Source organism: Ahaetulla prasina, chromosome 4 (genome assembly GCF_028640845.1).
Source record: "Ahaetulla prasina isolate Xishuangbanna chromosome 4, ASM2864084v1, whole genome shotgun sequence".
NCBI classification, from domain to species: Eukaryota; Metazoa; Chordata; class Lepidosauria; order Squamata; family Colubridae; genus Ahaetulla; species Ahaetulla prasina.
The window spans coordinates 31,065,117-31,137,205 of record NC_080542.1 but is presented as its reverse complement, the minus strand read 5'-3'; the positions used below and the strand labels follow the sequence as shown (position 1 = coordinate 31,137,205).

At 37.7% G+C, this 72,089-nt stretch overlaps 2 protein-coding genes across 2 annotated transcripts; one reads left to right on the top strand and one right to left on the bottom strand.

Annotated features, from left to right (window-relative positions):
* The first annotated feature begins 2,002 nt into the window (after positions 1-2,002).
* On the top strand, positions 2,003-10,703 carry LOC131198400 (zinc finger protein with KRAB and SCAN domains 1-like). Its single transcript, XM_058182996.1, has 3 exons — positions 2,003-2,561; positions 6,881-7,007; positions 8,382-10,703. Exons 1-3 carry the CDS (start codon positions 2,106-2,108, stop codon positions 8,795-8,797), a joined length of 999 nt encoding a protein of 332 aa, XP_058038979.1. The 5' UTR covers positions 2,003-2,105; the 3' UTR covers positions 8,798-10,703.
* Positions 10,704-17,754: 7,051 nt separating this feature from the next.
* LOC131198395 (deleted in malignant brain tumors 1 protein-like) lies at positions 17,755-54,940 on the bottom strand. The gene is made up of 13 exons (XM_058182987.1): positions 54,747-54,940; positions 42,557-42,904; positions 40,887-41,192; positions 38,889-39,203; positions 37,325-37,630; positions 35,839-36,153; positions 34,970-35,275; positions 28,452-28,766; positions 27,340-27,654; positions 24,134-24,463; positions 21,155-21,478; positions 20,931-21,059; positions 17,755-19,410 (listed from the first exon to the last, which is right to left on the bottom strand). Exons 1-13 carry the CDS (start codon positions 54,838-54,840, stop codon positions 19,247-19,249), a joined length of 3,567 nt encoding a protein of 1,188 aa, XP_058038970.1. The 5' UTR covers positions 54,841-54,940; the 3' UTR covers positions 17,755-19,246.
* Between the last annotated feature and the right edge of the window lie 17,149 nt (positions 54,941-72,089).

The following is a 72,089-nucleotide window of genomic DNA, read 5'->3' as shown; positions in this document are numbered from 1 at the left end:
CTTGGGAAGGCCCTTCATCTATTGCCTCTGAAGATTTTAGGGAAATGAATGAAAAACTCTGATTGCTTCATTTAAAAAAAATTGTAGTTTTTCAATCTATACCCACATGAAGTTTCCTCTTTATATGTATAGAGTAAGGGGACTGTAGTAGCAGCATTTACACCAGATCAGCATTAAATATGTGTTCAGTATGTTGAAAGCAAGTACTGGTCCTTTGAGGGGAAGACTGTCCATGTGGTAGCCCACCAGCCCTTGCTTTTGGGAAATTGGCAGAAGCCTGCAGCCCAAACTCTGATATCCCTTGGGAGAAGGTGGTGATCTGCTATGCATTAGAATCTGGAGGGTTGACTATATATGTTTGGGTCAGACAGAGAAGGCTGGAATGTTGCTTTTTTCCATGTATATTTAAATGGAGGGGCTTTAATTCAAGTTCATCAGGAGGCAATATAGATTTATCAGTGTGGATTTTATAGAATTAGAAAAAATGAGGAAGTACTAAAATTGCTAACTGTTACTTTCCCCCAGTCCACTCCCAAATTTGGGGCTGCGATATTTCAGTATTCAGCAACCAAGATGCAGACACTCCCAAATCAAAAGATCATAGTGTATGTGAGTGTGTGTGTGGTGGGGGAGAGCACAGGAGTCTTTAGCAACAACTTGATCTGTCCTTTCATTCTGTTAGGCCCAGTGGATTTAAGGGGTAACTTGGGGAGTAGAAACCTGGGGTAGGGAAGGAAGGGAACTCATGATTTTCTGTAGAATGTGTTTAACTCCTGAGCCGATTAAAGGCTTGGATCACACAACAACATTTCTGTTCTCCTCTCCCTCTAAAGAAGTTCTCCTTCTCCTTCTGGCATCAGCTATTTCTCGATTAAAATCTTTGCCACTGCATCTTTAATGCCTGCTTTTTAAAAAAAAAAGAACTTTGTTTCAGTTAAGAATTTAATATCTTATCTTTTTATAATTGTGATGATAATTATAATTCGTGACAGAAGAAGTGACTTAATTCTTGCCCTACCATGTAGAAATGAATTACAAGTTGGCACATGAGGTCCCCTATCTGCAAGTTAGATCTAGGCAACAGACCTGCTGGCATCATTTGTTTCATTGTTTATTTCAATGATGGTTTGAAGAACATACTATAAAAGCCTTGTTTATGCATAACTGTCACCTCTAAGTGTGGGTTTATAAGCCACAGTGGATGGTTAGCTTATCAGCTGAGTTAAAATTCCAAATTAGTCATCTTTACAGCTTAGTATAATGAAGTTAAGCTTTACTTAAACTGTTCAATGCTTGTATAGATTTGGGTTTGAAGGAGAATGAGAGAAAAAATTAAAAGTTTCTGGAGGTTGTTGGGTGTTAAAGTAAGTTCCTTTTTAGCAGGAGGACACAGCTTCCTTCAGTTTAAGCATCACAGTAACCTCTCCCCCCTTGAGATGCTATATCTAAAAGCAGACAGGAAAGAACTCATTTTGCAGACAATTCAGTCATTTTAATGCAATGTTTCTCAACCTTGACATCTTGAAGATGTGTGGACTTCAAATTCCAGTATAACAGTCAGCACATTGTTATAGTTTGCACTATTTTTCTGTGCCTTTTTTTCCTTTTTATTCAGAACAGACATACTTTTCTTGCTTGAGGCTTCAGATTTAACTGCTTTGTAAGCTGCCCCTTCTGGGTTAATGAGAAGACATCTTCATCCAGTTTACAAAGTAGGAATTGTGCAGCGGTATGACGTCTTTTTTTTACTTATTTGACATTCCACACATGAATTTGGAGACAGCAGACTTAAACTTCTTTGTTGAGAGAAATTCGGTCTCTAAGACTCCAGGTGGACAGAAGTGGACTTCCTTTTGAGGAACCCAACTCTATGTGTCATTTTTTTCAAGATGGAAAAAGAGACCCAAGAAAGGGATGGACCAGGAAGAAACACTGTTTCAATACATTCTAGTGGTGCTCCAGATCTGTTCCAGTGGGTCATATCAACACAGGAAGGGATTCCTCTCTGCCTCAAAGGTCAGTTGGAAGAATATTTCAAAACAGTCCCACATCCAATCTCAGGATGGGAAGCCTTGCAATTGTCAGATCTGATCTTGTGGGATGACATGGCTACCTTTGACCATGTGGTTGGTGCCTGCCAGTGGTCACAGGAAGAGGTGAGCCACCTCCTGCCCACTCTTAGGGCTGAAACCCATCAGATTTTAAGTAATCTGAATGTGAAAGGGGACCATAGGAGGATTAAAACAACTTCCACGAGCAACAATTCAAGTACCGCTGAGATCCAGCGGCAGCGCTTCCGCCACTTCTGTTATCAGGAGGCTGAGGGACCCCGTGAGGTCTGTAGCCGGTTGCAGGAACTCTGCCACTGCTGGTTGGAACCAGAGAGCCACACAAAGGAACAGATCCTGGAGCGGCTAATTCTGAAGCAGTTTCTGACAGTTTTGCCAAAGAAAATCCAAAGTCGGGTCCAAGAACATGATGCTGAGACCTGTGCCCAGGCTGTTGCCTTGGCAGAGGGGTTTCTTTTGCGCCAGCAGAAGAATTTGGAAAGTGAGCCACAGGTGAGGAGATTTATTGCATAAATTGTGTAGAAAACACCAATTATGTTGCATAAAATACCAATTATATTGCATAAAAAGCCAACCCATGTTAGCAGCAAACAGGTATACAACTTTCAGTTTATGATGGCTGAGCTCACACGACAAGCTAAACCTCAAGCTGGATTAACAGTATAAAATTACAGGTAGTCTGATTTATGACCACAACAGAGGCGATAATTTATGTTGTTAAGCAAGGCAGTTGCTAAGTGAGTCATGCCCAATTTTATAACTTTTTTGGCTTTGGTTGTTAAGCAAATCACTGCAATTGTTAAGTGAATCTGGCTTTCTCCATGAACTTTGCTGGTCAGAAGCTGGCTGGGAAGGTTGCAAGTGGTGATCCCATAACCCCAGGACATTACAACTGTTGTAAATATGTTTTAGTTGCCAAGCACCCCCATATTTTGATCACATAACCATGGGGATGTTGTGTCAGTTGTAAGTGCGAGGACCAGTCATAAGTCACCTTTTTCAGTGTGATTGCAACTTTGAATGGTTATTAAACGAATGATTATAAGTCAAGGACCACTATACTGAGTTCATGTACAGTTATGCTCAAACTAACCTTATGATGACTTAATGCATGCTAAGGAAATGATTAGGATGCCAGAATATGCAAAGCTTATGAACCTTACCCATTTTTAGTGCATTGTTCCAAACGAGAAATGTTTCCATGTGGCAGTTATTTATCCAGGCAGGAGTGTTCTCCCTCCTTCCCTCCCTCCCTCCCTCCCTCTCCTTCTCTCTCTCTCTCTCTTTCTCTCTCTCTCTCACACACACACATGAAACCTGTCTTCCATATTGGTTTTGTGAATCATGATGCAAACAATCTGTAGGACATTTTGTATAGCAGGTTGTTCAATCCTATTAGTCTGTGGGATTGCTAAGAGACGACACCAACTTATTGAAACACTATCATGGAATGCTTCCCCACTATCATCACTTTTACATGTGGACCATATTCTGAAGTGTTAAGTTTCATAAACAATTACATAGTTGAGTTTTTTCCAGAGAATCTCAACTTTCCTGTTACCCATGTTTGGAACCTTGTGGGTTTCAACATGTAATTCTTCTACCAGCAAGAAATCTCTTGAAGAAACAAGGTGAAAAAAGACTTCTGGCTTTACCTTTGGTATCAGCATATTTGGCCATGGGGCACATTGATGTGTGTATTGCTTAATGCAAATTAACCGAGGGAAGTCTGTTTTTAGATATGGTGCATTGAACTCTACAGATCCCTTTGGAGTTATGCAAGAGGAATTATGATTCAGTCCAGCTATTCAGAAGCACACACACAGCACTCCATACTATTTTCTCAGTAGCATTGAGATTCAAGTCTCATTTGCTTTTGCTCTCATAATGTGTGCTAGAATCAATAACAAAAATCTTCTGTAGAACAGCTCTTCTGATTTTCTAGAGAACAGCTGGGAGGAAAAGAAGGTTGAATCTTCCTTTCCAGTGATTCTTAACAAAACAGTGATTTTTGGCACTCATTTGAAAATGCCCCCAAAATAGATACCATATTTTTGGGCATATAAGACGCGCCGGAGTATGACGCACCTTAATTTTTTTTTGGGGGGGGGGGGAAACAAGAAAAAAAGAATTTTGCCTCTGCCTTTCAGCATCAGGATCAGCCATGTCCAGACTTCCACTTGATTTTGATAACAGCAGCACAGTTATCAGTTTAAAACAAATCCTGTAACTCTACATGCATTTAACTGGAATGAGTGGGGTGGGGGATGATTTTCATGGGGGCAGAAGAGGGACCGAAGGCTCTGCTCCCGAGATGCCCCCATCTTCCTACCTATAGCTCTGGGGGGAGGGTCAGAGCACAGCTTGAGGAACAAACCTCTTCAGGATAGGGTGGGGGAAATCTGCCCAGCAGCTTCGGTGAAGAAGGCGGGCTGGTCTACTAATTTAGTCACTTTGTTAAAGAATGAAATAAGATTGGTTTGGCATGATCTGTTTTTAACAAACCTGTAGTGTCTTCACAATTCACAAGGCAGAGCAGAAAATATTGTATTATTAAGCACCAAGTTGAGTTTTAGGCAAGTGGGGCGGGGAAGTAACATTTCCAGATCTTTGTGATAAGATTCCCTTGATTATGTAAAGATCCATTATTATAAAATATATTTTGGGAATTGTTAGGTTGACTGGATCTTGGATATAGAGATTAAAATAGTATTTCTCAACTTTAGTAACTTGATGATCTGTGAACTTCAACTCTCCAGCCAATTCTGGGAGTTGAAATCCACACATCTTCAAATGGTCAAGGTTGAAAAACACTGGATTAGAGAGGCAGGATTACAGGGAGTTTTGAACTCTAAATTTTTCCATTTTTCTAATCTGGACATTGTGATGTGGACAGTGAAACTCAAACAAAGGTTTCCTTCCAAGTTGCCTTACCTGTTTTGACATGATGTGATTAAAGTTAGGACTATTCCAATCTGATATGTGTAAGCCAGTTGGGTGACTTTGGGTCGGTCCCTGTCTCTCTCAGCCCAACCCACCTCACAGGGTTGTTGTTCTGGGGAAAATAGGAGGAGGAAAGAGTCTTGATATGTTCACCACCTTAGTTGTTTACAACCCCCAGCCTTGGCCTTCTGAAATGCCGAATGTAGCCTCACCCACCTGCCAGCCCCCACCCTTTGAACATATTTCGGCAGTTCCAGGCGGCAGGGATCTGGGCTGGGGCATAGCCTGTCCTGAAGAGGAACAAACCTCTTTGAGACACTTTTTTGGGGGTGGGATCTGTCCAGCGGCTTCGGTGAAGAAGGTGGGTCCCACGGTTCACGGCTGGTCACCCTTCTGGCCGCCCAGCGGGCAGTTCAGAACACTGCTACCACAGCCTAATGTTGCAATGGAGCTCCCGTTGCACATTGCAGAGCCGCGAACCCTCGTCTTCCTTCTCAGCAGACTCACCTCTTTCCCAAGGAGCACTTTCAGGCGACAGCGCTGCGATCCCCTCCTTGAATCCAGAATGGCTCTCGGTTCTCCATTGCCCATTGCAGCGGAACTGGCCACCGCCTGAAACGCGGCTCTGAATTTGCTTTGGGGAATCGGGCCAGTGGGCAGCAGTGGCTGGAAAGAAGGGATGTTTCATGGCCCTGCTCAGCTCGGCTCGGCTCCTGGACATCGAGAGAGCTTAGGCGATGGCAGCAGTGTCCTGAGCTGCTCACTGGGCAGCCAGAGGGGTGACCGACCACGAATCGTGGGGTCCGCCTTCTTCACCGAAGCTGCCGGCAGATCCCCCCCCTAAAAAAAAGTGTCCCGAAGAGGTTTGTTCCTCTTCAGGACAGGCTGTGCCCCGGCCCAGATCCCCGCTGCCTGGAACTGCCGGAAAACATTCAAAGGGTGGGGTCTGGTGGGTGGGCACGGCTACATTCTGCATATAAGACGCACCCAGATTTTCACCCTCTTTTTGGGGGTAAAAAGGTGCGTCTTATATGCCGAAAAATACAGTAGGTCTCCTGGGATTTGACAGCAGGTAGATTATATAACAACACTTTTCTTGGTGGCTCATGTACATCCTGTCCTACCTGAAAATTTATATATTTTAATGGGAAGCAGTGCAGTCCCTCCATATTACTTCTTCTGTAATTAATCATCCATATCATGATGCCTCAGAATGCCTGTCATGTATTTTCAAAATTCCAAATTCCCAGATGGAAAATTCCAAATGGGTCCAGAAAGTTTGAAACTTTTGGCCTAGCCTGGCAGTCTAACCATGAAGAATTTTTGGACATCAGGTTGGGCAACTTCCAGGAACAAACAGTGGCCTCTGGTGCCGTGATAGTAGCAAAAAATTCCAGCTGATTTTTTTTTAAGGTGGAGTAAAGCTAAAAAAAAAAAATTAAGTGTGCCAAGACCCCATAGGATTGTAGTATAATAAGTGCCATTGGGGTGGATATCTATTATTTTATGTATATATAGCCTTAAAAAGTAGGAAAGGGAAGCAAAATCCTAACTCTTCTAAAATCATTATGTTCCTTTCTTTTGCCTTGTGACCCATGGCTGCCCTCCTCCCCTCCAAAAACAAATATGTAAAACTTAAGGTTAATGCCAGTGAGTGTGCAGGTGTTGGTCCCTTCATTACTGCCCATATACAAAACGTTCAGAAACATCTAAACGGTGTTTGGTATAATAGCTAATGTTTTAATGCATGACTTCTTATCTGCAGCTGTTTTCATTTCTGTTGGCTTTATCTGTTGGTATGATATCATTTTGCTAAAAATTGTTTTTGGAAAAAGGGACTTGGATATTAACTTACAGTGTCATTTCAGGAGTCTGACTCATTTCAAAAGGCAGCTGTAAATCTCTCCGAAGGCCAGCAGGCCGTGTCAGGTGCCAGACAAAGGCTTCTTGCCAAGGAAGTCAAGAAACATGATAATGGGAAAGCAAGCTTGTTAGGTAAGCCTTTAATTTGTAAGTGGTGATAGTCTTGCTCTATTCAGTTCAAGGGAAGGTCACATGGTCAGGCCCGTGTCTTATTCTAGATTGCAATATTCTGAAAAGGACTATGAAAATGCTGGAAGTCAGGCCAGCTTCACTCTTGAGGTGTCCCTTTCATACTTTGGATGGGCCTTTCTATAAAATTTCACTCTCAAAACATTTTGAAATTACATTTTGCAAATTCCTAGCTGTATTTCAAAAGAAGAGGATTTCTACAGCAAAGTTAGAAATTGCAACCTGTGAAACCCTTTTTTGGTAACTACTGTCACCGTATACTTCTGACTTTTGTTTTCTCTCTGGGTTGGAGTAAAAACATACCCAGGTAAGTATGAAGTAGGAAAACTAAGTTAAAATCCCTGCCTGTGCTATAAACATCATATAAGGTAAGGTTATATTTGAATCAAACTTCATACCTAGTAACATCATGCACTTAGTTGTGTATTATTTGAAATGATACAGAATAGGTTGGCATTGCATTTTTACAAGGTTTGTTTTTACATTTAGCCTATGGTGTGGTGATTTCTCAATTTTCCATCCAAATAATATAGGTATTCCTTAATTTATAATCAAAATGGAGCCCAACATATCCATTGATAGACAAGACAGTTGTTAAGTGAGTTTTGACCCATTTTAGCACCTTTCTTGCCACAGTTGTTAACTGATTCACTGCAGTTGTTAAGTTAGTAATGCAATTGTTAAGTGAATCTGGCTTCCCCATTGACTTTGCTTGTCAAAAGGTTGCCAAATGTGATTACATGACCCTATCATCACAAATACATACAGTTACCAATCATCCAAATTTTGATCATGTGACTATGTGAATTTTGCAACGGTCGTGAGTGTAAAAAACATAAGTCATTTTTTTTCATGCCGTTGTAACTGAATGGTCACTAAATGGATGGTTGTAAGTCAAGGTCTACTTATAATGCATTCTGATCCATTGTAAGATCAGCTAAGATCAGCTACATGGATGCTGATAGCCATCCATGTATAAAAAGGAAGCAGCCTTCCAATCCTTCCTGTTGTCCTGCCAGTTGCAGCCTCTGATCCTCCATTACCTCCCAAATATCAAGTTTTATAGTTCCTAAGCACCAAAAAGTTACCATTCTCTGCTGTACAACATGTAGTCTGGCTTATTTCTGGAATCTTCTAAGCAACTCATTTAGAATAAATTGTAAGTTCCCATGTTATTTAGGTGTGGAATATCCAAAGCTGTTGTTGATAGAAAACAACTTTTAACAGATTGGGGTATCTTTTCGGTGTTTTTAAAATCTTGATCACTTCAATACATTAAGTAACAACCTCTGAAATTCTTTCTGCACTATCTCATAGGTTCCAGAATCACAAACAGAGGAGCAGGAGCCATTCAGAATCAAGAGATCAAAGACAAGGAGACACATGGTACTTTGCGAGAGGCTCTCAAAAAGAAAAAACCCTACAACTGTATTGACTGTGGGAAATGTTTTGTGAGACTATCAGACTTGGCAAAACATGACAATATTTCCACAGGTGCCAAGCCTTTTCACTGCATGGAATGTGGGATAAGATTTAGTCAATTGTCCCACCTGACTAGACATCAGAAAATTCACACAGAGGAAAAACCACACATATGTACTGAATGTGGTGCATCATTTGCCCAGAGAGAGTCGCTGGTTAGTCATCCGAGAGTCCACTCTGGAGAACATCCATATCATTGTTCTCATCGCCAACAGTACTTCAGTCATCAGTCAGCACTTAAAGTGCATTAATGTATCCACACAAGCCAGAAACCTTATATCTGTCTAGAATGTGGGAAAAGATTTGTTTCTTCTTCTACCCTTAAAATACACAAACAGATCCATACAGGAGAAAAACCATTTTCCTGTGCCGAGTGTGGGAAACGATTCATCCAGCGATCTAACCTGATTTCACACTGTATTGCTGCCTGGAATGTGGGAGAAGATTCCATCAGAAGAGTGCATTGGTAACACACCAGAAAATCCACATGAAAGAGACGGCAGCAGGAAATAGCAAACATTTGCAGAAAAATAATGAACTGAAAAACTGTGACACTGAAGAAAAGGCATGCATTCCAGAAGAAACAGGAGAAAGTGCTTCAAAGGTGAAGGAGCTCACCTCAACTTGTCTTCATGACTCCAGGTCAATCCCTTTCTCATGATCTTCTTAGGAAAGAAAGACTGTAGAGAATGTGAAGAGCTCATGTATTGTTCCTTCAATCACTTCTATTTCTCCTCCAGGGCTGATCTTTTGAAGAACATTGCTGGACTTTGTCCCTAGTTTCAGGATTAGCCTAGAATATTATGGTAGTAGAAATTGGAATATTCTGCATTGGTTTTTCTCTTGGCATTTAGCTGTTATCTACACCAATTCATTGGGTGTTTGAGCAATGTTTCATCACACTACAATGACTGGAAAAATAAATTGAGCTCTGGTTCCTTGCTTCCTTTTATTTTTAGTTTGAAAGGATGACAAGTACCCTGGTAAGAAGAAGGTTCTTGTTTCACTGATTTTTTCAAGTAGAAAAAGACTTTCTTATCTGATTTCTTACAGAGTGGAGCCAGAGCATAAGACTTCAGGAAAGATCATATTGTTGAGGATAATTTGTGCCATCATATTTTATAAAATAAAGATAGGAATATGTCCATAAGAGATTGTAAAGTTGGCATCACATTTCAATTCAAAATAAATACCTATAGAAGAGAAAAATGTGAAGCTTTTTATGTTTCAAAGGCAGCACAAGAGCTGACCTGGCAAGGGCTGAGGGCAGACATGAGGACTCTGATATGTGAACTTCTTAAATCCAATCTCTAGTTTAGCTGTTGGTTGAATATAAAGAAATGAAGGATTGAGACATTCGCTTTATCAACAGGGTAATTCATATCAAGGAGTTTGGAGGTTAGGAAAGTACATCATGCAGAAATTTGCACATTTTTCATCATGTCTTGAATTTTGTGAAGTTTGTCTTCTAGATCACTGAGATGATTGTATATATAAATAATCGGAGATGTGAACATTGTTTTTTGGCAGAAAGGATCAGGACTCAAATGTTCCAGAGAAATATGATTTCATTGTGTGGCTTTTATGAGTTATGTTCTCAGTCTGAACTGCCTATCTATAAATGTATAAGAAGGGCCCATTGCATAATTAAAAACTAAAAGGCAATCAATATATTGAACATGCCAAAGAAGTGTTTCAACATCATGTCAAGTCCAAGGTATAACTGCTTTGAAACTCATTGGATTTGTTAGTCAATACATTTTGATGTGAAAATTTGGTCCCAGTACTCATCATTTATACTCATCACATAAGCTAGTACTTGTCATTGTCAGCTGCCATGTGACTTACTACATTATTCCTTATGGGAAAAATTTGTTTGGTACTTATCATTTTTGATACTCATCTTGCCTCCTGGAGCCAATTAACGATGTGTACCAAGATACCATAGTATTGTCAATGATATTAGTCTGATTGGAAATCAATTGCTGTGGAATTTAGTTTGTATGTAAATCCTTCCTGAGAAATGAATCCTGCTGTATTCAGACCAGTTTGCTCTGTAATGATTATGTTCAAGATTGCTCTCTTAAGCAGATCTTCACATAGAAACATATCTCTTAAAAATGCAGACACACTCAGTCTTGAAGAATCAGTATATGTCCCCAACTGGATTTTATTTCTTTCCTCTATCACAAATTGCCATTTGCAAATAAATTATGTTATATTATAATACATTTCTCTGCAGTTTTGTTTTTCATTTTGTAGGAATTTATTCCTGTAGATAAGTATTCAGAAATGTGATCCATCAGTTGTGGCCCAGAGTCCAACCCTACTCCTACTACAAAATTGAAAATTCTGTGGTCTTCTAGACAACTGGTAAAGTACAATACCCAAAATTCCGCATACTAATCATGATATCTGAAATTTGAGTGGCATAAAATGACTGGTTGTTAACCACTTGCATAAACAGTCTAAAAGAAATTGGTATTTTCTATTTGCTCATGATAAGCACATGTAGAAGAAAAATCGGTCCCACACATAAATTCTGCTACTGGTTATTCTGTGCATTGCCTCAATATATCTATGAGATAGGAGAAGATATGACTTGCTAGCAGTCTTAGTGATAGCAATGAGGCAAGCCTAAAGATCTGGGTCTTATTTACTTTGATACAAGGGTTATAACCTCTGCAAATGATACACAAATTCTTTTTAGCTGCTTACCTTCATTTTTTATACATATTAGTGTGGTACTTTTTGTAGATCAAATTGACCAGTTATGATTAAATGTATATGTTTTGCCCTATTACATTACTAGTGAAACTTTCAATGAATGGAATCCAGCAGTCTCAAAGTTAAGGCACCATGCTAGAAAATAGGAGACCATGTGTTCTAGTCCTGCCTTAGGCATGAAAGCCATCTGGGTACCTTCAGCCAGCTGCATGTCTTAGCCCAAACCATCTCACAGGAGGAAGGTGTATTGAACATGTTTGTCACCTTGAGTTACTTTTAAAAATATGGGACATAAATAAAAATAAAAATAATTTCTACTTAGAATTAAGTCTTATTAATTATATGTCAAAAGGGTATAGAATTGTAGCCATAGGTAGAAATTCTATCTAGGTAGAAGTATATAGGAATGGAAGCAATTTGAAAGTAGAATTTATTGGAAGGTGAAGATTAGCATTTAAATGCATATGTAACAACTAGCTGGATACCCATGCTTTTCTACGAAACTATGATTGGGCTTGATAAATCGACATTTACAGTTTGAAAATTAATGAATAGTTACAATCGGCCTCTCCTCTCCCCTTTCCTCCCTCAGCCTTGCCCCACAGAAGCCTCCCCTATCTATCCCCTTCTCTCCCTCAGCCTTGCCCCACAGAAGCCTCCCCTATCTATCCCCTTCTCTCCCTCAGCCTTGCCCCACAGAAGCCTCCCCTATCTATCCCCTTCTCTCCCTCAGCCTTGCCCCACAGAAGCCTCCCCTATCTATCCCCTTCTCTCCCTCAGCCTTGCCCCACAGAAGCCTCCCCTATCTATCCCCTTCTCTCTCTCAGGGTTGCCGCACAGAAGCTTCTCCTCTCCTATTCCGTTCTCTCCAAAGTTATTTTCAGGTTGGGAGGGAGAGTAGAACGTCTAACTCCTTAGCATCAGAACATGTTAATAATAATATAAGAAATACTAATGATCTGATGGTAATTTTGAAAAATTCTTTCTTAGTGAGCACCTAGAAGCCAAGAATAGAATAGAATAGAATAGAATAGAATAGAATAGAATAGAATAGAATTTTATTGGCCAAGTGTGATTGGACACACAATGAATTTGTCTTGGTGCATATGCTCTCAGTGTACATAAAAGAAAAGATACGTTCATCAAGGTACAACATTTATAACACAATTGATGGTCAATATATCAATATAAATCATAAGGATTGCCAGCAACAAGTTATAGTCATACAGTCATAAGTGGAAAGAGATTGGTGATGGGAACTATGAAACGATTAATGGTAGTGCAGATTCAGTAAATAGTCTGACAGTGTTGAAGGAATTATTTGTTTAGCAGAGTGATGGCCTTCGGGAAAAAACTGTTCTTGTGTCTAGTTGTTCTGGTGTGCAGTGCTCTATAGCGTCGTTTTGAGGGTAGGAGTTGAACTTAAGAGGAACATAAGTGCCAAATTTCAAGTTTGTAGGCTTTACTGTTCTGAAGATTTCGTGATTATGCTATGAGTGTTTAGATAGATAGATAGATAGATAGATAGATAGATAGATAGATAGATAGATAGATAGATAGATAGATAGATAGATACTCCACTTTATAACCAACAATTCACTTCTATAGTATATATATATAGCAATTGATTAAAAAGCCTGCCAAAAATATATGCCTCTTGAATAATAGAGCTTATTTATAGCAGATTTGATGTGTTGTTCTGCAATTGATCCTGGCCATTGTATTGTATTTCCACTCTTTTTTTTTTAATGGGAAAAGTTGAAAAGTGGAAGAAAAATGTCTGTTAAAGTAGATTTTTGACAAACTTTCTTGTCCACAAATATGTATATACATCCCACATTTAACATATGTACCTCTAGCAAACTGTAAATTTAGAAGTGAGCATAAATCCTCATAAAGTTGTGTCCAGAGTTATTTAACAGATTGGATAAATTCTGAAATGGTGAGAAAATTTCTGCTTTCTATTTCAGAGATCCTATACTGATAAAAATTATTTTGAATTGTTTTGAGGCTTTCTGCTTTTAGGTTGATAACATATTTCATTCTGACACTAGCAGCTCTAAAATACTCTGTAAAAAATAAAAATAATGTTCAATGATACAAGTAATCTTTCTGTTTTTCACTTAACTTTAGATACTTGAAGTTTCAGCAGATATTTTTCTCCTAAAAAAACAAAAAACCAGTGAGGAGTACTGTGATGTAAAGTGGCCTAGAACTGGTATCTAAACTAAAGAAGTCTTCAGAAAGGATGTTGATCATAATGTTAGGTAACAAAACTAAAATCCTGGTTGTGCAAAAAGTAATTCAGTGGTGAAATTAAGCCGGTTCTATCCGGCTCGGGCAAACCGGTAGCGCCTGCAGTGGGAGGCTTGACCCACCTGCCCGGACATCATCACATCCCATTTTTGACCCTCTGCGCATGCACAGAAGGCTCTGCACATGCATGGAGGAGGCGCACATGAGCATAACGAGCCTGTAGCGAAGGTAACATTTGCGAACCAGTAACGAAGGTAAGTAAATTTCACCCCTGCCAGCAACCATACTTTTTTATGCATGTAGACTCTTATCAATTTGTTTTGTGAAATCTGTTTAGTTCTAGCCATGAAACTAATTAGATAATTTAACTTGCTACGATATACTTGCAGTTTTGAAAAAACCAAAATAAAACAATTTAAAAGTTTAAAGATGTTTAGGAGCCCAATGAAAACTTCATAAAAATGCATGCTAGACATAATGATCCTAAAAAGATTTATTCAAAACTATTTTTTTTTATCCAGTGAAATTTAATCTCTATCTATATGTCCGTTTGTCTATCCACACACATATACGTAGAAACATACATACAAAAATATTTTTTTATTCATTAGAATCATTATTAGGTTTTTTTTGTTTTGTTTTTTGATGGCTGAATGATTGGTATCTGAAATATTTTCCATCCTTGCCTTCTGTACCTTAAACCTGATCAGAAATTGTGAACAGTTCAGAAAAAGCAACCTTAAAAAAAAGTGTATGCTCAAAGAAGGAATATAATCTTTTCTGGGAATTTGAATCCAAACAAAAGTACCTGCTTTTTGAAGAAGGATACTTGGAGCCCTTGAAAAAGCAACATATTTCCTAATATTATTTCTGGATTTTAACTGCCCTTTTGTATGTACAGTTCTTTTAAACAGTTGCACACTTTTTTAATGTGCACTGCTACACTAATTTGCTTTATATTGAAATGAACCCATAGTTTCATTTTCCTAATCTTTCTTGGTGTGTTAGAAATGCCTAAATATTTTTTCTGAATGCACATTCATTTCCTAGTTTATATATACATAGATGGCAGCTCTGAAAAATTTTCTAGACCTATTGGGAAAATAATCTACTCTCCTTTTCCATATCTGAGTCACAAAGATTCTTCCAAAATAGATGAAAATGTTATTTCTGTAAAATGAAGAAGAAATAAAATCTAGCTCTTATTTTACCTTGCTGTTTTCACTAATATAGTTGGAATTCATGCATTTGTATTTGACTTCTTAGCTGGAAAGTTGAGGACATTAGAGAAAATTATTCTAGATGATAATCCAGACAGACACTACATGGAAGAAGAAAGGAACCTATATTTAAAAAAATATAGATATAAATATCTACCACTTTAGAGCTATCTTCAATCACAGACAGTGGTGGGATTCAAATAATTTAACAACAGGTTCTCTGCCCTAATGACTGGCTGGGTAGGCATGGTCAGGTGGTCATGTGGCTGGGTGGGTGTGGCCAACTCGACATCACTCATCACACCTAGCCCCACCTCCCGGCCACTCACCTCAAAGGCAGAGGTGGGATTTAGACGGTTCAGATCAGTTCGGGCTAATCCCACCACTGCCTGGCCCCGCTCCCACCTGTTTTTCAGCCCATTTTGAAGTCCACAAGTCTTAAAGTTGCTGAGGTTGGATACCCCTGAGCTAGATGTTCTGATAGATCAGTGTTTTTCAAATTTGACAACTTTTAAGATTTGTAGACTTCAACTTCCAGAATGTTGTCTGGGCAATTCTGGAAGTCCACACATTTTAGGATTGCAAGTTTGAAGAATCCTGTCAAAAACCCTAGCAAAAATGTAGCAGGAGTTTCTCAAGACAGTGCAATCTCTTTTATCATTATGGGAAAATCCACAGTCTGTAGATGAAATGCTCTGAGGAGACCATCACTTCATCAGCAGTGATGCCGACTGTTGATCAAGCAACTGAAGTGACAGAACAATTGACAGATAATCTAAAGAGGCCTATGGATGCCTTTGGGCAAGAGATAAAAATTATGTCTAAGGCAGTGTGGTGAAATGCAAAATTTGTTACTACCGGTTCTGTAGGCCTGGTTTGCTAGGGGAGGGTAATGTGACTGGGTGGGCATAGCCATTTTTTTTTTACTTTTAAAAGCATTTTTTTTACAACCTCTTTGGCTGAAGAGGTTATTAAAAAATGCTTTTAAAAGCCTCTGACGATCAGGCAACTCAGCTGGGATCGCCAGAGCCTTTTAAAAGCATTTTTCTACAACCCCTTCGGCCAAAGAGTTTATAGAAAAAATGCTTATAAAAGACTCTGAGGATCCCAGCTGAGCCATGCAATCATCAGAGGCTTTTTTTTTTCTTTTAAAAGCATTTTTAATTTAACTTATGCCTGACATGTAAATTTTGGAAGACAGGGTATCAGGGGAATACTCTAGTGAAAATGGGAGGTCTAGGCTGCTTTTTATGTACTTCAATCCAGACAGAATTTTCTTAAGCCATTTTAGAACCAGTCGGCATTAGGCTGGGACAGCAGCTTTTATCTTTAGTTTTGATTGTGGTCACCATACAGATGCTACCAAGTCACAAACTCTACAGAAAGTTACATGGATGCCTCTAATCATTTTTTTTTGCAAGCCTGTTTGCTAGCTATAAAGGTAATAATTAACAGCCTAAAGGATTTTCAGTGAACCGTATTGTTGAACTTTTCTGTATTGATCCTAGGTAATTGGCAACCTTATTTTTTCTAGGTGTTTTGAAATGCATTCTCTGAAATGTTTTGAAATGCAGACTCTGAAATAAACATAGCAATCAATATCACTCTCACCCTCAATCATTTTGGGTATTTTTGAAGCAAATGAAATCCCAGTGTTTTAAAGCTATTGGATGTTTGGAATCTACATTTCTGTGGTGTCTTAAATGCAGTCCCTTAAAATTAAATGAACATAGAAGAAACAGCAATACAAGGAGAACAGGAGTGGGGCATTATGCTATCAAAGATGCCATCTTGAATTTTGCACTTTGCTATGCATGCCTCAGTTTAGATGAATTTTAAAAGCTTTTCAGTTCACAAAATGGCCAAAAACAAAATGACAAGATATTCATCCCCCTCACCTCCCAGCAATTATCAATCAGGAAGAAAAAGTAAGTAAGAGATTCAGGGGCAGAAAAGGCAGAAAGAGGAAAGCAACTGAAAGGAAGAGAGAGAAATGGCACCAGAGAGAGGGAAAGGGGATGCCTCAGTTTATGGCAATCCACGTTGCTCTTCTAAACTTTGGACTCTGAATCTAATGGGCTATGGAGGCCTTATTTAGAAACCAATGGTCTTCTGGCAGGGAAAGATAGCCTATCAATATTGTTTGAAGAATTTCAACATCTAAAAGCCAGATTGCCTGTGTTTCAGACATTTCCTGCTCCTGCTACTATATAGAGAGAGAGCAAAGAAAAGTTAATGATGCTAAAATCCTCAAAGACAATTCTTCTGCTGAAGAAAATGACATTCTCTGTTTTCATCTTACTAACTCAAGGAAGAACTATAATAGTATTATACCACAGATACCTTGGATTTCTGTTCTAAAATCTTGTCTCTTGAACCCATTTTTGCTGAATTAAGTCTCAGTAGATTTCTTGAAAGGCTGTTTTCTCAGAAAAAGAAAAAAACCCATCTCCTCACCAATAAACTTCAAATATCTAATTATTTAAAGGCAGCTAGAATATATTACATTCATTGGAAAGACTTAGGTGAAAGAAGAGTCAAAGTTAATCGAGAAAAAGATGGAGGTTAGAGAACTACCGGTAATCAGGAATTTAGCTTGAATGGAAGTTTTAGCTATTAGCTTTTACAAATTGGAGCAGCACTTTTTAGTACATTAAAGAGTAATTCAGTTGCATACTTGGAGAGGCCATAGTCAAATTTTAGGCTGGACTCCATTTTTTTTTTTTTTGAGACAAACTTTTGGATTGTTGAAGGGATTTCACCAGCTACATTGCATTTTAATTATAGCTTTTTCATATTATAAAAAAGAATTACAAATTAGCCAGTGAGTTTCAAATTAAAATTCTTGGTTTCATGGTTGTGTTCTTTAAATAGATAGAACCAACATGTCCCCCTTTTCCCTTCAATCTTGCATCCTGTGCTTATCTTGTGGATTGAAATCTTTCTCTTCACACAACTTCCTTCTTAACTAGGATATCGACAACTTATTAATGGGCAACTCTCCCTTTTTCTTTGATTTGATGTTTATTAATTTCCCACAATAGTGTATTTTTATACAACAAGAAATCTTGGTTATACAGATTGCTCATAATAGAAAAGCTCAGAATGAAGTTACATAACAAATATTTATGTAGTTTAACTTTAAATGTAAAATTCAATTCATCTATATCACCATAAGCAACTAAACCATTCCCCCCATTAGACTAAAGGTTAAAGTATGCAAAATAACAAATGGGTATGAAGTTTCAGATAGACATACATGGGATGGTAAAGAAATTATGTACAGATTTTAAGGGGTATAAATGGTATTATTTGTAAAAATGGCCTCTGGCGCAGCCTGAAATATTTGCCTTTCTCTGTCTTATCCCTCAAAAATGCACAAAAAGGAGGATATCTGGAAAAATTATATTCAAAAATGCCCATTTTGAGGGAACAAATATACAAACTCCCTGAAGATGAGCTTGGCTTCTGATGACAACATGGTTATGTCCATGCTGTTTTTTTAAAATAGTAATACTGAAATGGTTTCTTATTGATGTCTTTAGGGATTAGCCTACATCATTGAGATTTCCTGGTAGTTTTTCATAAAATTGATATTACACTTAGATTTTTGAGATCAAATACGGTTACCTAGATTTTACCATTAAGATAGCTGATGTATTTGGAGTAGTTGGATATTTTTAAAAAAGCCAATATTTATAGTTTAGAAAAAAATACCCAAATGAAATCTAAAAAGGGGAATTTTAAGAAAGCTGCAAACATTAAATGTGCCTTGTCCAGCATTAAAAAAAAAACAAAGAAAAATTTGATGTAAAGTAAATAAGTTTTGTACACCCCGACTCCAAGATGGACCCAGTTCAGGTTGACCTGTTTATCTTAATATGCTTCAGGGATTGTCTAAACCTTAAAGCTCAGTTAGCTCAACTCTGCTTATATTTTGATGGGGATTTACAGGAAAGTTGATTCAAATGTGTGATACCGGATTTGTCTACACCTTGTACAAAATCTGTTCTATCTAATATTTTTCACACTGAGAGGAACTTCATCCTTTTTTGTATATTGGCTTTATATTATTGTATTAGGAATTGGAAGTATAATTTCTGGATCTAATTTTTTAATATGCAGCAAGTGTGATCTGTGATGGTTCTGGTGGGATATTAAATCAAATGTTGTTACTTATAATGAACAATAATTAAAACAAGGAGTTTGATAGCAATTTCCCAAAGCCTCATTTGTAAGAACACTAATATCATGGAAATCTCTAAGTACATCCATGTTGTCTTCAATCCTTGTCTAATTAATTCAATTTCTGGGATAGTGAGGATAGTTGTATGATTAATCCAAAGGGGTGCCAGCAAAAGTCTCTAAACATTCATGCAAACAACATGAAAACTGATGACATGGTTATGAAATCCTATGAGCGGATCACAGAATGACCTATTTCTGATGGTTGCTTCTGTTTTTCTAGCACTTAAGCTTTTGTCCCTTCCCAGTCTGTCAGTCAGTGCTGCTTGCTGAAGGATCGGATGGGGCTTTCACGAGGCAGATGGTGTCACCTTCAGGATCCCCTTCAGAGGTGATTTGTTCTCTTCCCCGACTATACATTTCTCGAAGGCCATTGACCATATTTGACCCAACACTGATGTTTTCCATGAAGGGCTCTGCAAGAACAAAAAAAATAAATAAATGTTACACCCAGCTTCCATTTCGATTTGATCTTTTCTTTTTTTTACTTGTTTCTTCCCACCTTTTAATACAGAACCATTTGAGGCATCCCCGATCATGTGACCAATATTTCTGTTGGAAACTGGTGTTTACTTCCAGTTTCAGCAAAAAAACATCCCATAGCAATCATGGCCACAACATTAATAACTGTGGCACTTGCTTTATGGCCACTGTAAAAAAATGTTCTAAAATCTGGTGTGGTCATATGGTGACTTAGAATAAAGTTCAGACATACTGGAGAAAAGAAACAGATGTCATCTTCTGAAACTGTGAATGTTAAAGCAGTTTGTCACATAAGGAAAGATAGATGCTCTTTGAATGAGCTTTTTCCTGATCCAGATGGGTCAGTAATCCTTTAGTAAGACATTGGAAGACATGCAGTTCTAACCCATGTTTACAAAGCCTTTTCCTCTAGAATTCCTTTGATCACATAGTAGGGTTCAGAAACAAAGCAGTTGGGCAATTCTAAGACACTGGGCTCCACTGGGAAGTAAAAAGAAAAGGCAGAAGACAATGGCCACTTGCTTCTATATTGCTTCAAAGAAAACTTAAAGGATGTGCACATATAATCACTAGATGTCAAGTTCAATTATCCTAAATGTGTGTAAATAAAGTAGGTAGGTAAGGATCCATTTAACTATTTTTACAGAAAGAAAAAATGTTATTGGTTTTAAATTTCAATTTAAAGCTATGTAGAATTTTTATGCCAATAATTATTTGAAGCATTACAGAGACAACACAAGAATGCTAGTGCACGCTTTATCAGATAGTAATTTGGATCTAAAACAATTTACCCATATCAAGAGGAAATGAATTAATTGAAGTACCACATTATTATTTGGAGTCTGCTATTAGAAACTATGCATATATACTTCCATTTCTCTCCCCCACCCCCTTATACTCTCATATTAGAAAGTTTTGTGATTGTTATTGGCCTGGGCCTTGTGCTATGTGCCTTCAGATTGCCTTTCCTTAAAGGCCATGGGATGGGGTTTATATAGCTTCAGATGTTATATTAACTAGTAACTAATAGCTTATTGGGATTCTTCAGGCATAAGCATTCTCCAAGGTCTGTGGGTTCAATTCTTATTAAAGAGTTGAATAAAAAACATATAATATGGAGGATGCCTACACCAAAAGATGTCCAATAATGACAAAACATATGGAGTAGGGTCAAATTCTGAGCTCACAGGCCAGATGCATCATGTGCTGGCCATGCCCACACCCTGTTTAGCGAAGAGGAAAAAGTCCCGGTATGTCATATGATGCCGTCGGGATGCCATGAGCTTGACATCCCTGATATAGTGCCTTCTTCTGGTCACTAGCTAATATAATATCTAAAGGAGCAGACTTTGTCAGCTATTCTGCAAATAGTGAACCTGTGTACATAAGCAAATAAAATCTGGGGTATCCTGCCAAGTGGTCAAGTGTTGAAAAACTCTTATTAACTTCTTACCTCGACTCCGTGTGAAAGGATTCAGTGCAGATAATTTCACTCCTTTTTTCCACAGGTAAAACAATAAACCCCCAATGAGTAAAATAATAGCTAATAGGCTTAAAATGACTGCAGCAGTTCTGCCTGAGCCTGAAAAGTGGGCAAGAAGAAAAGTCAAGAGTAAGAGAGCTGCATTATTGTTCCTTTCCTGATCATAATTCCTAAAATTTGGACAGGATATATACCTGACTGTCCTTCACATACGGCTCCTGCATAGACGCCACAGATGCACTTCTTGGAACCTATGGTTGCAGCTTGGCACTCAGCAAGGGATGATTCTGTTCCTTTACATTTCACATTATCCAGAAACGCTGAGCCAACACCCATGCCATATTCATTGCCCTTAGGCACAGACAATGCTGAACCACAGCCCAATTGTCGACATATCACTGTGGCTTCATTAAGACTCCAACCTGAATCCCCAATAGAGCGCCAGGAGCCATTATAGTTCAATTCTACTCGTCCAGTACAGGCATTGGGGCCATTTTCTAATCGTACATCCAGGGGACCTAGAAAACAATAGAGAATTAACTTGATCTTCCCAACTGATATGGTGTGTCCCGGTAATCAATTTGAGATCATTTCAGCTACAATTAAGATTTTGGAAATATTTGTTTTCCTCTCTAGAATTCTAAGTGTGAATTTAACAGAATAACTAAGTTGTAAGGGACCTTGGAGATTTTCTAGTCCAATTCCCTGCTCAAACAGGAAAACCATTTGATCCTTCTTCAATTAACCCCTTCAATTAATTTAACCCTTTAGGAGGCATAGTGAATGACAATCAGGAAAGTGAGACTTAAGCTTGGGCCAAAGAAATAACTTGAAAAAATTTCTCAGATAAAACCCTCTCTAGTTCACCCAAAGATAATGGGAAGGAGGGGAGAATGGGAGAAGCAGATTCAGACTTGCAGATTCAGGCTTGCAGATTCTCCTACAAAAGCTTTACCATAAATATTTTTGTGTTGAATTTATGTTTTATCAACAAAGAAATAAAGGGAGACTAGTATAGATCTATTTCAAGCAATTTAGCTCTCAGCAGCTAGCCATACCCTTCTAGGATTCAAACCAGGGGTGAAATCTACTTTCTTTCTCTACTGGTTAGGAAGTGTGTGCTCTGTGCATGCTAGCTAGCTTTACTCATACGCATGTGTGCATCATATGCGCACTTGGACCTTCTTTGCATGCACAAAACTAAGGCAATTTCCTGGTTAAACCAGGAAGTAATGACATCCGGGTGGGTGGGCAGAGCCTTGCCCTGCTACTGCTACCGGTTCTCCAGACTACACACCGCCATCGTTACCAGTTTGGCTGAACCGGTCTGAACTGGTAGCATTTCACCCCTGATTCAAACCCTGGCTGCTTGTATATTAGATGTATTAACCTCTAAGCCACAGACTCTCCTCACTTTGTTGGCTATACCAGGGGAAAGATTAAGTGTTTGTTTATCAGGGCAACCTGGTCTACCCAATTATGGGACGAAGCATATTGCCATAAATAGTTTTGATTTATATGACATTGTTTCTTAGTCTGATCTACTTTGTAAAGCTGACAAACTTGGTCCCTTTAAGGCTATTGAATTTTTTAATTTTATTATATAGTGTAAACAAAAAGACTTCTTCCATGATTGGCACAGCTTTGTACGGAAAGGCTTTCATATAAATTCACTTGATTAATTATTCAATTATAAATTGGAAATTAATATTGAAAACATTTAATCAAGCAATAAAGCACATCAGGCAGCATATACACTTTCTTAGAGTTCATTTAAAATCCAAATGGAAGATGTCAGTAAAATACTTTACTGTTTTTTGCACTATGTTTAGAGCAACTTATTAAGTGAAAAATTTGAGAGAGAGAAAAAAATTTATATAATGCTTCAGAACATTAGTGCAAACTTTTTTTTGCCAAATAATTGGATGGGGATAGAACAAAACTCGTTAACTTACATGATGACTAAGGTAATAGTCATTCACACAATTAGTCTCCATTTATTTAATTAGGTCCTTTGATCACACAAACAATCACAGTTCAGTAATTACTTGATGCAGCTAAGGCATCAAGGTATCATTTTGGGCAAGGCTGTGTATCCATTCTAATCAGTGATGGGTTTCAAATTTTTTTACTACCAGTTCTGTGGGTGTGGCTTGGTGGTCGTGCCATGGCTTGGTGGACGTGGCTTGGTGGGCATGGCAGGGGAAGGATACTGTAAAATCTCCATTCCCACCCCACTCCAGGGGAAGGATACTGTAAAATCTTCATTCCCTCCCCAATCCAGGGGAAAGTTACTGCAAAATCCCCATTTTCTCCAGATCAGCTATGACTTGGGAGGCAGAGAATAGATGGGAGTGGGGCCAGTCAGAATTTTTATTATTGGTTCTCCAGAACTGGTTAGAACCTGCTGAAACCCACCTCTGATTTTAATGTATTTAATGGGAAAGTACAGATTCTTGAATTATGCTTGGTTCAGACCAAAAAAGGGAGATCAGAAACATTAAAGTAACCACAGTTTCCTGCTAATCTAAACTTGGAAAGTATGATTTGTTAAAACAGGCCAAACACCTTTTGCTCTGGCTTACTTTTACGCAAACTAGTTTAAAGGGGAAGAGATCTGTTAGGCCATGTTTAGCCCACTGATCAAAAGGAGTAAAATAAATTGTCTTCAATAGATTTGCTTTTTTGAACATACCTACTAAGTCTTTAAGTGAGGGCTAAGGATGAGATGCCCATTTCAGATTTGCTTTAAAGTTCAGAGTGGTCCACTTATGTCCTTGTGAGAAAATGTATAACTGCACAGACTTTGGTACATAATGGATAATCTGTAGTTACATCTAAATTGGTTTAAATTTCTGGACAGGCATATTAATGGACAAGAACTACTGCCTTCTTTGAAGACGGATATGCAATAACTAAACTGAAAAGCTGTAGGAAACAAAGATGTGTATGTTGTTTTGGCTCTAATTCATCCGCATTCCATATTGCTTTCTATTCTCCATATTTTCATTTGTGCATTTGAGGGTAAATACAACTCTGAAACATTTAAAGGATTTTGAGCCTTCCTTTATTCCAAACTGAAGTTGCATGTATGCACACACATACACACACAATTAAACTTTAAGCTATAAGCATTTGTATTTAATTTGCAATTTCTTCCATCTGTAATTTACCTGAGCAAACTGCACCAGCATCTTCTGAATGATCACAGTCATGCTCTCCTACGGAACGACCTCGGCAATCTTTGATTGACATTTCTGTCCCAGTGCAGTTCACATCATCCAGAAAAATAGGGCCAGAACCTCTTCCAAAGTGTGCCCCAGACTGGGATTCCAAAGGAATGCCACACTTTAATTGCTTACACACCACAGCTACATCTTGAAGGCCCCATCCATCATCACATACAGTTCCCCATTGCTGTTGGTGATAGACTTCAACCCGGCCTGCGCAAGAGTTTGGACCATCTTCCAGTCTTATCTTTGCCACATTAAGGGTAAAAGTGTCTACAGAATAAACAGATTTCATACAATTTAAACAGTGTGTCAAGGCTTTCAATCCACTCAAACAGAGCTTTCTGCCCTCCCATCAGAAAATCTTTCTGATTACCACCCTCCACCCCAAGCATGAGACAGTACAAATACAAAGTCTCCCCAAACTTATTGTGATAGTTGAGGGCTGGAGGAAGAAATTGAAGAGGAGAATCCTACAGGCACTTCTTTGCTAGCCTCAGAAGAATTAACCTTCCTCTTCCATTCAGAGTTTTGCATTCCTACTTGTTCTCATTCACCATTCAATTCAGAAAGAATCTCATTTTATTGAGAATAAATTCATGACTTCTCAGAAGACTTCTCCCCATTCAATTGTCTCAAAATCTTTTATCTTTTAGGCATATCTTTAGACATGAAAAAAATCTGGAAAGCCACTAGACAGCAGCAGCTTTCCATTACCACGTAATGGTTACCCAGATATTTGCAACTCAGATAGACTTGGCATATTCTCTTTACCCTCATTCTTCATGAGCTGGAAATTGGTGGAGGAGGAAAATCAAAAGAAAGAAAAATCAGGCTTCAGCAGATGCCAAGGAAGTATTCAGAGTATTTCACTACCAGCAAAAATTGGGGCAACAGGAATAGCAAGAGTTAAAGAACTGGGAGCAATAGTATCCTTTTACTCCCTCCCTCCCTCCCTCCCTCCCTCCTTCCTTCCCTCTCACTCATTTGACAATGTTCCTATTGAGACCAAGCACTCCAGGCAATCACCAGAAATGTCTGCAAAGACATATACTATTTATTTGTTTTCATATAGTAATTATCCATATTTTTGTGGCTCAGATACAGGAATCTTTCCCTGAGCAATCAGGTTTGATGAAGGCGTGGGGCAAGAGAAAATGATGGAGACTTCTTGCCTCCAGGATCTAAGAAGTCTAGCTCACTTGCCTTCACTCTACTTCTATCACTGCCTCTATCTAGCAACTTAGTAGAGCATTAGAATCTTTGGTGAAAAAAAGAAATTGTAGGCCCATCCTGTCTGTTAGAAATGAATGCAAGGAAGATACAGAGCAAGGAAAGCTAAGGTTTGCCAAGAAACACAGTTGCCGAATGTCTATCTTTATAGTATGCAAACTTAGTATCTCTTATGAATTAAGAGTGTCCAACCTAAATTCCACCCCATTTTTGCAATCTCAAAATACTTCTTCCAAATAGAAAATCTGGTAGTAAATTGCGTTTCCTTGGAATTCGTATAGGCATACTATACATCTGCAGGACTTATGTAGGACTTGGTATCTTCCCCTAAATTTTTTTTATAAAAATACCAAGTCTGGTGAGGTCAATGCCATGCTGAGCTAAATTGAAAAGTGATGAAGCTGGATGGCTGAAGAAAATAAGAAAATTTAGTAGTGATTAAGATTCTCAGTCAATCAGGTAGAATTGTCTGGAAATTGAGTGATGGCAACTGGAGTTCTTTTCTTGTTGGTTTGACATGTTTAACCACTTATCCAAGTAGCTTCTCCAGTCTGAGCAAATTGGTTAGGGGGACCTCATACATGTCCTCTAGGAAGAAGTTTCATTTCTTCCCTAATCTAGATACTCATTAGGTGAGTAGTTAAAGAGTCACTAGGGTGTAAGTGTTCCAACACCTAAATCCTTTACCCTAGGCCCATGATGGCAAACCTATGCATGCCATAGGTGGCACGCAGAGCCCTTTCTGTGGGCACACGAGCAGTCTCCAGCTGCTCTTCTGGTTTTTGGTGTGCACATGTATGCCAGCCAACTGGTTTTTCCAGGCGCCAGAGCACTGGAAAATGCCCTGAAAAAAGCTCGACAAACACCCAAAAAATAGCCCATTTTTTGGGCTGTTTTCAGGCCTTCAGGCTGTTTTTGAGGCCATTTTCAGGCCATTTTTGGGCTGTTGTCAGGCTGTTTTTCAGGCCTTTTTGAGGTTGTTTTGGGGCTATTTTTAGGCCTTTCTAGGGCCATTTTCAGGCTATTTTTTGAGCCATTTTCAGGCTGTTTTTAGGCCAAAAACAGGCATGCATGCACAGTCAGCTTGTCTTCAGGTTTCTGGTGCTCCAATGCATGCCCAAGCACCCACATGCAGGCATGTTCCGGTTTGGGCATTCAGTGCTGAAAAGGTTCACCATCACTGCCGTAGGTGATTCCTTAAATGTAACTTTTCTGATGAATGTTTGAAGTGGTTTTAATCCCCCTGGGAACTGATGAAAGAACAGCATGAAAAAGGGGAACAGGTTGTATCTGAGGCTTCCACCTTTATTGAGGAAAGGATTTCCCTCTCTCTCAAAATGTGAACATTATTGTCCTCAAAATGCAATAGACAATGGACTGTAAAAATATCAAACAAAGAAGTCTAAGACTAAATCTTACCAAAAATATTACTAGAACCCAAGATCACCAAACAGAGGCTTCAAGTAATATTTGTTTCAAGTGGTATTTTGGCTAAGGCATGCTATCTGACTCATTTGAAATGTCAATCATGCTAGGAGTGATCAGCAGAAAAAAGAGATGGTGAGATCCTAGTAGCTGCTAACTGGCCATTATGAAGGATTATACTATAAAGGATGACCATAGTGGATCTGAAGGAAGTAGTGTGAGACAGAGGGGAATGGAGAATGTTAATCCATACAGTAACCAAGGGTCAGACATGACTGGATGGCTGACAACAATGAGAGCCAGAACTTTTTCTGAGTTATGCCCCAAATAATATTTCTAAAACAATGCCACAATTGGACGATCACACAATCTCCATTGCTATTGGTTTAGCCCCCCCCCCCTTTAATACATTTAATAAAGCTATGTGCTATGAAGACTTAGTCACTAATGCAAAAATGTTCACAAATCACAACTTTGCCATAATGAATTACCTGAACAAATAACACTTGCATCCTGACCATGAACACAGTTGTTTGTCCCCTGGGTATTTGCTCTGCATTCTTGAAGGGAATTTTCTGTGCCTTCACAATTGACATCATCCATCCAGATGCGGCCTAATCCACGCCCAAAATGAGCTCCTTTCGGAGCCGATCCAGCACCTCCACAGCCCAATTGCCTGCACACAACTTCTACCTCTTTTAAGTCCCAAGTCCGGTCACAGACTGTCCCCCACTCATCACTCCCGGATGTTCGAACCTCTACTCTTCCACTGCAGCGATTTGTGCCATTGACTAGCCTGAGGTTCTCTGGAAATAAAGCAATCAAAGGGATAAATGGATTAGCGACCTAAAAAATGTGTTTGGAAAAATCAGGATGTGAATAAATCTTTTCCAAGAGATAAGAAACATGTTTCAAACTGAGCTGGACCTACAATGTTCTTCAGAGAAACCAGCAAGAACAGAACAATTGAGAAAGATGATTTGCTTTGTAAGCATATGCTTTGCTTCAGATTGTGGAGATACATCAGTATTATTTTTATTAATTTCTCTCTATCTTTGACTGACTGTAAATATGTCAGATTATACCAATATGTTTCCAGTGTGTATCTGAGTCTTCTTTAGTTTTCTTCTCTAGTTGGAATTGTTTATATTTTCAATGCAGCACATGACCACATACTACTCTTTCTAGAAATTAGAGTTACCCTGCGATAGGTGGCCAATAAATTTTATAAATAAATAAATAAACAAAATAAATAAAAAAATAATCTCTTTTTCCTGAAGAAGGAATCATTACTGACTGGCAAAATATAAGAAGAGACTAGACTAGATAAGATCAAATACCAATCTAGTCAATATCCTATTTCACACAATAGTGAAACAGATGCCTTTCTGAAATCCACAAGTAGAACATCAGTGCAATACTCTATTACTCCTACTGGGCCTTATTCAGAAAGCTTTGGTGGAGAACATGAGACAATTTACAAAGTAGTTCAAACCAAAAACTTATCTGAAGATCAGGAATCGCTGAAGATTGGAAATCAGTCTGATTATCTGTCCTTGTATTGCTTTCTCCTAGTATAGAATACATGTTCAAAGCCAGTTACCTGAACATATGACACCAGCATCTTCCCCGTGGTTACAGTCATTAGTTCCCCAAGGCTTGGCCTTGCAAGAACCGAGGGAAGTTTCAGTCCCTGTGCATTCAACATCATCCAGCCAGATAGCATCAGTTCCTCGACCAAACCGAGCTGAACGAGGGGCAGAAATGGCTGATCCACAATCAAGGTATCGACACACAACAACAGCTTCATTCAAGTCCCAGTTATCATCACAAACGGTCCCATACTGCTGGAGATGAAATACTTCTACCCTCCCGGTACACCGGTGTGAGCCATTGACTAGTTTGAGCTCCACTGGATCTGAAAACGTAGAAGATATTATCAGAAGACCATTGACATTGAGGAAATTCCCCACAAAATTGATGTGAACATTTTTACAACTTTTATAATCTTTGGCAACATTGTCCCAAAATTCTTATAACCCTTGTCTCCACTATTTTTTTTTTATTTTTTTGTTTGTTTGGGGAAACATGTCAAGGAAGTCTGCTATAGGCTGAGATAAACACAACTTATTTTGACAAACTTTCATTTTTCAAATTTTGCTTACCTGCAAGTACACATGGTAGAAAATCTCATTATAAAAAAATAGCAGGTGTGTTTGGAGGTGCTCATTATGTTTTGAACCCGGTAATTATCTCTCCAAATATATCCAGGATTACTTTAGATTATTTTTCTAATCTAATTAGAAAATAATTAATTATATTTTCTAATCATCTTTAGAATGCACTGGATCATGAAATACACTTGGCATAATTCTTGTTTGTTTTTAATGAAAAGAAGGACTAGGGATAGCGTAATAGCAGTGTTCCAATATCTAAGGGAGTGCCACAAGGAAGAAGGTCAACCTATTCTCCAAAGCACCTGAAGGTAGGACAAGAAACAATGGATGGAATCTAATCAAGGAGAGAACCAACCTAGAACTAAGGAGTAATTTCCTGACAGTGAGAACAATAAAGCAGTGGAACGGCTTGTCTCCAGAAGTTGTGAGTGCTCTAACACTGGAGGTCTTTAAGAAGAAATTGGACAACCAATCTCTTCTTAACGAGAGAGAGAGAGAGAGAGAGAGAGAGAGAGAGAGAGAGAGAGATTGAATTATTTCTCAGCTTGGTAAAAGAAAAAGCTGCAGAAAATCTGACAGATAATGTAGTAAAAGAAATTCCACCCTCCCCCACTTTTTAAATAAGCAATTAAAGAGAAATGTTAAGGTAAATATTAGTTTTGGAATAAGAGATTGGTATATTTTATTAGATTTAGATTTAGATTTAGATTTATTGGATTTTTATACTGCCCTTCTCCTGAAGGACTCAGGGCGGTTCACAGCCAAGATAAAACAGCAATAATATACAAATAAAACAATAATTAAAAAACTTATTAGATATAAGGCCAAATTAAAACATTTTAAACCGTAAAAAAACCAATAAAATTTATATTAAATATTAAAAGCTATTTAAAATTCCTATGCCAGTCCTGCGCGAATAAACAGATAAGTCTTCAGCTCGCGGCGGAAGGTCCAAAGGTCAGGCAGTTGACGAAGTCCAGGGGGAAGTTCATTCCAGAGGGTGGGAGCCCCCACAGAGAAGACCCTTCCCCTGGGGGCCACCAGCCGAAATTGCTTGGCGGATGGCACCCTGAGAAGTCCCTCTCTGTGCAAGCGCATGGGTCGGTGGGAGGCATTCGGTAGCAGTAGGCGGTCCCGTAAGTACCCTGGCCCTAAGCCATGGAGCGCTTTAAAGGTAGTAACCAAAACCTTGAAGTGCACCAGAAAGACCACAGGTAGCCAGTGCAGCCTGCGCAGGAGTGGTATTACATGGTAGCCACAAGTGGCTCCCTCTATCACCCGCGCAGCTGCATTCTGAACCAACTGGAGCCTCCGGGTGCTCTTCAAGGGGAGCCCCATGTAGAGAGCATTGCAGTAATCCAAGCGAGAGGTAACAAGAGCATGAGTGACCGTGCATAGGGCATCCCGGTCAAGGAAGAGGCGCAACTGGCGAATCAGGCGAACCTGATAAAAAGCTCTCCTGGAGACGGTTGTCAAGTGATCTTCAAAAGACAACCACCCATCCAGGAGAACGCCCAAGTTGCGCACCCTCTCCACCATGGCCAATGATTCGCCCCCAACAGTCAGCCACGGCTGCAGCTGACTGTACCGGGGTGTCGGCATCCACAGCCACTCCATCTTGGAGGGATTGAGCTTGAGCCTGTTTCTCCCCATCCAGACCCGTACGGCTTCCAGACACCGGGACAGTACTTCGACAGCTTTGTTTGGGTGGCCTGGGGTGGAGAAGTACAGCTGCGTATCGTCTGCGTACAGTTGGTACCTCACCCCAAAGCCATTGATGATCTCACCCAGCAGCTTCATATAGATGTTGAACAGGAGAGGTGGGAGAATCGACCCCTGCGGCCTCAACCCACACGTGAGGCGCCTCGCGGTCGATCTCTGCCTCCTGCCAACACTGTCTGCGTCCGGTCAGAGAGATAGGAGGAGAACCACCAATAAACAGTGCCTCCCACTCCCAAACTCCCTAACCGGTGCAGCAGGATACCATGGTCGATCGTATCAAAAGCCACTGAGAGGTCTAATAGGACCAGGGCAGAGGAACAACCCCTGTCCCTGGCCCTCCAGAGATCATCAACCAACGCGACCAAAGCCGTCTCCGTACTGTATCCGGGCCAAAAGCCGCACTGGAACGGGTCTAGATAGACAGTTAAATCCAGGTATTGGGGTAATTGACGTGCCACCACACTCTCTACAACCTTCGCCACAAAGCTGATAATTTCCAAAAACAGCTGGGTCCAGGGAAGGCTTCTTGAGGAGGGGTCTCACCACCGCCTCTTTCAAGGCGGCAGGGAAAACCCCTTCCAACAAAGAAGCATTGATAATCCCTCGGAGCCAGCCTTGTGTCACCTCCTGTGTAGCCAGCACCAACCAGGAGGGGCACGGGTCCAGTAAACATGTGGTGGCATTCAACCTCCCCAACAACCTGTCCATGTCCTTGGGAATTACAGGGTCAAATCCATCCCAAACAGTCTCAACAAGACAAGTCTCTGACCTCTCACCTGGATCTACCCAATTTTGATCCAACCCATCCTGAAGCTGAACGATTTTATCGTATAGATAACTACTAAACTCCTCGGCACGGCCCTGTAAGGGGTCCTCCCACACCTCCTGTTGAAGGAGAGAGCGGGTCACCCAAAACAGGGCAGCTGGGCGGTTATCTGCCGACGCAATGAGGGAGGAAACGTAAAAATGCTTCGCTTCTCTCAATGCCACTAGGTAGGTCCTACTATAAGACCTAACTAGTGTCCGGTCAGCTTCGGAATGGCTGGATCTCCAGGCACTCTCTAGGCATCTTCTCTGGCGTTTCATCTCCCTCAGCTCCTCGGAGAACCAAGGAACTGGTTGAGATCTACGCCGGGTTAGAGGCCGCAAAGGCACGACCCGGTCTAAAGCCCCAGCCGCGGCCAGTTCACAGGCCGCAACTAGTTCTTCAGCCGTGCCGTGGGCCAGATCCTCAGGGAACGGCCCAAGCTCCGTCAGGAACCTCTCCGGGTCCATCAGGCGCCTGGGACAGAACCAACGTATTGGTCCTGTCTCACTGTGGTGTTGAGTGGCGGTCCGAAAGTCATAATTGTTAAAGTTGTAAAACTATTGCCTCTTTTGTCTTAAAGATAAAATTAATTCAATACAAGAATTAATAGATAGTTTCACTTCTCATCCAAGAATATCTTAAGTTCTAAGTTAAAACTGAAGAAGCTTTTTAGATAAGAAGCAAAACATTTTCAAAGAAAAAGCCAAGAAAGTTCAGTTGTCTTTTGAAAAAAGCATCTTTGGGATAAGTTTTTTATCTACTAAGCATAAAAGAAAAGTTTCTGGTATCTTCTCTTATTAAAATATAAATCTAATTACTGTTGTTGTTAAATGCCAGCATTATTTTATTTAAAAATATTTTAAATTACAATTTGATGTAAAATTTAAATCCTTCATCCACATGTTTTTCCCTTTATTCAAGCATTATATTATATCCCTCTTTGGTCATTGGATCATACAATGCTTCACATTCTCATTCTCCAAATTCAGTTTCAATAACAGTTTATACACCTTGGCAATAATATGTTCATTATTACCACACAATACAAGTTCTAACTCCTTTTACAAGGTCAAGTCTATAACCTTTAAAGTCTAATTTAAACCTTTCTTTTAGTTGTAAATATGTAAACCAGTGGAAGCCATGTCCTTCTGATTCCATCTTTTCTTTAGATTTGAGGGTAAGTTCACCTTGATTAAAAAATATTATTTGAATGTGAGTCCACCAATCTGGTCTCACCATTCTTTCTTTTCTAAAAAAGGCTTCCTGAAGTGATACCCAAAGAGGTACTTTCACAGAGAATCTTGTTTTATATTTGTTTAAAACCCTTAGTATGGCATGTCTAACAAAGTGATTGTTGAAATCAACATTTATTTTAACGTTGTCATACCATAATAGGCATGCTATCCAAATTTTAGTTCATGGCCCTCTAATTCCAGTAGTCTCTTTGTTTTGGAGAGTTACCCACATCCAGACCAAACAACAGACAATTCAAAATTTGGTAAGCCCAAACTTTCTCGTTCTTTAGCATCTTGTAATAGTTTGTTTCTAATATTTGGGGTTTTTTCTTGCCAGAAAATATTCATTTGCCATTGTTTAAATGGAGTGTCAGTAATAAGTATCAGTAAAGTCTGAAATAAAAATAACATCTTCGGTAGAACATTCATCTTAATTACAGAGATTCTACCCAATAAGGGTAATTGCAAATTATCCCATCTTGAAAGGTCTTTTTAAATATAATTCTGATATCAGGTACAAAGTTGTTTTGAAACAATTTAAAATTTGTAATTGTCCATATAATCCCACGATATTTCACTTTTTTCTCCATCTTGAAGCCTGACTTTTTTTGTCAATATTTCATAATCCTGAAAAGCCTTATTCTAGACATGCATTGTTATTTTCTGTTTATTTGTTTTGAAGTCTGTTAATGCTCTAAACTCATTTAGTTTCTTCATCAAGTATTCTATACCTGTTTTTGGGCCTTGCAAAAATATGACTAAGATTATGTTTATATACAATGCGAATTATAAGAACTCTTGGTTATTTAACAAGACACTTTAAAAAAAAAAAAAGGAAAACACCTTTGTCTTTGTGCGATGTGAGAATCTGGTAACTGAAAGACTCCAATCTGATTTAATAAATATCAGAATGTAACTAATGCATTAAGTTGCATCAACAGAGGGATACAATCAAGATCAAGTGAGGTAGTAATATTACTCTATAAAGCCTTAGTAAGACCACACCTAGAATACTGCACTCAGTTTTGGTCACCACATTATAAAAAAGATGTTGAGATTCTAGAAAAAATACAGAGAGGAGTAACCAAGAGGATTAGGGGACTGAAGGCTAAAACATTTATTTTTATTTATTTATTTATTTATTTTGTCACAACAATATATGTAGGTATCATACAAAAAGATTATATAGTATATAAACACATATATGGGTAAATATAAGGAGGTATAAGCATATATATATATATATATATATATATATATATATATATATATATATATATATATATATATATATATATATATATATATATATATATAGGAAGAAGAAAAGAAAAACAATAGGACAGGAACGATAGGCACGTTTGTGCGCTTATGCACGCCCCTTATGGTCCTCTTAGGACTGGGATGAGGTCAATAGTAGAAAGTTTTTGGTTAAAGCTTTTAGGATTATGGGAAGAGACCACAGAGTCAGGTAAAGTATTCCAAGCATATGAAGAAACATATGAAGAACAGTTGCAGGATATGGGCATGGCTAGTCTAGTGAAGAGAAAAAACAGGGGAGACATGATAGCCATCTTCCAATATTTGAGGGCCTTCCACAGACAGGAGAAGGTCAAGCTATTTTCCAAAACACCTGAAGGCCAGACAAGGAATAATGGATGGAAACTGAACAAGGAGAGATTCAACCTGGAAATGAGAAATTTTCTGACAGTGAGAGTAATCAACCAATGGAACAGCTTGCCTTCAGAAGTTGTGGGAGCTTCATCATTGGAAGCTTTCAAGAAGAGACTGGACTGCCATCTGTCAGAAATGGTGTAGGGTCTGCTTGGGCATGGGTTGGACTAGATGATCTACAAGGCCCCTTCCAACTCTGTTAATCTGTATCTATCTGTATCTACTCTTCCTGGTGTGAGTTGATGCCCAGCCATGAGGTCATTTAAAATGTGTGAGAATTGCTGAACTATCTTGAAACTACCTTGTTGGAGGTTAGAGGAACAACTTGTAGATTAGCAAAAATATTATTTCAAAATATTTGTATTTTATGTTTCCTCCATATTAAATGTCTTTTCATTATAGATTTATAAAGATCAGAATTTATACCTCAATATTCAGCCATAATAAATATCTCCAAAACAATTGGAATAAATAAAATAAAAATCCCAAATCAGCTAAAACTAACCTGCACACTCCACCCCAGCATCTTCTCCATGGTGGCAGTTATTTGTTCCCCAAGTGCTTGCTGTGCATTGACTGAGGGAGTTTTCTGTTCCTTGGCAGTTCACATCATCTAGCCAAATTGGCCCTCTTCCCTGTCCAAAAAATGCCTTTCTTCGGGCTCTCAAAGCAACACCACAGCCCATTTCCCTGCAGATCACCTCAGCATGCTTCATGTCCCAGCGGTCATCACACACAGTCCCCCACTGCTGGTCATGGAAGATCTCCACTCTTCCTGAACAGCGGCTTGAGCCATTCATCAGTCGGAGTTCTGATGGGAAATAAAAGGTTGAAAAACCACAACATCATAAAATAAATTGTTGGCAAGGTTCTTGAATGTCTTACTGCTGGGCCATTTCACCCCAAGGGGAGCAATATAAGAAAAAAAAACAGCTTCTTGTTAGGAAGCATGGTTTTAATCATCATCATCATCATCATATCTAATTTTCTCCATAAGGAGAAATTATTGACCCTTTTTGCTTCCAGATATCTTGGTTCCTGACATTTACAGAAGAGCAATTTTTAAGAAGAAAATTACTTACTTGAGATGAATAAATTAATCCTTACCGAGGAAACATCTTTTTAATCTCAATATATGAGAAATAGAGATGAGAAGGAACAAATACTAATTGAACAGGCACTTAAATCTTCTTCAGCTCAATAGCTACACCTGACCATTGGATGACATACCAAGAGCCATATATATAGGGCAATTGTCTGAAGGTAGCCAAAATCTAAATGAGCAGTAGATGCAGAGCAAAGAAAAACAATGCTAACTTATTATTTGAGTCAATCTCCAAACCCTTTATATATTACCCCTCCTGAAGTGCATACCTGAACATACAGCACCAGCATCCTCTCCATGGTTGCAGTTGTGTTCTCCCCAAGATTTTAGACGACAGTCACGGAGACCAGCTTCTGTTCCTTTACATTTGACATCATCCAGCCAAATGGGATCACTTCCTTTTCCAAATTTTGCTCCTCGTGGGGCCGCTAAAGCTACTCCACAGCCCAGTTCCCTGCACACAACTTGCGCATTGGTGAGCTCCCAGCCATCATCGCAGACTGTTCCCCATTGTTGGTTGTGCAGCACTTCAACTCTCCCAGAACAACGACTTGTACCATTCACCAATCTGACTTCATAGGGGTCTGAAATGGTTAGAGTCAGTGTTATTTTCCTACTTCTCACAACAGCCTGTATGAAAGCTAAGTAGAATCAACACAGGAGTTTGGACCTATATCTGACTTCATGTGTCACACTAAGTTATAATATGCCTTGTTTGATTGTGATTTTTGAATGGTCAAGAATTAAATGGTCATGATTTATTCTAACATGATCTGACTCATGATCTGACATTGTTGACTTCAACTGCTTAGCATGCTTTGTTATCAGAAATATGCAGTTTGTTTATCATTTCCTGATTTATTCCTGATCAGTTTTATCCCCACTCAGTATTTTAATGAAGTCTAAAGAACAAGGACACAAGACAACAAAACTGCTAAAATGGAACAGAGTAGAAATGGGCCAAACAAAATATTACTTTCTTGATCTGCAAGATTGTTTTTTATTGACTGGGTGTGGTCTTGAAACAAGCCAGGGCTTAAGGGATGCTTGAAAGCATGTGTTTTTAAATAATTTCCAAGCTCCTTAATTGTGGCATCTATGGTGTAGAGCAGGGAGATTATTGAAAGAGAGGAAAGATAGAATCCCAATCCAAGACTTCTCCTTTGGTATAGTATGTGTGTTGACATCCACAGAGAAAAAAGGTTGTACTGTAATGCTGCAACTGCCACCTTGGTTGTTGTGACAAAGTCTACATTCTCCCCTCATGTTGCAGCTGATTATTAGATTACTTACTTTTTTCACCAGGACTAAACAGTTCAATCAATCTTTGATTGATCATGTGATACGTAGTCATTGTTGACTTTAAATGGCATGTGGTTGTTAGATAATTGCTTGTTCACATGCCAGTTTGGATCCCTCCCTCCCTCCCTCCTTCTTTCCTTCCTTCCTTCCTTCCTTCCTTCCTTCCTTCCTTCCTTCCTTCCTTCCTTTTTTCCTTTCTCCTTCTAGAGGAGTCTGATGAGAAACCATTTAGCTACTTTTAGTACTACTGACCCAACTTTAAATGCTGCTATAATCTGCCTGCATGTCTGCCAAATAGTTCTAATTTATTTCAAGAAATTATTCCTTACCCTCAGCTGAGCCAAGCTATGTCAGTTTTATCCAGAAACCGTATCATGGCTGAACAACTGGTAACTATACCAGGAGTCTGATCTTGATCTGGGTTCCTGATTCCACAATAACTGACCAAGTTACCTGAGCATTCCACACTTGCATCACTGCTGTGGTCACAGCTATGCTCTCCCCAAGGTCTTTTTAGGCATTCATTCAGAAAAGCTTCTTTTCCTGTGCAGTTCACTCTGTCTAGCCAAATGACTCCAGATCCTTGGCCAAACCGTGCTCCCCCAATGGCCTTTAGGGCAGTTCCACACTCCAGTTCTCTGCACACCACGTTGGCATCATTTAAATCCCACTCTGCATCACACACAGTCCCCCATTGCTTGTTGTGGTATATCTCAAGCCTTCCTGCACAACGAGTAGGTCCATCTACTAGTCGAAGTTCTGATGGGACAAAAGAAGAAAGCAAAGTGGTCTATCCTCCAAACACAATTTCCACAACTTTGAGGGGAAACATATTTACCAGGGGAAAACAAAAATATGTTAAACTTTGTACACATATTAAAAATATATTCAGAAGTCAGATAATAATCTTGGGATAGCAGAAAGGACCTTGTGAACGAGATCACATCTGATTGTTTCTGATATGTCCAAGCCAGCCCATTTAAAGTCTCCCAGGGTTTTTGTCATTGCCTATATCAGCACTCTAGGGGGCCATCTGAAAGACTTCAAGCTACAGTCTTTTGGACCAGTCTTTGCTACATCACTTAATCTGAAGTTTTTCTTTTCTGTCTAAGAGGAGCCCTACTAGGTAGCAAGACCTTGGTTGATCTTAAAAAGTCAAGCAGCCCTGGATCTACTTAGAGTTTGAGTGGGAGGAACCCTGGAGATAGGTTGGACTGGTATGTCCACAAAACAATTAACATGCAGAAAAGAAATTCCTTCCTGGAAGAAAGCAAGAGCTAGCAACTTCTATATTGCTTCAAAAAAGCAACATGATACATACATACAGTCAACTGGAACCAAGGCTTATTTCACATTTCTTCATCATTCTACCATGACAGGAAAACAAAGTGTTATTTTGCCATGATTCCACCTCCAATTACCTTGACAAAAATATTTATCAAGACAGGGGAAAGACTGCCTTATTTTATTGGCCATGCCCTTTTCTCACAAGCATTCCTGAAAATCCTCTGAAATAAGAGATGACAACTTGTTTATGTGCAAGTTATGTTTCAAAAATGTTTGCATCTAGTATATCATAACAGGCCTCTGATAACTCAGTGTATTTTATTGCACTGGAATTATTTTCAATACTATATTGATTATTTATTTTGACACGTTCTTCCAGGCTTTCTTTTCTTTTAATAAGGAAACAACATGAAGAGCCTCTCAAAACTATACACCAGTTTTAGCGACTTCTGGTTTCCTATTATTTTTTTCACTTATTTCTTTAGCATTCTTTTCTTACATTAAAATCATTTTGGGCTTACCTTTAAAGGAAAACTTTAAAATAGATGCAAATATAAAACAAATAAATGTATAAATAGAAACAAAAAAGAATAAACAAATATGTAACTACTAAGTAGTCTATTTATCCACCAAACTATGTAAGCTAAATTTATGACATGTTTTCAGAAAAAGTGATCCACCTCCCCAACACACCCAGCTTCAGTCCTGAGTTTTCAGAAGTACTTCTTACCTGCGCATACCACACCGGCATCTTCTGAATGAGTGCAGTCATGTTCCCCCCACGTTTTTGCTGGACATTTGCTGATGGCTGTCTCTGATCCTGTGCAGTTCACACCATCTAGCCATATGGGACCAGCTCCAGATCCATAACGAGAACCACGTGGGGCTGACAGTGCATTTCCACAGCCTAAATACTGGCATACAACTGTGGCATCGTCCATGTCCCAGTCATCATCGCAAATAGTTCCCCAGAGTTTTTCATGCAAGATCTCAACTCTCCCTGAACAATGATTGGGACCATTTGATAATCTGATCTCAGGTGGTTCTAAAGAGAGAAACGTGGATAAGGAATGAACATTTCTGGAGATAGTTTACTGCACAATTGATTTTCTACAATATACTAAGGTATAACACTACAGCCCCCATTGTAACTAAGCCCTCATTTAAAACTGCAGCCCCACAAATAAATATATTTTAATGCAATATTCTAAGATAGCTCCATTCTTATTGTTAATATTCACTCTCTCCTATGCCTTTTTAATATTTTAATTATAATTGTTTTCTAGTTTTAATAATGACTGTTTTTATTTTATTGATTGTATTTATTGACCTGTACACTGCCCAGAATAATTTTTTGTGAGATGGATAACTATATAAATTTGATAAATAAATTAAATATGCATTGCGATCATGGAAAAGAGCACTAGCTTATGTTTAATTCAAAAAGAGGAACTTTTCTTATTAATGGTCTAAATTAATGACATGATGCCTCTCTCATCAACTATTCTGAGTAGTTTTGCAACCATTGTAAAGTTTTATAATGATGCTAATATATTATTTTAAAATGAATATTGGACAAAATGCATCGTGCTTTTCTTTGCCATTCCAAGTGATCATTTGTATATCCAGCTATCAAGTTGCTTATAATTCCATACTTCTGTAGTTATTATAATTAGGGGCGGGCTTCAAAAATTTTAGCAAGGGGTTCTCTGCCCGATTGCTGGGTGGGCATGGCCATGGTGGGCGTGCCCTAGTCGATCTCCTGCACCAGGGGGGACGGGTTGCCCTCCCCAGGCTCCAGAGGCTTTCCTCAAGCTTCCAGGAGGGCAAAAATGGCCTCCCTAGGCTCTGGAGGCCCTCCGGAGGCCGGAAATGGCCCCATTTCCAGACTTCCCAAACTTCTGGTAGGCCTGTTTTTTGCCCTCCTCAAGCTTCTGCATCCAGAACAGGCCATGTGGGGACTCCTGGGAGGGGTGGGGTGGGGCAGCCAGGAGTGGGATTTGGGGGTTCTCTGAACTGCATAGAATCTTAGCTAGAGGTTCTCCCAAACCCCTGCAAACCCCCAGCAGCCCACCCTTGATTATGATCATAAAGTACAAATGTTCCTTCTTTTTATTTCCAGGTACAAATGCCAGATATAGGAATGCAGTCACATATGTGTAAAAGTAAAAGGACTGATTATCTGAAGGGTATTTCTGGAAAAAAAATAGCGTCTCTATGTTGCTATGTGTCAGAAAAAGGAAATTAATTTTTATTTTTCATTAAAAATAATTTTTTATTATTTTTATTAATAATTAAGATATTATTTATCTTATGAATTTTCATAAGAAGATTTAGAGAATCTTTACCAAGACAACATTGAGGAAAACAATAGAGAAATGAAGAGATAACAGTTAAACAGCACATTTGCCCTATCTTAATTTGTAGAAGACAGCAGTTCCACATGGAAGATTTTTGATTCCATCCTTATGATGGTGGATGACATTTTCAGAAAAAAAGAAATTTGGTGGATCATTTTATCTCTTTCAAGGAGACTTGGACAAATTTCTTATCCCCGTGGCAGTGATTGCTATTTTTTTGGATTTATTGTTATTGTTTGTCTAATTGATCTCAAATTGATTTCACAGATTCAGAATTAATCCCCTCCCCCCTCCCCGCAGATGGACAGAATAGCCCCCAAACAATAATAGAATATACAATAGTTCCTCCAACATTTTATGATTATTACCTGCACACTCCACGCCAGCATCCTTACTGTGGCTACAACTGTGTTCTTTCATGCTTTTTGGTGGACATTTTCTTAGACTGTCTTCTTCCCCTGTGCAGTTTACCTGATCCATCCAGATTGGACCAGTTCCTTGTCCAAATTTAGCTGCACCTGCTGCTGCTAATGCACTTCCACAGCCTACTTCCCGGCACACCACATTGGCATCAGCTAAATCCCAGCCATTGTCACAAATTGTTCCCCATCTTTGGTTAAACAGCACTTCAACCCTACCAGTGCAAAGGGTAGAACCACCTGCCAGTCTCATCTCTGTGTAGAAAGAAAAAGAGAGAATGGAAAACTAATTTAGTGCAGGGGATTCTAACATGGCAGCCATCCAGAGCAGCCATTCCTGGATTAAAAAGCAAGCAAAGAATATGTTTATAACCTTCAGACAAAGGTTAAAACAAATAAACAAACAAACAAACAAACAAAGCAGCCACAGCTTTAATAACACCAGCATTCTCTGCTTTTGGGAGGAGCCCATCTAAGTATTTGTGTGGGATCACCATCACTACTCTAACAAAATCCATCATCTTTGTTTATTCCAACCAGAAATCTACCATATTTGTTTTATTTTTAATAGCTGTAAATTGACCTACCTTCTGGAAATCAGCTGAATTTTTAAAGAAACATATATGGACCACATTACACTGCAAAATGATAAATAAGTTGATGGTGGAAGGAATGGTTTTGTTCTGAGCAGATACAGGAAGATTTTAAGTTAATTTCCATCTTTTATCTGCTATCTTTCTAGAACCCGATCCTATCTGAGGCTAGATATTTTGGATTTCATTATTGAGTATCATTCCATTTTCTTTCCCTCATGGAATAATATCTATTCTTTGTGGAAAATTAATATATTCTTCTTGAAGATAGTTGTACTGTTTGTAGTTTCTGACATGGATCTGGCAAAGAAGATTGGAGTTCCTGCCACACGGAAAAGAACCATATTCTTCTTTCATCAATGCTCCCCTTCTTAAATATAATGGTACTCAAGTTTGGCCAGTCTCAGAAGCTAAGTAGAATTAGACCCAGTTAGTACTGGGGTAGGGGACCATATGACAATCCAGAACTATTAGATAGATTGAAATAACAAAAAACCCATCTCAGAAAACAACAACAATGATCAACCATCTCTATAATGATACCAGGAAAACTACAAACACAGGAACCAAACTTTAACTAGAAGATATCTTTACAATTTTGAACTTTCATATTGGTTCATGAAGTTTTTCTGGTGTTACAGAAAGAGTTTAATGAGTTGAATTCCAAGAGATAGTTAAACTGTTGTCTTGTAATATCCTGAGGCTATTCTATTGATATGCCTTTCCTTTATTATGGTAAATACTACTTATCATCACATGAGAGAATGTTTTCACTAAAGTATAGACAATACAAAAGTTCTGTAGTACATTATTACTTGCAGTAAGTTTATCATTCCAAGGTTACCATTCAAAGGTGCTATCCATCTACCTATTCTGTAATGCATATGGACATTTAATAGTTGGTTGGTGCTCAAATAGTAATGGGTTACAATAATTCCACCCATGCTGTGAAAAGCTTCACTTGTTGAAACCTTCATATCAATTAGCCATGCCAAATACGACACAACTCTCAGTTGATAAACTCACCTGAACACACTACACCAGCATCTTCCCCATGATGGCAATCGTTATCTCCCAAAGGTCTTGATGGGCATTGATTGAGGAAGCTTTCTGTCCCTATACATCGAACTTCATCCATCCAGATGCGACCAGTTCCTCGGCCAAAATTGGATTCCCTTGGTGCTGATATTGCACTTGCACAGCCCAGCTGCCGGCAGACAACACGGGCATCTTCTATGCCCCAATTATCATCACAAACAGTACCCCACAAACCATTATGGAATACTTCCACTCTCCCTACACAGCGACTTGAACCATTCATCAGGCGAATCTCTATTGGTTGTGTAACAGTTGGTTGGATAGTCACAGCTAAACCTATAAAAGCCAAGTTCACAGAATGGATTAATAAGGATAGAACAGGATAGATAAAAGAAAAGCTTCCTTTATATGCTTTGAGAACATAGCAACAGAAGAAAAGAAAAACATATGGGCAAAGATTTGAGAAGCATTTGCTGAATCAGAAGAATATTGTTCTTTTTCCTTCCTTCAATTAAGTCCAATTCTCAAAGGCTACCTGGACAACTCTCTGCAGTTCTCTGGGCATGGGTTTTTTGCAAGTGGTTTGCCATTGTCTTCTCCATAAGCGCAAGAAAAAGTGACTGGCCCAGAGTTATCCAGCTGACTTTGTGTTAAGGTGAGACTAAAACTTCTTCCACCACCTTTGGATGAATGCAAACCTTACTACTTATGCTCTTAATCTTATTTCAAAACAAAATAAGTTGTTCAGGAATTTAGAGTAAAATTAGAAAACAACAATAAAGGGATGGTTGATTAATTGAATAGATTAGGGCTGTCAAACTCCCGGCCCATGGGCCAGATGTGTCACACGCTGGTCACACCCACACCCGAGTTAGCGAAGGAGTCTTAATACGTCAAGTGATGCTGCCATGACGACATGAGTGACACCCCTGGAATAGATGCTTATATTTTTGAGATTTTTCAAAAAATTTCTGTGGCTTACAATTCTGTTTAATACTGTTCTAAAGAAGTTAAAGAAGTTATTGGGAACTTAGCTACAATTATCAAGAAATCTTTTAACACTGACAAGGTAGTAAGACAGAAATCATGTTTCTAAACTGAAATATAATTTATGAACTAAACTGAAAGAACTATTAATGTTCACCATACTACTTTACTTTGTTTAGCTTTATAAATAAATTGAATCCAATTACAAAAGTACAAATGATGCCTTATACATTTCTCTCAAGACACTTTATTGCAGATCTTCATTTTGGAAAAAAAGAAATTTAGCAGCACGACTAATGCAGAAATTGCTGAACTTACAACCATCAAAAGATTTCAATTATTTGAAAAGACTTCAACAATATGTATTGATCTTGTGCAATCTATTATTGTGTAACCATTCTGCCTTTCCTTCCCTTCCCTGCTTCCTCATTCCAATTTAAATCCTATATTAGTTTAATTAACCTCAGCAACTTTAAGACATATAGACTTCTACTCCCAGAATTCCCCAGGTAGCATGGGAACTCAGTGAATGCAGACTTTTCAGATGATGTTCTAAGGACTCTAATAACTTTAATATGGTTAATAAGTGCAAATCATGTGGCTTTTAAAAGACTTTGCTCTGATTGTGACCAAGAAATCTGATCTGTTCATTTCCTGGTGCTCAAACCCATGGAAAACTGTTGTCCTGCAGTCCCCTCCTGAGCAGCAGCTGTCTTGAGCACATCTGGGTGATCTGCACTATATAGAGAGATGGCAAATTCATTTATTTATTATTCATTGGTTTCTCAGCCTTTGCTGCTGTCATCAGCTTTGCTTTCATAGAATCATATTTCTCCCCCTGAAGTCCTCAAATTTTCCTTTTTGATAAGATTTGGATAAAAAAAATAAACATTTGTTTCATTTTCCCAAAGAGAAGTAATGTAATTGTTAGACTAAATATTTTTATGGCTATTGGAGTTCTGGTATGTATGTATGTATGTATGTATGTATGTATGTATGTATGTATGTATATATGTATGTAAAACTCACTTTTATTATTTTTGCAAATAACTCAAGGCTGTGAACATATCCAACATACTTTCTTCCTCTTATTTTTACCACCATAACAACCTTGTGAGGTGGTTTGGACTGGGAAAGAATGACTTTCTTAGTCCAAACCAAACCAGAAAGATCAGTTAGCTGATTTTCATGGCTAAGGCAGGACTTCAACTCACACTCCCCTGTTTTCTAACCTGGTGCCTTAACTACTAAACCAAATTTATTCTCTTTTAGTGTATTTTTGGTCATTCAAATGTATTACTGTTATTGCCAAATTGTTAATTTATGTTTACTTAAATAAACAAAATAAGTAAATATTTTAATTTAATTTTAATCTTTTACAGAGCCTTCCATCTCACAACAGGTTCTGGGCAGTATACTAAATCCATTATAATAAATACAAAATCATTCTGCTCTGATTAAACCATAATTACTAAAACTAAACCACATCATTAATCGTGCTTACCTAACTGCCTGGTCCAAAAGCTTGGAAGAAATGTTTTATACAATGTTCCTTTGGCTAGTTTGGGTCTGTTAAATAATGCTTGGAGTATAAATATCTTAAATAATTATAAAGCATAGGAGTGTACTAAATGTACTAGAGGGCATGAACTATTTCATAAAAATAATGTCATAAATTTCATCTTACATGAGAATCCATTGTTGAACTATGGAGTCCATACTGCATGAACAATTACAAAATTATGATACAACTGCTCAAAAGTCCATTGCTGAATGTTGCACTGCAAAATACATGTTTCCCACATATCACTTTGGAAGTGATTTAATAGAAGTTTTTTAGTAGAAACCCATTCTATTCCTAATCTCATTGTCATACCATGTAAATTCGACAAATCTAGTTTGCATCCCTGAGTCCTATAGGAATCTGACAAATATCAGCCTTTGTATAAACATTTTGTTTTGTTCAATGGTAGTTTTAATAAATATGCATTTTTAATAAATTATTTTACTATTTTAATTTTTGGTTAAAATAAGCTGAGCCACTTTTGCCAATCATTAATTTTTTCCTTTTCAGAAACCCATCTTGTTCACTACACTTTTTATGTACATAATAGGCTTATGTATTCCAACATCAGAATATCGCAGAATATAAATGTCTTATTGGCTCATCTCTTCATCCTATTTGCATCTTTCCATTCCCTTCCTTTGGTTGTTTTTGTTCATGTATTTTTTTTTATTTGCATTTATATCCCGCCCTTCTCCAAAGACTCAGGGCGGCTTACACTATGTTAGCAATAGTCTTCATTCTATTTGTATATTTATATACAAAGTCAACTTGTTGCCCCCAACAATCTGGGTCCTCATTTTACCTACCTTATAAAGGATGGAAGGCTGAGCAACCTTGGGCCTGGTGGGACTAGAATCTGCAGTAATTGCAGGCAGCTGCTGTTTATAACAGACTGCATTAGCAGTCTGAGCCACAGAGGCTTCATAATATTTTTGAAATATTCTTCCATGACACTAACAGAAAAAAAAATAAGCAGCAAAATGGGAATCTAATTTCCTTCTCCCAAGTCAAAACTATGCAAAGAGCAGATGTAGTTTAGAATTCAAGACCACCTGAATCTTTCTTATTCCCTCTTGCTTGTTCCCAGACAAACACTTGGCCCAAAATTTTGATGATTTCCAAAGTCAAACTTTTCTAGTCCCAGAAAAATCTGGCTTCACAGGATACTGATACTGTCATAGATAAAAACAAACTTGCTTCATGGGATCTGGAATATCATCATGAGTCCCCTCCCCCTTTTTATTTTATACTAATTTGAATTGTAGACTTCTTAATACCTACTAATAATATAATTAATGAATTTTAGTTTCAGAGTCAATGCTATCTCTCATCACCTGACTGAGGGACTTTTACTAACTTTAAGAATTTAACAAGTAATTGAAAAGGGATAATAATAACACAAGTGTTCTTAGCACAAAATTTGAGCTACATCTCTTTTTCCCTCTTCCCTTGAATATAATCCTCTAAATGTGTCTACTACAGAAGGGCTGTAGTCAGCCAGGACTTGGATAATGGTTCTGAAGTTGAAGAAAAGGCCCCAGCAGAACCTGTGAACAGCCTCAGGAGGTACACATTTAATAATCACCGGAGGCTGATCAAACACAGGTACCAACTGAAGAGCTGGAGTACAGATAATGATGACATATGGCCTTTCAGTTCCTGTACCTGATGAGTAGAATGAACAGCATAGCAAAGACATTCTGTGAGGCTTCTTGCCAAGAAAGGTTATACATCTCTTGAATAGAGGCTGCTGCCTGCAGCCTGGTTTAAGAGGCAGCCCTGACCCATGATCCCTTGTTGGAATCAACAGGTGTAGTCTCCAGTTCTTGTGTGAGATTTATTTGCATTCTGCCCACCTCTGAACTGATTGATAACCTTGACATGGCTCTTGGAACTATGGACTGAATTTTGTTGCTCTATATAGTCTTGTTAAACGTAAAACCACTCAGTAAGATTCTTTCAGAGACTGCTGTTATTTCCTGATCTTGAGTAATCTGCTAAAATATGAATATATAATTGAAACCAAAAACAGGACATGAGAAAAAATTGTGGAAATGAGTGCAGATAATATATTGTCATCAGGCACATTTCTTGTGAGTCCTATAAGACAGACTAGACTAAGAAATAGACTCCATAGAAGAGCCTAATGCTGGGAACGATTGAAGGCAAAAGAAGAATGGGATGACAGAGAATGAGGTGGCTGGCTGGAGTCACTGAAGCAGTAGATGTGAGCTTAAATGGACTCCAGAAGATGGTAGAGGACAGAAAAGCCTGGAGGAACATTGTCCACAGGGTTGCGATGGATCGGACACAACTTCTCAACTAACAACAACAAAAAGTCTAATAAACTACTTCCATTTAGATTGGCTACAGTAACATAATCTTGAAAAGCTGATTGTTATCTTTCTTCTCCTTTTATACACATGTGAATTAGAAAGTTGCCTGTCTGAGATATTTTTTATAATCCTCCCTCATTATTTGGATTTAAGCACTGTTTCCCTTTTTGTTGCTTTGGTAATGGATCTTCCCTCTCTCCATCCAGGTCACCCTCTTTACTCTCTACACTATTATACCAAGTCCCATTTCCTCCAATGAATTGAACCAGTCTGATTGACACTTAATCTGCCTCGTCCCCCTTTCCTCCAACAATTCATTCCTTGAAGACTGCGAAAAGAAAGAAAAAATGATCATTAAACCCTGGGAAGAGAGGAGAGAATTCAGTTATCTGAAAATATTCTGTAATATACATTCATTTGAAAGTAATCTTTCAGAATTATTGCAATCTGCAACTCTTTTCAGGTTGAAAGAATGCACATCTATTGCTAAATTATACTGGCAGAATCTCCCAATAGCACAATCACTATTGTCTATAAGGTCTCTTGTTTCTAGAGATGCTAGTTATAGCAAAATGTGGCTTTTACTACTTTGTAGTTCCTGGCATGACTCAATGTGAGCAGATGTAGATAGATGTAGATGTAATGTGACCTTGGATTTCCAGATCTCTTTCAAGCCCACTACAGGTTATTGCCATTCTAATTTCAAGAAATACAACAAAGGAGTTGATTACGTAAGGAACACTGTTTGTACTGGGGTTAACCATGGATTTGTATCCACAAGTTTCCTAATCCTCTGATAATTTCAGTAGAAATGTGTGTGTGTGCATGTGTATGTGTAACAAAGTCTATATGTTTAAATGGTCAGTGAGATGAACAAATAACATTCTACCTCCTTTTCCATTCTACCCAGAATCTGGTAATAGCTTTGGATTTGTTAAAGGATTTGCCATTAAAACTCTAGATAGGTCTGTTGTGCAAAAGACAGATAACACACATATTTAGAAAAGTTAACTTCTGGGTTTTTCCCCTCTATGCTCAAAACTTGAGTGCACAGTTGGCTAAAAACACTGAACTGCACTTTAAGAACTAAGAGATGTCATAGAGGACAGTTTGAGAGAAGCAAGCAGAGAAATTTGCAATTAGTCTTAGTTCAAGAATATTTCTTTTGAAGCAATCTTGTGAAGGTAATGACCTTCTTTCTGGGAAAACCAAAATAGTACACAGGGATGAGTTTAGTGGCAGATATTGAACTTTGGAAGAATGACTCAATATGTCAAGTTTGAATTGCAATATCTATTGCAATAGAGCAATGAAGCAAGCAGAATTCTGACAGTCCAAATCAGTTTTACTGAAAATCCAAACTTGGAGTTTTTCACAAAATTAGTTCTTCTCTAGCTCTCTTTGTGCATTTATTGAAAATGACTAATTAGCACCATGGAGATCCTGTTGCTTTAATCACAATCCAGATAAAAATCACCTGCCTCTACTATTTGAAAATTAGACTAGAAGTTTTTTTTCTCCCATGCCTTGCTTTTAATAATTGGGAGAAAAAAAGATTCACAAGGATAACTATCTTCAGGTTTAGAACAACTCTATAGTCTTAAAAGTTGGTTTTGCAAGGCACACATTTCATAATCTCCTTGAATTTCTAAGAAAGAGGTTGTTGCTTGGAAAATTTAATCATGAAATAGAAAATGGAGAACATTGCTCCACAATCCTAACTGGTTTGCTCTGAGAGAAAAGTTGCTTCAGAGCTCAGCTATAACTGTTAATATTGCTTGCTGCAGAGCCAGAAAAATGCCATGCAAGATTGGTCAACATTTATTCTTTTTCCTGTTTATTTCAAATCTTCATCTCCTCCTTTTTTCAAGCAACAGCTACTTATAATTACAGGCAAGAGTGGTGCTTGCAACTAGTCATATTGGATGCATTTCTTCTACAGCTTCTTTAGCTGAACTGCATATTTAAAGTATGTCTCCATGTCTTCTAATGAGCTGTCTGTAGTGAAGTTTTGTTCCCTCCATGTTTCCAGGCTCTTAGGGAATACTGAAAAGGGCCTAAGAAAATCACTCTGTATATTTCATAAATGTAGTCTGATTTTTAATTTCCCTCAAATATACATAAAGAGATTGCAGTTTGGTGGTAGTTAATATCTGAGATTGAAGGCTTGAAGAATTTCTGGCATGAGTATTACACTGACCAGTATTTTCTGTTCTTATATAAAGGGTAGGGTCTCTTCTTGAACTACCCTAGTTTTTTACCCCTTCTATTAGATCATAATTCATGGTTTACAGATTACAAGGAACGGCTGGTTTCATGAAATGGATGATAAAATAAGAAAAGTCCAACTATTATGGTTAGAGTGATGTATGAACTAGTCTAGGAAAGGTGTGATTAGAAAGAGCTCACCAATTGCTATAATTTAATACTTAAAAGCATAAAGGAGCACTGATTTGACTTAGTTAGCTAACTTGGTGGCAAAACAACATGGTGAGAAAGACAAAGGTTGATTTAAAGCAAAATTAAGTACAATAACAATGAAAATTAAAAAAAAATCATTAATGGATTTGAAAGCCAATGTAGTGTAATGAGGTGTCAGAGCTTGGGGTAGAAATAGAGAGTCCCAGGTTCAATTCACCTTAAGCTGTCATAATTACCGAATGAATGAAAAAAATACTAGATTATTGTGATGATAACATAGGCTAGTGAAGAGTATGACATGCATTAACTTACATTTCTGAATAAAAGGGAGGATATAAATATAAGAAATACTTAATTGAGAAATAACCTCTGGGTCTATTTTAGCAATGGTACTAAAGAGAAAAAATCTGATAAGATGTTCTTGTTTGCAGAGTTGAGAATTTTTTTGTTGATACCTTCAGTTGCCAATTGTCTTCAGTTGATACACATCTTAAGTTCTCTCTCTGACACACACACAGACTTCCTGTTCTGAGTGCAGCCATTGAGTGATCATTGCAGCAATGTATTGAAATTAGAAAGGGAGGTGCCTTAGGAGAGAAATATTATCCTTTCTGTTGATATATTTTGTTTTATTTGTGATACCCATGCTCATGTTCAAAAATCTTTATAGAAAGTTTTTCTATCTAGAAACCCCTAGAAAGTACCAGGTTAGAAAAAAAATGGTATACCTTTTGCTGAAATGCTAAATCTGTTTGTAGAAAAGGAGAAAGAAAAGAAAAATTCTGTCAGGAAAAAACTGGGAAGCATAAGCTTTAAGGGGTACAATACAGTAAATTTGCTTTGAGTCAAAGAAAAGAGCAAAGCCAGAACCACTGAAGAAGTAGTTTGAGGAATGTAATCTCGTATCAAGCAGAACTGTTGTCTTACAATTTATATCTTTGACAAGTGCACATGAGAAGAAACTTCATCAGCCAGCTTTTCTAAAACCTATGAAAGAAGATGGAGGTATGATTCTTTGCTTCTATGCACTCTTAATAACCTGGGCTAATGTAGCAGATTACAGATTATAGTCTTCAATGAAAAGAACTCCATCCTACAATGAATTAATTTAGACTGATAAAGGATAGAGAAGAGAGAAAGATATAGACTGAGATAGAGAAATAAAAAAAAGAGAGAGAGAGAGATTCTATTTGGCAGCCTGAAAAGAGAGACAGGAGCATTAATGCAAATAAGATTTTTTCCTTTTAAACTTTCAATCCTTTTCATATTCTTAGGAATAGAAGTTGCTGATATCCATAGGAGACTTGGGGTAGTGCATTTTTCTAGGGCTAATTCGGAGTTCAAAATTGTCCTCTTGGTCATGATCCCACTTTCAGCTCCATTCCTGGTAGCCACTGTTTAGAAATTATTTGGAAAAAAGTAAAATAATAACATACAGATCCAACTTTGGGTAGTCTGGCTTGAATATATTTTGTTTGTGAGCCTGTTTTAATTTGGCAACCTTGTAGTCAATGATCAAAGTCTATGTTTTCTTTATCTCCCATTTTTATTTTATTTATTTATTTAGCCAACAGGAAAGGCTCCTTGCCAATATTTGTCTGATGTCTGCATCTGGGTGGGTTCAAGAAATCCACACCCCCCCCAAAACTGTTGAAGTTTCAGAAGCTCTTATGCAGGAATATAGCCTTATATTGATCATAGTCATCAGTCTTCTCAAAGAGCAACATGTAGTCAAATAATCGAAAACCCCATCTTCACAATCTACAATTGCTTGTACTGCCAGCTGTATGTGCACCTACAAATTGAAAATTAAAACCTGACAATAGACACACATATACACACATACTATGGAATTCTTGGTGCTGAGCTTGGATGTTTTCTTGTAGACATTTCATTACTCAACTAGATAACTTCTACAGTGCTAAAAGAGTGTGTGGTTTGCTCTCTTTTTACATACAGTGGCTTGCCCTGTCAGTCAGGTCAAACAGAGAGGAATCTCCACCCCCTTCTAGCACTAATGGTGTTAGGAAGATTAAGAAAGTTTAGCCATGTACCAACATCTGCCTCTAATTTTGGAAAGAACAATGAATGGTTGTTACTTTCAAACTGGCAGATGACACAAGGGAATGTACCAAACACTTTCTTCAGATTTCCTGCATGAAATCAGTTGCTGCCCTCATTTCAGGGACCTAGTGAGATTAACAACTGATAAAGTAGTAAGTCTACTGACATAATTCCCATTGCCTGAGAACTTAGAGGAAAACATATTAAGATGAAGAAGATCCCTTAGAACTTTAGACATCATGGCCAATAATAAATGACAATATTTGGAAAGTCCCATTTCCTAAAATCTGGCCTGAGACTCAGGTCTGAATACAACTTGTATTTATGTTTGTTTATGTATATATATATCTATATAAAAGTTCAGTGAGAGCTTAAAATCAGTTTGAGGGAAGGGGGCAAACTTCATTCATTGCCTCCATTATAAGAACTGTGAGATCTAGGTTCCAAAATTCCAATCAACCATTATTATTGATTGATTGATTGATTGATTGATTGATTGATTGTTTCAATTTCTATACCGCCCTTCTCCCAAAGGACTCAGGGCGGTTTACAGCCAAAGTAAAGACAGTTAGTACAATTTTTAGGACCAGTTTAAAAGGAAAATTTAGAGTTGGTTGAAGAACTTAAAACCAATGCAGCAAAGTCTATATTACTTTCTTGTCATCAAATTTCATCTGGATTTTTGCAGCCTCAATTATTTTCTCTTGTATATTTATTACTCCTTTCAATCTAATTTCAGTTCCTCCATGCTGAAGTGGAGAAGAACTTCCCCATGGCAAAGTCCACCAATTATTTGTTTGTCATTTATCTGGCTGCTGAAAAGTTGGTTATATGCCTTTGTTTCTCCTCCTATCTTCTTAGCATGAAATTTAGACAAAATAAAGAGGATATGGATTCTATATGCTAATCATTTGTATGCCTGTTCCCTAAGCTAACAAAGACTCATCTAAACACCAGAATGGTTGTCTGTCAGATCATTAGAAACCACATAGTTCAAAATGGAGAATATAGCCCACGACTGATAGTTTAAGACATTCTCTCACATTTCAGACAAAATGCTATTCTACAAAAATAAATGACAAAGAAAAGCAAAAGCAGTCCATGATTTATGACACTGGAATACCTCTGATCCATCTGATCCATGTTTTATTCACTCAGGAGTTGCAGGGGCCTTTTCATGTGCTTGTTGACTGTAATTCTAATTTTTAGTGGCCAGGCTCAATAAAAACTTTATCAGGTTTCTTAAAAAAGATACATATCACCTAATGATTAGAAAAACTTTATAAATGCTAAAAGCAACCTTCATTTTAGAATGTATTTATTCCAGAGCTGAGATTTAGTAGCCTAATCTGTGAATGTTTATTTAATGTATTGTGTGAGTAATGCTATCATTATTAATATCATTATCATTGTCATCATCTTCATTGTCATCTTTATCATCATCCTCATTGAAAGGCACACAGGTAGTCCTCGACTTACAACTATAACTGAGCACAAAATTTCCATTAAGTGAGACATTTATTAAATGAGTTTTGCCCTACTTTATGACCTTTCTTGTCACAATTGTTAAGTGAATCACTGCAGTTGATAAGTTAGTAATCTGGTTGTTAAGTGAATGCAAAACGTGATCACATGACCTTGGGACACAGCAACAGTCATAAGTATGAACCAGTTGCTAAGCATCTTAAGTTTGATCAGATGATCATGGGAATACTTTAAAGGTCGTAACTGTGAAAAATGGTTGTAAGTCACTCTTTTCACTACTGTTGTAACTTTGAATGATCACTAAATGAACTTTTAAGTCAAGGACTACCTGTAGTTAAGGTACAGGAAACTAGTGGAATGCATTTCTAAGCATGTACTTTTAAAAAGAACATTGAGAAAAGCTACTGGATCAGACTAACCTTTATTTAGTAAACATTTCTTTGTAAGAACTTTGGCAATCATCAGATAATAGATATGCCACAAATAACTTTTTATCCATCTTCTACCCACTTTGGTTTTACCTTGAAAGTTTATATTCTATAAGTTCCCTTGATTAAAAACATAATAGAAAAGCTAACAAGCACCAAACCATACATTAGAAATTAGCTAGAGAGACCATAAGTCATCATAAGTTACAATCATTGACTAGCTGGCATCAGGAGGTCCATCAGAAAGGAGTCAGGAAGTTATCAATAGTCAACTATTAGTTTATTTTAACAACTGGCTTAGATTGATTTCTAGCAATTAAGTGCTTTACAGACAAACACACATATACATAGATGCATATTGGCAGATGGAGAAGGAATTTGTTCTGTTACCATCTGTAACAGAAGTAGGAGCTGGGGGTAAAGGAAACAACCATCTATTAACTTAAAGTCTGTAGAGATTCTCAGTCATCCAGGTCATGGTTGTCCCAAAGGTGCTTTTTTTTTTTCAAGAGGCAGCTGGGCTTTCTTGTTTTTTCTTTTGAAGAAATTTCGCTTCTCATTCAAGAAGCTTCTTCAGCTCTGACAGGATAATGTGGAATGAAAGGGTTTATACTCCTTGCAGACAACCGGTAATCTGCATCCTTTTTGCAGACATCTAGTAATCTTCAATGAGCTTCTAAAAGGATGCAGTTTACCAGCTGCCTGTGAGGAATATACATCTTTTCAATTCCCCACTATCCTGTCAGAGCTGAAGAAGCTTCTTGGATGAGAAGTGAAACATCTTCAAAAGAAAAAAACAAGAAAGCCCAGTTGCCTCCTGAAAAGAAAAAAGTACCTTTGGGACATACATTAGCTTGTTGCAGAATTAAAAAAAAAAAAGGATTACTCACCCCAAAAACAGGTAAAGAATAAAAGGGTCAAAGTAACCTCTTTGATTCTCTCTCCTAGGTATTTCTCCCCAAAGGGGAGAGAATAGGAAGCCATAGATCCCAATTAGGTAGAAGCAGATTATTCACTTGTTGTAATGAACAAAAGCTTGGACTTAAACTGCAGCTTGTCCTGATGGGACACTCTCATAGGTCAATGCCACGGGCAAAGGTTGGGAAGCAAAATACCTAGAGGGGGCTGGGTGAAACTGGAGGGAGGAGTCTAATCCCTTCACTTGGTGAAGAATACTATTTGCCAGTACTGCAGATATTTTCTGCGTATCGGACATTGAGAAACAACTTTCAGTTCCCCACAAATACCAAGAGATGAATCGCAGGCGTAAATGAGTATCTCAATTCCAGGATTAGTTTTTGCTGTCGGAGATAAATTTTAGAACATGCTAGAAAATGGCAAATGTGTTTCTGGGTATACGAGCTCTGCTTTTTCCTCATTAGTAATGATGAAAATACACATATATACCCAAAACCCTGATGTAGGTTTAAGTTCCTAAGTAGAGTTTATTTTCGAAACAGCCTGTTTTTCCTGCTTCCTCTCTGTCTCTCCAAATAAATTAATGAATTAATATCAAACAGTAGCATTGTGAAGAGTGAAGTCTTTCTAGATGATTAATATAAAATGTGGCAAGTAGCTTACTGACTGGAACTGATCATAATTTTTTTAAATTTATTTTTTTTTGCATTTATATCCGGCCCTTCTCCGAAGACTCAGAGCGGCTTACACTATGTTAGCAATAATCTTCATCCTATTTGTATATTTATATACAAAGTCAACTTATTGCCCCCAACAATCTGGGTCCTCATTTTACCTACCTTATAAAGGATGAAAGGCTAAGTCAACCTTGGACCTGGTGGGACTAGAACCTGCAGTAATTGCAGGCATCTGCTGTTAATAACAGACTGCATTAGCAGTCTGAGCCACAGAGGCCCATAATAATCAGTGGTGGGATTCAGCCAGTTCGCACCACTTCGGGAGAACTATTGACCTCACCCCATTCCTAAGAGGACCATAAGGGGCGTGCATAAGCGCACAAACGTGCCTACCGTTCCTGTCCTATTGTTTTTCTTTTCTTCTTCCTATATATGTTTATATGTGTATATACTATATAATCTTTTTGTATGATGTTGTGACAAAATAAATAAATAAATAAAAAAATAAACTGGTTGTTAACTTTCTGAGCAGTTTGGTAAACGGGTTGTTGGAAGAAATCATTAGGGCAGAGAACCGGTTGTAAAATTACTTGAATCCCACCACTGATAAGAATCATATAATGTTCCTCTTGTGACATTCATTGACAGGTCCAATTCAAAGTATAGGCGATCCATTTATATGTACAACTGGGACTAGGACTTCTGTTGATAAGTGAGCTGATCATTAAATAAGTCATGCCCAATGTTATGATTTTTTTTGTCACAGTCTTTAAGTGATCCAAATCAGTCATTAAGTGAACCACACAGTCATTAAGTGATTCTGACTTCCTCTCATTGACTCTGCTTATTGGAAACTAGCTGGGAAGGTCACAAATGGTGATCACATAAAACAAAGATGCTGCAGCTATTGTAAATATAGTCTGATTGTCAAGTGCCTGAATAGTGATCACATGACTGTGGAGTCACTGTGACGGCCATAAGTGCAAAGACTGGCTCTAAGTCACTTTTTTCAGCACTGTTGTAACTTCAAACAGTTACTAAACAGATGGTTGTAAATTGAGAAGTATCTGTATTGCTATTGGCTGGGCTAACAGTATTTCTTCCCTGTGTCCTATGGTGATGGTTTACACAGATCCTGGTCAGCTTAGTGGTCTCTTATTTTTAACTGCTGTCCCAGAAAGACGCAACAAGTGCTGACACCAGAATCATAATTACCAAGCAAATATTTTTTTAATTATTTTAATAAAAATGCCTATATTGTGTGCTACCAAGTAATGTTTGAATGAAACAGATTTTGTTGTTTTCCAATGCTGTTTCCAGAAACAGACTGGAAACAGAAATACATTCTTTTACATTTTTGTAAAAAGATCGAACTTTTCTATGAAGTTTATTTTGTGCTACTAATTTTAATTTAGATTTTTATTTACTCTAATAATCACTCAGGTATACACATGCATATAAACATAATACACATTTTCATATTTTGAATATATTGGCACTATTTTACTCTTCAGGTTTGATCCCTGTTCATAACAAAAAATCATCTTTTGATCTAGGGTTCAGTAAGATTTTTCAAATGTTGGTGGAATATTCTTGTAATTTGTATTCTGTTCCTGAAGCAATTCATAAACAAGAAACTAAGGAGCACCTTTATGTTTGCTTATCATGTGATTATCCAGATGTGTGTGCTAACAGTTCATTGACATGCATTGGATCTAAATTTGGTTTTTGTTTTGAATTTGTTTCGTTGATTTTATTGGATCTAAGTAAATTCTCAGAGTCAAGCTCAATCTCTAGTCTTCATGGAGACACTCATATAGATTTTTTTGACAACAGACACAAGTAATCTATTGCCTTTTTTTCACATTTTTAAAAACTTCTCATACCAGGATGTGCCCTTCAGATTTCCTGTTGGTCTTCCATTCTAATATTAACCAGTTCCAATTCTTTTTTTAAAAAATCATCAGACAATGAGATATGCCAATTTCCACTAAGTTCATTTTACCAGCATAAAAACTGGTTCAATCCATTATAAATGTTAAGAGTTTATGCCTAACTTGAATACTTGTACATTTCTCACCCACTCATAATTTATTGTTAATATCTTCTTTTTTGTGTACTATATTGGGCTCTATTGAAATGTTGGAAGATAATTTAAGCATGATGAAAAGTGTCCCTTGTGATGCAAAAACAAACCCATTGACTTTATGATGGTATATGTTTATATCTCAGCCATGTAATTAAAGATAGGAAATTAAGAGAGAGTTTCATGAAGAAAGAAGATAAAAGAAAGAGACTGTTTTTCCTGCTTTATTGCTTATATTTGGGGGAAATAGCCCATACATACATTTAATTGCTGATTACCCTTTCTATCACCTGTGCCCACAGTCTATCAGCAAAATTTCATTCAGCCTCTATTACTTATTGAAGAAATGCATCGCTAACTACATTGCCTTCGACCTGGATGTGTTGACATTTTGAAGCGGCATGATCAAACAGAAATTCCCCTTGGGCTAAAGGTATCTGTTTGCTGAAGCTAAATTTCAACTGTAAACAAACATGACAGAGAGAATTGCCTAACATGAGAAATCTGGTTCTCCAGCTCATCACATGAAAAGCATGTGTGCAAATGCTTGAGCACAACCTGGTTTTCATTAACAACTTTCCCTCCATATGTTCACTATGTGGATTGAAACACAATTTAGATTCAACAGAAGTGCTACTGCTGGAGAAGTAGCTGAAAATGTATTTAGAATTTTGGTGGAATTGCATTCTTACTGAAGGACCAGGTTCATAAATTGGGTATATTAATCTATCTAACTGTGGATTAAAGTCCTCCTATAAACTGTAACACATTTACTAGATTTGGTTGGAATATTAGTTGTACCTGGCATTTACAACATAAGACCTGATTCTATTCCAATGAAATTATAGCACTGCATCTACTTTAATGCAAGGGGGTCTCCATTCTGAGATTCACCAATTAGAGGTGACCTTTTCAGTACTATCTCCAGAAAGTTTGGCTATGTGCTAATATTGGCTAATAAACCATGGACTGGGCAGATTGTATATGCCTAGTCATCTCTTTGGAACACACTGTTCCCATTTAAAGCTTAAAGAGTTTCTGAGTCCTAGCACATAGCATGTATACAATAATATAAAAAAAGAAGAAAAATCTTTGATCAGCAATATTCTCTTTTATGAGTAATATAAAGATATTAATAATTCCAATTCTATAATGTATACCATTAACTGGGCTTTCATGACTGGGGAAACTAATGTATGATGAAAAAGATAATAGTTTTCATCCATATCTAGAAAGGAAGAATATAGAAGAGGTGATGAATCAAGGAATGTGCAATAGTTACAGTAGAAATAAAACATGCAAAATTGAATGCTGTAAGAATAACAAACTTAGATGGACAAGAATGGGTCACATGAAATCATGACTATAATATTTAGAGTATGAAAAAGAATAGAATATCAAATATATTCTAAAAGGATATATCTATGAGTTTTCCTCACTAACTCAGTTAGTGCTCTTCATCTGTCCTTGACCTAGCAAAAAACTAAACTAGTGTAATATTTGCTTTCCTTACTGTTGATCTCTATCCTGTCTCAATAGCCATTGTTCTATCTAGCTACCAAATAGTAGCATCCCATTTTAGGATGGGCAAGATATATAAATCAATGCCACTGGCTTAACCCACTGACTTTACAAATCTCTTCCTTTCTCAGCATCACAATATGGTAGGAAACTCTCCAATCACATTGCTGTAACTGATAGGTACTTTTGACAGATTGCTAGATTCATAGATGTAGCTTTCTGTCAAAATCTAGAACCAAGACATTTACTTTAGGGCAGGGTCTGCAACCTTAAACACTCGAAGACCTTTGGACCCATTTCCCACAGAAAGGCAAACACTGGGAGCCACAAAACCTGGATGGGCATGACCAACTCGGCATCACTCCCACCTAGTCATATGACACCCCCCCGGGCAACTCCTATTCAGGTTTAGTGACTCCCAGTGTTTTCTGTGCTTCTCGCAGCGCCTTGCGCAGCACAGCTAAATTGAGCATGCTTTACAATAGGGGAGATGGCTTCCCTTGCTATTCCTGGAGCCCATTATAATGCAGAGCATCAGCAACAGCTGGGCCGTCCCAGTGTCTCTGGGCAGAGAGCAAGTTGCACATCTCCTTGAGGTGCGCACAGCACTAACAAGGGCTGGAAGAACACCCATGAGATGAGGCAAGTACAGGGGTGATTCACTCCTGCTCTGGAATATGAAGCGAACCTCCCCACCGTTGCCCTTACCTTCTCAGGCCAGGTGAGGAATGACTGGAAGAGGAGGGTGAGACATGGGGCCCAGCCAGTGGTGGGTTCAGCCGACAGGGAGCCACAGAGGGGGATGAAAGAGCCTTCCCCTGCATGCAGCTCAAAGCCACAGGTTATCAACACCCGCTTTAGGGGATAAGAAACTTTGTTGTTGTTGTTGTTTTGTTTTTTGTTTTACAAAGCAGAGTTTAGAGCTGACAAGGATGCAAACTGTATAGTAAGCAGAAAATAGATAAAACTGTGGAACAGAGAAAACAGGTTAAACTTGTAATTTAAGTGAGTAGATATGTCACAGAATTTGACCTGCAAAATAATTACATTGGAAGTTCAATGTAAGAAACAGATCCAATAGATTGAATTTATATGAAAGGAAGCTTAAGGTACTTGAGGGAAGAAATAAGAGATATTGTATAAACTGAAGAGGAAAACAATATACATAAAATTTTAAAAAATATTCCAACCTGTCAAAGGGGTACTGTAAAAGACAGATTAGGAATACAAGTCAAAATTGATAAAACAATATTTATCCACTCTAGATTAGTTCAAATCACTAAGACCAGATGGATAACATCTCAGAGTTCTGAATGAGCTGGCAGATGTGATCTCACAACTACTGAACAACTACTGAACTGAACTGGGTATGTCTAGTTTAATGAAAAGAAGGAAATAGGGGAGACATGATAGCAGTGTTCCAATATCTCAGGGGCTGCCACAAAGAAGAGGGAGTCAGGCTGTTCTCCAAAGCACCTGAGGGTAGAACAAGAAGCAATGGGTGGAAACTAATCAAGGAAATAAGCAACTTAGAACTAAGGAAAAATTTCCTGACAGTTAGAACAATTAATAAGTGGAACAACTTGCCTGCAGAAGTTGTAAATGCTCCAACACTGGAAATTTTTAAGAAAATGTTGGATAACCATCTGTCTGAGATGGTGTAGGGTTTCCTGCCTGGGCAGGGGGTTGGACTAGAAGGCCTCCAAGGTCCCTTCCAACTCTGTTGTTGTTGTTGTTGTTGTTGTTGTTGTTGTTGTTGTTGTTATTATTATTATTATTATTATTATTATTATTATTATTATTATTATATATTTCAAAGATCTTGAACCACAGTGATAATATCTGAGGACTTGAAAAGAGCTGATATGGTTCCCATAGTCAAAAAAGGTGGGAAAGTGGATCCAGGAAACTGCAGCCTGACATCAATACCTGGGGAAGATCCTAGAAAATATAATTAAAAAATAGATCTGTGAACATTTAGAAATAAAGCTACTACAAACAAAGCCAACATTGGTTTGTCAAAAACAGATCATTCCAGACAAATCTCATCACATTATTTGACAAATTATTAAATTAATGGATCAGCAAAATGCTGTTTACATACTACATGTTGAACTTCAGTAAGGCATTTGACAAAGCAAACCGCAACCTACTTCTTTGTAAGATAGAAAAATATGGAATAGACAGCATCAGATAGGTTCATAAATAGCTGACCAACTACCCTCAACATGTGGTCTTTCAGTAGAACCTCATCTACATGGAGAGACAATGCAGTCAGTTACCCCAAGGTTCTGTCTTAGGCCCAGTACATTTCAGCATCTTCATAAACAATTTAGATGAGGGGATAGAAGGGAAACTCATAAAATTTTCAGAAAACACCAGGTGAGGGAAATAGCTGACTCTTTAGAAGACAAACTCAAGACCCAGAAAGATCTTGACAGACTTGAACTCTGGGCCCTCACCAACAAAATGCAATTCATTGAGAAAAATAAGGTTTTACACTTAGGCAAAACCAAAACCAAATCCAGATACATAATTATAGAATAGGTGCTTTATTCTGCTTGGTAAGACTACAGTGAAATACTGCATTCAGTTTTGGTCAGCAAAAAAAAATATGTTGGGATTCTACAAAGAGTGCAGAGAAAATCTACGAGATGATTAGGGGGCAGGAGGTTAAATGGTTATGGGCATTGGGAATGTCTAGTATAATGAAGAGGACTGGGGTGATATATAGCAATTTTCCAACATTTGAGGAGCTGTCATAGAGAAGAAGGGATCAACTTATTCTCCAAAGTACCTGAGGGCAAGAAAAAGTAACAGATGGAAAATTATTAAGAAGAGATCCAATCTAGAACTAAGGAGAAGTTTCCTGACAGTGAGAACAATTAATCAATGGAATGGCTTGCCTCCAAGGTTGTAGGTGCTCCATCACCAGAGATTTTTAAGAAGAGATTGGTGTCAGCTTTGGAAGCCATACTAGGCCAAAGGCTTCCACACGCTGCCACTTTCTCCTGTGTGAGAAAGAAGGGGAGGGGGGTGGTAGTACAAAGGATTATTAGACATAACAACATTCTTCCTGCCAGTCAAGGTCAAGCTGAGCTCGCATCTGGAGAAGGAGTGACCGGAGTGATGTCTTGAGATGGGATGGCTGAAGATTGGAGCATGTGATCGGCAGAGGGGTCATGAGGGTGGGGATTTTGGAGTTTGTATTACTGAGGGAGGAACCCAGATCCCCAGATTCGGATTTCCACCAACTGTGCCAGATTACCTATGCTAGTAAAAGAACTTTGAAAGATGTTTGCTTTGGAGTCTTTTCTGCAAGGAGAGTTTTCTGGAACGCTGACATTTGGATAACTATTTGTCTTGTCCTTGAGCAAGGAGTTGGACTAGAAGAGCCACCCCCAATCCCTTTCAACTGTGTTATTCTGTTAATATTCTGAGGCAGAAAGATATAAATAGATTTCAGAATATGGCACCTTGATGTTTAGGGAAAGATGGAGGCTAAAGGTCTTGGGCCACAAAAGAAAAGTATGGTGATTGAACACAGACTCTCAAAATCATGCAAGGAAAGGCAGTGAAAGAAACGTAAATTAAAAGTAGATCAACAGGGGAAACTATCAGCACTTACATGACAAGAGAATGTGAAATGTATTTAAGCTTAATAGGATTACTAAAGAATAATATTGGATTGAATTTAGTAGAAGAAAACATGAAATGAAGAAAACATTCTATTCGAATTGAGAGACAATGTAGAAGAAAGGTAAAACTAAAGCTTTCCCTCAATTATGTCCTACTCTAGGACATGGTGCTTACTTCTGTTTCTTGGCTGAGGGAGCCAGCATTGTCTGAAGACAATTTCCATGGTCATGTGGCCTGCATGGCTAAATGCCAGAGGTGCATGGAACACGATTATCTTCCTACCAAAGGGGTACTATTAATCTACCAGTATTTGAATTTTCATCCTTTTGAATTGCTAAGTGGGCAGAAGCTGGAGCAAGTAATGCGAGCTCAAACTTTTGTGTCGAACCTAGGCTCTCAGCTGAGGCTGAAAGCTCAGTGTCTAACTGCTGAGCCATCGTGCAGATATGGGAAATTATAGGGCTGCTATGAAATAGAAAAGTAATGGACACAGATCCATTGAAATAGAAAAGTAATGGACACACATCCATCCATTGAACTTCTTAAAATTCTGGGAGAAGAGATGGATAGCATACTAATTATGCTGAAACAAAACTCTCTGGCCTAGAGCCTGGAAATTATTAGTGTGTATATCCATGGCAAAGAAGTCAGATGAATAGAATAGAATAGAATAGAATTTTATTGGCCAAGTGTGATTGGACACACAAGGAATTTGTCTTGGTGCATATGCTCTCAGTGTACATAAAAGAAAAGATACGTTCATCAAGGTACAACATTTACAACACAATTGATGATCAATATAAATCATAAGGATTGCCAGCAACAAGTTATAGTCATACAGTCATAAGTGGAAAGAGATTGGTGATGGGAACTATGAAACGATTAATAGTAGTGCAGATTCAGTAAATAGTCTGATAGTGTTGAGGGAATTATTTGTTTAGCAGAGTAATGGCCTTCGGGAAAAAACTGTTCTTGTGTCTAGTTGTTCTGGTGTGCAGTGCTCTATAGCTGCTTTGAGGGTAGGAGTTGAAACAGTTTATGTCCAGGATGCGAGGGATCTGCAAATATTTTCACGGCCCTCTTCTTGATTCGTGCAGTATACAGGTCCTCAATGGAAGGCAAGTTGGTAGCAATTATTTTTTCTGCAGTTCTAATTATCCTCTGAAGTCTGTGTTTTTCTTGTTGGGTTGCAGAACCGACCCAGACAGTTATAGAGGTGCAAATGACAGACTCAATAATTCCTCTGTAGAATTGGATCAGCAGCTCCTTGGGCAGTTGAGCTTACTGAGTTGGCGCAGAAAGAACATTCTTTGTTGTCCTTTTTTAATGATGTTTTTGATGTTAGCTGTCCATTTGAGATCTTGCGATATGATAGAACCCAAAAATTTGAAGGTTTCTACTGTTGATACTGTGTTGTCAAGTATTGTGAGAGGTGGAAGTATGGAAGGGTTTTTCCTAAAGTCTACGGTTTCTACGGTTTTGAGTGTGTTCAGTTCCAGATTGTTTTGGTTGCACCACAAGGCTAGTCGTTCGACCTCTCGTCTATATGCGGATTCGTCATTGTCTCGAATGAGACCAATCACTGTTGTGTCATCTGCAAACTTCAGTAGCTTAACAAATGGATCATTGGAGATGCAGTCATTGGTATACAGAGAGAAGAGAAGTGGGGAGAGCACACAGCCTTGGGGGGGCCCTGTGCTAATTGTACAGGTATTTGATGTGATCTTGCTTAGCTTCACCTGCTGCTTCCTGTTTGTTAGGAAGCTTGTGATCCACTTACAAGTCTGTTCCGGTACTTGTAGCTGGTTTAGCTTAGTTAGAAGAATGTCTGGAACGATGGTATTGAATGCTGAACTAAAGTCTACAAAAAGGACCCTTGCATAGGTCTTTGGAGACTCTAAATGTTGTAGGATGTAGTGCAGAGCCATATTAACAGCATCATCTGTTGATCTATTTGCTCGGTATGCAAATTGCAAGGGGTCTAAGAGCGGATTCGTGATGGTTTTCAGGTAGGAAAGCACTAGCCTTTCAAAGGTTTTCATGACTACAGATGTTAGAGCAACTGGTTTGTAAAACATACTAACTCATTCTATTAATTTCTTATAGAAGCAAAGTTCTGCTGAACTATTCTTATGAAGAATAATAGAGTTATACATGGAGAAAAAAATACAAATGAGTAGGCTGGGTTAAGGAAAGGCAGCCTAACATTACATCAAATACCTCATATATATGGGAGAGAACAAGAATATTTAAGGATTTTCTTTGTGTGTGGGGAGGCGGGGTATTTACAGCAGGTTCTGAATTATGTAAATCATATCAGAAAATGTAATTAAAGCTAATAAGAATGACAGAAATCTGATTTTTGATTATCAGGAACTTTTTTGTATGGTTTTAATGAAAACTGTTAAGCAAGACTATTAAAACCACACAAACTAATAGAAAACAAGGAAGAAAACAGTAAAAGAAATAAATCAAAATACATTGGGGTATGTAGACCTAGGCTATTCTACTGAAAGTGGAAATATATTGAAGAGTTCATTGTGAATATAAAATGATCTAAGTTAATGTTAAATATGAAGAAAAAATTATTATCATGCTTAATGAATTCACCAGTGATCCCAAAATAGGTAAAATGATAGATTTTTTTCCTCTTTCGCTCAAAAGTAGAAATGAACTATGCTGGAGAAGTAAAGAAATTAATCCTAGGGAAAATCGAAAGGTCAATTTAGACAAATCATGAATATTTCTTTTTTCTACACAAAATATTTTCTAAGGAAGTTGGATCTGATAGAATGCATGCCATTTTGTCACATCAATACCTATAGACATACAGACCATTCTTGTATTTTGATCAGCCCTCGCTGGAAAAACATCTGGGGGGGGTGGGGAAATAGCTAAGAAAATATACATAGAACATTCTTGAAAGAAGAAGGATGGAGTAATGAAAAAAGACTGATGAATTGGCAGAAATAAAAGTTAGACTTGATGAAGAAATTTGGGAAGACAAGAAGATGACTAGTAGTGGCTTTGGCAACTTTGAATATTAAGTATTTCTCTTTTCCAGAACAAGATGTAGAAATCTATCAGAATTCACCACAAGAGAAATGTATTGAATGATGTGCAAAGTGGTCTGAGGAAGGATTGTTTGTTGTTTGTTTATTTGTTTATTTATTTTCTATCTATCTATCTATCTATCATCTATCTATCTATCTATCTATCTATCTATCTATCTATCTATCTATCGTCTGTCTGTCTGTCTATCTGCCTTCTCAGTATCCAAAGCAATTCTGGGCAGCTTATAAATTGAACAATTGAAGAAGACTACATCCTGCCATCCCAAGAGACTGCCAGCCAAGCATCTTTGCTTAATTTTTACAAACAGAAAGGGTTTTAAACTCATGAGTATTGGCCTTTTAACTTTAGAAAAGGCCTTGCTTTGCAGAGAAAATAAGTAACTGAGAAAGGCTTGAACTGAAGTACTATAAATCAGGCTACTGTTGTTGTTTTTTGTTGCATGCCTATACCTTTTCTTTATTTCTGTTCTATTTTAGATAGAAGCAAATAATTTTATTATTGCATGGGTTAAATATTTGTCAACTGAAATTCCTTAATTCACTTCACTTGACTGATTTCAAATCATCTAGAGATTTACAACTGAGCTAGAGCTGGCTGACCTTTTTCCTGTGCTCTTTAATTTGCTGACCATGCCCATTCATGCAATAATATTTCCTTTAGCAGTAGATTATTTTGAATCAGCAATTCTGATGTGCTTTTCATGTTCTTGTTACTAACAAATATTGGGCAAAACTAGGATCTCTGCAGCATTCAGCAATTTTTTTAAAAGAAACAGGAAATCAGCTATGAACATTGTGTAAATTTAAATGGATAATGCTGCTGTGTAGACAACTCCTGCAGAATTGTAAACCAAGATAAACTAAAAAACAGGAAGAAAGGATCTTTCTGGTTATTCAGGATAAAATGTTTGTATTTTATGGCCATATCCTGTTTTGGGGTATATATAGACACATACGCACATCTGCTTTCCTTCGAATATTGACTTCTGGTGTCCTAATGCATAGGTGTGTTTGGCAACATTTTTCAAAAGTGATTTGCTATTTTTTTCTAGGATGAGAAAGGATTTCATCAGAATATCACCTGGGTTGACTTCATGTCTAAAGCAAAACTAAAAGTACCTTTAATATTAGCTCTTTAATAGTGTCTTTAATCACTATATCAAACTGGTTTTCTATGCCTTGGTAGAGGTACATTTATTTGTTTTGAGCAAAATAATAAAATGCATCTCAATCTCATGGAGAAATGTATGAATGTGAGAAAGAAATATTGTAGCACACTATTTTATGTTTGTTGATTTAGAGAAAGCATATGATAAAATAAATAGCCTTGATTTAGAGATACGTTTGATGGATATGTAATTGAACATTCTTTGCTGGAATAGGAAATAACCAGGATTTGTAGACCTGGAATGTGATGTAATATATGTAAATATAAATAAGTATATTGGGTAAAATGGTATAACAATACCTTGTGATTGACCCAGGAAGCCGGGGGGGGGGTGAAGGGAGGGGGGAATGGGGTTTTGTGGGGGGGAGGGGGGCAGGGGGGAAAATGTTTTTGCTTGTTAAAACTTTTTTAATTAAAAAAAATATATATTGGGTAAAATAATTATATATAATTAGTAGTGTATGAAGAGTATATATGTTATTTGTTTCATATTTTAGTGTGCATGATGGGGATAACGCCAGAATGATTGCACTGTGTCCAATATTTTAATAAGAAATGAATAAATAAAATTAAAAAAAGAAAAGAGAAGAAAATTCTATGCTGAACTTCATAAAACCAGTGTATGCTAAGAGTAAAGCAGGCATGAGAATGAATGAGTCATTTAGATGGGAAAATGAATGTATGCTGAGAGTAAAGCATATATGAGAATAAATGACTCATTTAGTAAGAAAAAGGAATGGCCTTGAGGGACAGTAGAAGAGCTGCTGCCAAGTCAGATCAAAACAGATCAGGTCAGACTGCAACAGTCAGATCAAGAAATCTGAGGTTGGAATAGAACTGTAACATACAGAAATATCTCAGACAAACCCCTCTCTACTACAAATGAAGATAAAAGGAGAGGGGAGTTGCAAGATTCTGTTACTATAATGTTACAATATAAGTAGTATCGATATAGGTGCCTTTGATTTCCTAGTCAAGTCAACTTGAAGGGATGACACTGAAAAGCAAATGGTCAACACTGAGCAAGAAGTTAGATAAGGACATGTGAGGTCTTCTGGCTTTTTTAAATATATTAAATATCTCTCTGAGGAAGATGAGCAGTTAAGAAATTAGATGATAGAAAGACAGACAGATGATAGATAGATAGATAGATAGATAGATAGATAGATAGATAGATAGATAGATAGATAGATAGATAGATATATTTCTTAGAATAACAGTGTTGGAAGGACCTTGGAGGTCTCCTAATCCAACCCCCTGATTAGGCAGGAAATCCCACACCACTTCAGACAAATGGTTATCCAACATCTTCTTAAAAACTTCCAGTGATGGGCATTCACAACTTCTGGAGGCAAGTTGTTGCACTAATTAATTGTTCTAACTGTCAGAAAATTTCTCCTTAGTTCTAAGTTACTTCTCTCCTTGATTAGTTTCCATCCATTGCTTCTTGTTCTACCCTCACCCCTAGTTCTTCTTTTTATAAGACTAGACATATCCAGTTCCAGCAACCATTCTTTGTATGTTTTATCCTTGAGAATCCTAATCATCTTTGTTGCTCTTCTCTGCACTCTTTCTAGAGTCTCAACATCTTTTTTATATGAACAAAACTGAATGCAGTATTCCAAGTGTGGTCTTACCAATGCATTATAAAGAGGTATTAATACGTCATGTGATTTTGATTCTATCCCTCTGTTTATGCAGCCTAGAACTGTGTTGGCTTTTTTGGCAGCTGCAGCACATTGCTGGCTCATATTTAAGTGATTGTCCACTATGATTCTAAGATCCCTCTCACAGTCACTACTATTGAGCAAGGTACCACATATACTATACCTGTGCATTTTGTTTTTCTTGCCTAAATGTAGAAACTTATTTTTTTCACCACTGAATTTCATTTTGTTAGATAGTGTCCCATGTTCAAGTCTGTTAAGATTCTTCTGAATCTTAAGTCTATCTTCTGGAGTGTATTCCTGCTAACTTGGTGTCATCTGCAAATTTGATGAGTTCCCCATCTATCCCGTTATCCAAATCATTGATTAATATGTTTTTTTTTATTTTGTCACAACGGTATACATAAACATCGACATAAACAACAACACATCTTAAAAGAAAAACATATATATAAGCAAAAGTATGCAACAGCTATATTAATTTGATATAACAAAAGAAAACAATAGTACAGGAACGGTAGGCACTTTTTTTTTTTTATTCAAAAAGTTTTACAAAAAATTTTTTCCACTTTCCCACCCCTCCCCTCCCCCCTCCCTTCACAACCCCCCTCCCCCCCCCCCGACTTCCCGGAACGAGCACAAGGTATAGTTAAAGATAAAACAAACATATGTTAAAAAAATTTCGTCCCAACTTAATTATACTCCTACAATCATCAATTCCTAACTTCCCCCGAAAACAATCAAAAATAATACATCATAATCATTCAAAAACAGTCTGATAACTCTTAGTCTGATATCTACTTTGAATATAGTCAATCCATTTTTTCCATTCCTTTAGGTATCTTTCTTGCGTATTATCTTTCAAAAAGGCTGATATCTTCGCCCTCTCAGCCAAATTGGCAACTTTCAATATCCATTCTTCTATTGTAGGTACTTCTTTTTTCTTCCAGTATTGTCCTATTAGTAATCTTGCTGCTGTTATTAGATTTAAAATCAATTTAGTCTCAATTACTGTACAGTCCGTAATAATTCCCAACAAAAAAAATTGTGGCAGGAACTTTATCTTCTTTTAAGATCTTTATATGTAATCATTTCCTGATTCTGTTCTATATTTATATTCTCTATTGTATGTCTAGGACTTGCCCATATAGGAACCTTATAATTTAGTTTGTAAGAGTATTTTTTCCAAACACGCAGAAGAGCAGTTCTTAACACATGATTTTTAAAGGCCTTATCCACTTTTTTGTCATAAATTAAATATGCATGCCATCCATATAGCAAGTCATAACCTTCTATATTCAAAATTCTTTCCTCCATTAAATTAAACCAATCAATTATTACAGAGAGAGCAGCTGCTTCATAGTATAATTTAAAATTGGGCATTTTTAAACCTCCCCTTTCCCGGGAATCTTGAATTATTTTCATTTTAACCCTAGCTTTTTTACCTTCCCATATAAATTTATTAATTCCCTTCTGCCATTCCTCAAGATTCTTATCTTTCTTAATTATTGGTATCATCTGAAAGAGGAATAAAAATCTAGGTAAAACATTCATTTTAATAGCAGCTATTCTCCCCAGCAAGGATAATTGCAATTTTTTCCAAACAATCAACTCCTTCTGAACTTTTTGCCATAAAACCTCATAGTTATTCTTATACAATTTCACATTTGACGATGTAATATAGACCCCTAAGTATTTAATCTTCTTTACAATTTCAAATCCTGTTATTTCCTCTAATTTTTCTTTCTGTTGTCTGGCCATATTTTTTATTATCACTTTTGTCTTTTTCTGATTTACCTTAAACCCTGAAACCTTCCCATATTGATCAATTATTTCCAACAAAAATTTACTAGAGTTTATAGGATTTGTTAAAATAATCACCAGGTCATCTGCAAAAGCTCTCAGCTTATATTCGTGTTGTCTAACTTTAATTCCCTCTATCTCCTTTACTTTTCGTATTTTATCCAATAATGGTTCTAGAGTTAGAATAAACAATAATGGTGATAAAGGACATCCCTGTCTTGTTCCTTTCGCAATCTTAAAAGGTTCTGTTAAGCTACCATTAATTATAATCTGTGCTGTTTGCTCTCCATAAATTGCCCTAATTATTCTTGTAAAACCATCTCCAAATTGCATCTTGTCTATTAATTTAAATAAAAAATCCCAATGCAATCGATCAAAAGCTTTCTCTGCATCAAGAAAAATAAATGCTGCTGGAATAAAATTTTTCTTTTCTAAATACTCCAGTAAATTAACAATCTGCCTAACATTATTCCTCATCTGTCTCCCTTTTATAAATCCAGATTGATCATTATGAATTCTTCACTGCAAAATCAACATTAATCTATTAGCTATTATTTTAACAAAAATCTTATAATCATTATTTAAAAGTGAGATTGGCCTATAGTTCCCAGGTTTAGAACAATCCTGTTCCTCTTTTGGTATCAATGAAATAAAAGAGGTTCTCCATGAGGGGGCAATTCCCCCTCCTATTTGTATCTGATTAAATAATTCCTTAAGTGGACCTAACATCTCATCCTGTAAATTCCTATAATAACTAACTGGAACGGTAGGCACTTTTGTGCTTTTATGCACGCCCCTTATAGTCCTTTTAGGAATGGGGTGAGGTCAATAGTAGACAGTTTTTGTTGAAGTTTTTGGGATTTTGAGTAGAGACTACAGAGTCAGGTAGTGAGTTCCAAACATTAACAACTCTGTTACAGAAGTCATATTTTCTGCAATCACGTTTGAAGCGGTTGACATTAAGTTTGACTCTATTGTTTGCTCTTGTATTATTGTGATTGAAGCTGAAGTAGTCTTTTACAGGAAGGATATTGCAATAAATGATTCTGTATGTTAAACACAGGTCATGTCGGAGTCGGCGGAGTTCTAAATTTTCTAATCCCAGGATTTCAAGTCTGTTGGTATAAGGTATTTTGTTGTTTTCAGAGGAGTGAAGAACTCTTCTTATAAAATATTTCTGGATGCGTTTGATTGTATTAATGTCAGAGATGTGGTATGGGTTGCAGACAGATGAGCTGTATTTAAGAATAGGTCTGGCAAATGTTTTGTATGCTCTGGTTAGTAGTGTAGAGTTTTTGGAAAAGAAACTGAGTAAAATTAGGTTTACAACTCTTAGACCCTTTTTTGTTATGTAGTTGCAGTGGGCTTTGGCACTTAGGTCATTTGATATGAAAACTCCAAGGTCTTTGACAGGGTGGGGGTCATAAGTAAGGTAATGTCCATCAAGCTTGTACTTGTTGTTGGGGTTCTTTTTTCCAATGTGTAAGACTGAGCATTTGCTGGTTGAGATTTGGAGTTGCCAAGTTTTAGACCAATGGGATACAAAGTCAAGGTCTTTTTAAAGGATAGAAGTATTGTTAGTGGTGTTAAATAGTTTGACATCATCAGCAAAGAGAACACAATAACTTGAGATAAGGTCGCAGAGATCATTTATGTATAGTATGAAGAGTGTTGGTCCAA

Bases quoted from the DNA above. Each gene is read 5' to 3' on its own strand.
- LOC131198395 (XM_058182987.1), bottom strand. From the start codon at position 54,840: ATGGCTTCCTATTCTCTCCCCTTTGGGGAGAAATACCTAGGAGAGAGA. The intron at 35,276-35,838 runs GTATGCACTTCA...ATTTCCCATCAG, and splicing joins TGCTGGTGCTGTATGTTCAG to AACTCCGACTGATGAATGGC. The intron at 21,479-24,133 runs GTAAATTACAGA...ATTGTTTTCTAG, and splicing joins TGCTGGTGCAGTTTGCTCAG to GTCCCCTGGATGTACGATTA.
- LOC131198400 (XM_058182996.1), top strand. From the start codon at position 2,106: ATGGCTACCTTTGACCATGTGGTTGGTGCCTGCCAGTGGTCACAGGAA. The intron at 2,562-6,880 runs GTGAGGAGATTT...GTGTCATTTCAG, and splicing joins ATTTGGAAAGTGAGCCACAG to GAGTCTGACTCATTTCAAAA. The intron at 7,008-8,381 runs GTAAGCCTTTAA...ACTATCTCATAG, and splicing joins TGGGAAAGCAAGCTTGTTAG to GTTCCAGAATCACAAACAGA.